This window comes from Spinacia oleracea, chromosome 5, assembly GCF_020520425.1.
Source record: "Spinacia oleracea cultivar Varoflay chromosome 5, BTI_SOV_V1, whole genome shotgun sequence".
Taxonomy (NCBI): domain Eukaryota; kingdom Viridiplantae; phylum Streptophyta; class Magnoliopsida; order Caryophyllales; family Amaranthaceae; genus Spinacia; species Spinacia oleracea.
The window spans coordinates 13,376,505-13,448,593 of NC_079491.1; the positions used below are offsets into that span (position 1 = coordinate 13,376,505).

At 36.1% G+C, this 72,089-nt stretch overlaps 2 protein-coding genes and 1 long non-coding RNA gene across 3 annotated transcripts; 2 read left to right on the forward strand and 1 right to left on the reverse strand.

The window, feature by feature from the left end:
* The first annotated feature begins 23,102 nt into the window (after positions 1–23,102).
* LOC110794661 (MADS-box protein EJ2) lies at positions 23,103–39,595 on the forward strand. The gene is made up of 8 exons (XM_021999628.2): positions 23,103–23,580; positions 36,806–36,884; positions 37,488–37,549; positions 38,126–38,225; positions 38,353–38,394; positions 38,478–38,519; positions 38,795–39,057; positions 39,155–39,595. Exons 1-8 carry the CDS (start codon positions 23,396–23,398, stop codon positions 39,240–39,242), a joined length of 861 nt encoding a protein of 286 aa, XP_021855320.2. The 5' UTR covers positions 23,103–23,395; the 3' UTR covers positions 39,243–39,595.
* A 5,081-nt stretch (positions 39,596–44,676) lies between these two features.
* On the forward strand, positions 44,677–47,634 carry LOC130461323 (protein FAR1-RELATED SEQUENCE 5-like). Its single transcript, XM_056829373.1, has 3 exons — positions 44,677–44,802; positions 46,409–47,548; positions 47,605–47,634. The coding sequence occupies exons 1-3, from the start codon at positions 44,677–44,679 to the stop codon at positions 47,632–47,634; spliced, it is 1,296 nt and encodes a 431-aa protein (XP_056685351.1).
* Positions 47,635–54,267: 6,633 nt separating this feature from the next.
* LOC130461192 (uncharacterized) lies at positions 54,268–57,837 on the reverse strand. The gene is made up of 4 exons (XR_008921591.1): positions 57,505–57,837; positions 57,117–57,378; positions 56,538–56,602; positions 54,268–55,519 (listed from the first exon to the last, which is right to left on the reverse strand). It is a non-coding gene; the product is annotated as an uncharacterized lncRNA (long non-coding RNA).
* Between the last annotated feature and the right edge of the window lie 14,252 nt (positions 57,838–72,089).

Below are 72,089 nucleotides of genomic sequence, written 5' to 3' on the forward strand. Positions count from 1 at the left end.
CAAAAAAAAATTGGAATAAAAAACTACTCCGTAATTTGATAAAGGGAAGAAAGTGATGACATGTGCCATCTAATCATCTATGATTTTACTTTTAAATACTAGAGTAAAAATGTTATTTAATTAATTGTTAGTCTAGTGCTAATTTATTGGGGTTTTTTTTTGTTTGAATGGAAGATAGTTCGGGCAGTTAAATTGATTTTCGTCAAAGTAGCGATATTTTGGAAAAACGAATCAATACAAATGTACTCAATATTATCCCATCATGCAACTAGATGGGATATAGTGTTACATGCCTGTTTAATATGAGAAATATAAAAGATTCAAAAATTAAGGTAAAATGACTAACAGTGAGACTATGAGAGGGGAGAATTTTTCAGAATGTAATTTAATTGGTTAAGGTTAGTAAACTTAACCAAGATATCATAGACCTTTTACCATTAAAGTCTAAACCTATCTTCCAAAAAAATTCATTAAAAGACATTGTGTTCGGTGTACACCGTACAATAAATTTATTGTACATGGAAGTAATATTTACCAAAATTTTGAGCTTTATACATTAACAGAAGAGTTTGTAAAAGCTCATACAACTCTCGTCAAAAAAAAAAAAACCCGGTAACTTTTGTGTAAGACCGCCTTACCGAAAGACCACTTTAATTGCTTAATTAATTGGTTATATTGGTTAAATAATTAGTTATAGTGCTGAACTAATTAGTTCCGTTACTTAACTAATTGGTTTCAGTACTTAACTAATTAATTTCAATGCTTAACTAATTAGTTACATTTTTAACTTATATTACACCAATGTGATCTTTTACGTAAAACCGACTTATATAAAAATTGGTTAAAATAAAAAAAAGCTCGTAAAACTATTCCAAAATTAGTCTTTCAAACTCAAATTTCCTTTCCAGACACTCTCACTTTTTACCTCAAACTTCTCTTTTTTTTTCCCAAAACTTCTTTAAACCAAACACCTCCTATCGAATAATTATTTGACATGTTTGTCAACAAACCAAGTCATTAAGATTGGTTAAAAAAATTGTGTGATAAATCACGTAACATAAGATAAGTATTGACGAATAAGTTTAATCTAGACAAGACATTGACAAAGGTTTGAACTTTAACAAACGTAGTAAGAAATTAATAAATATTAGCAATCATGCTAACCCGCCACTCTCTAATATCACATCCCTCCTCGACTCCTTCCCCCACCACATACTTGATTAGTAATCATAATTACCAAATTTGACCCACTATGAAAATGATCCATCGAAAATGTTTCGGCTTAAATTAAAACTTCACTCTAAATTTATGTTTTGATTTCCTTTAAAAAGTGAAGTATGGGTGAGTATTACGCCCAGTGTACAATAAAAGCGCTAAAAGCCGCCCCACATTATTCAAAACCGCCCCATTATTTTACTTTAATATCCTTATATAATGAAACTTTTCTCCCAAATTAATTACCCCATCTATTTTGAAGAGAGAAAGTATCTTCATCCAAACCACCACCATACACCCATAAAAAAAATTATTTAAACCAAGCAATTTTATTTGTCAATAAGTACATTAATCAATAAATTAAAAAAGTACTAATTTAATTTTGATTCCACAAACTTATGCATTTTAAGTTTACGCCATGGTAGAGACTTATGCATTTTAAGCTCACACCATGGCATAGACTTATGCATTTTAAGTTCACACCATGGCATAGACTTATGCATTTTAAGCTCCTGCCATGGTACGAGCTTAAAATTCATAAGTCAGTACCATGGTACAAGCTTAAGATGCATAAGTCTCCTAATCTTTTCTCCGAAACAAATTACATCAAATTCAACAACAAATCAAAACATTAAATAGTATAGACTTATGAGTTTTGAGCTCCGACCATGGTATACACATATGAAGTTTAAGCTCCTTCCATGGTACGAGCTTAAACTACATAAGTCTATACCATGGTCGGAGCTCAAAACTCATAAGTCTGTACCATGGTACAGGCTTAAACTTCATAAGTCTGTACCATGGTACAAACTAGAAATGCAAAAGTTTCTGAATATTTTTTTCCGAAAAAAAGTCCTCTTGTGAATTTGATGTTCCACCGGTAGTCTCGGCCATGTAAAAATTATTTCACATTATGTTTAGGGTGGGCGGTAAAAAGGGAAAAGGTAAAGGATAATGGTAAATGCTAAAATGAGAGGGTAAATAAAGGGGGTATATAGGTAAAATATTAGGGCGGTTTTGAGTAATATGGGGCGGTAAATAGTAAGCCCCTAAATAATGTAAGGTGTATATAAAGTTATCCAAAATAATTAAAAGCTACCTTGATATAATATAAAATTCTTGACTTCGACTTTGTCGTGATAATATTTTTCTTTTTAATAAAAATTGGTATTCCTTTTAAATCATCCATCATACATAATGGAAAAGATCGATATAACCCATTTAAAAGGTTATCCATAAAAAAATATTTCATAATATAAAAAACTAGTTTTAAGCCCTGCGATGCACGAGTTAATTTAATTGCTTATTTTGTGTTTGATTATTGCAGTCCAACTTTTTTATTGGCTAATTTGAAACCCAATATTATAAGGTTCGTATTTATAAAGTATGAAATTCAAATAAAATGGGATGATAATTGTTTCTTTTTTATATATTCAACAACAATAAGTACTCCGTATAACAAGATATAGACGACTTAAGCTAGACATCTAATTAAATATTACAACATGATTTTATCTTTATATCTTTATATTTTTTCATTTTTCATATTAAGCTTCGGTTTTTTTTTTGTAGAGGGGGAGATCAGGATGTGGGATATTTATCTTTGATGTTAACTTTTTAACCACAAATACCTTTTGTAAAACTTTTATTCTATAATTTGTGGAATTAGATGATATAAAAAATTTCATGCAAAAGATAAATATTAAATTTATCATACCTAGAAATTTTTTTAGAAAAGTAACATTTATTAATTTTATAGGATTCCATTAAACAAATAAAATAATATTTTTGTTTAGTTGAGTTCTCGAGGTTGGAACTCGTAAAATTTTAAAAGACTACTCATATAAGTTAAGCTTCGATGTTAAGGGAACATTAAGTGTTTAATTGATTAATAGAAATGAATTTTTTTTGGCTTTATTTTTGCATGAAAGATATTAAATTTTACCGTTTTTACACTATATTAAATAAGATGACAATTTTGTTTTAATTTATTATTTTTTGTTTCATTGGACAACTATGTGGTGCTAAGCTTAAGCTTTTCAGAAGGTAAAATCTACACTTGTACTTTAAGCTCCTAACATAGTAATGTACTAATGTGACTGCATGGAACATATGAGGTTATTTTGGTAAATACACTTATGGTGTCCCCTAAAGAAAAGACTAGCATGTCCCTACTAACCATAAATTATATTAACAATAAGTATTAACTACAATAGAAAGGGGGAAAAAATCAATCAATAGCCACAATAATAACCTCATAAAGGGAAAAAGTCAGAAATAAATTACAAAAAATAACTTAATCACAGTAAAGATTACGTAGGCCCAACCACAAATTAGGTCACTAATGAAACAACAAGTAACTGGCAAAAAGTCAAAATTTTAAAAGGAATTTTTTTTATCAAATACTTAATTACAACTAACTTAACCCACCAAAATCAGGGCCAGAAGTTAAAATGGATTTTTTTTTTTACCAAATACTTAATTACAACAAACTAACCCACCGTAGTGACACAAAAATAATAATAGAAATTAAAAAAAAAGTCAAAAAGTTAATCAATTACCCCTTAATTTTCTCCTCCATAATGTATGTTTGTTAATGTAAAATTGCTAATAACTTGGGAAAAGATGACAAAATCTCTTATTTCTCTCTATTTTAATTCATAACCACTTAATTCTCTCCATTTTAATTCACAAAAAAAAAAAAAAAACTATGATGCAATCCAAATGGTGGAACTACGCTCAATGGTGCAGTCCAAATAGTTCACTCAACGACATTCTTTATCTACTCGCTATCAAAATCTAATTTCTGAAATACATTTTTTTAATTTCTCTAAGAAAAAAGTCAATCAATTTCCGAAATTCTTTTTTCCAATTCTCTAAGAAACACACTATTTATATGTTAATTTTATTTACTTTAGTACTACAATTTAGATTTTTCGTCATATAATATGTGTATTACATTGTTTAACTATGTAAATGCTAGAGATCATATCTAATTTAAAATGGATGTACAAGTTTAAGGTTGTAATTGACAAAATTAGAAGTTTAGGGTTGTAATTATCAAATAGAGAACTTTATTAGGTTGTACTTGGCAAATTTGCCATCTTTCAGTGATAAATTTTTTATTTTAGTAAAAATTATTTTTTCAAAATCACTAATAATGTAATCCTTAAAATTAATCATTTAACCCATTAAAATATTTATCTATTAATTTTTTTGCTATATTATAAAAGTTAATCAAAATATATTAAATAACAAAAAATTACGTTAAAACTATAAAAATTTGGGTTAAAATTATTTTATTTATAATATATTTATTGTACACCTTGTGTGTGTAAGATTTTTTGATATAAAAAATACTCCCTCTGTATTTATTTAAGGGATACACTTGCCTTTTCCGGCCGTATTTATTTAAGAGATACACTTTCCATTTTTAGTAACTTATCAACTCCACCATCTAATTAAATAATCTATCTAATATATCCTATGTCCCACCACCCGATTAAACAAATAATTTCACACCCCCAACCCCTCTAATATGACATGGTCCCCACTTGTTTTACTTATTAAAATATCTACCCTAATTCCACTTATTTTATTACTTTATTTCATTCAATTCTTATTCTTAATACCCGTGCCCGGCCAAGTGTATCTCTTAAATAAATACGAAGGGAGTACATAAGCAGAGAAGTAGACTGACAAAGTGTAATAAATACAGAAAACCAATAATTATTAATAATACAGTGGAATAACCACCATGCTGATTGCTGAACACCAAAATGCCCGGACTAAAATGTAACCTGTCTTATCATTTGTTGACACGTATCAAACATAAGGCTTTCTCTTTAAGCTTATTACTCAAAATCCAGCAGACAATACAAAGGTATCTTTGTTTGCTAATTTCTCTGTTTCCCTTTTAATTTTGACAGAAGTAATTAATTTACAAGCATTTTTTCGTTGGACTATCACCATCACAATTATACTCCCTTTCATCAAAAAGTTAAAAAAATAAAAATAAAAATCCGTCCGTTTTACCAGGCTTTCAAAAGTTGTCATTTTATTTTTCCGATCTCGATTATGTTTTAGAGCATGTTTTGTTTTTGAGTACTTAAGTTGATTATGTTATGTGTGCTTATGTTAAGAAAAAGGATGGTAATTATGTTGCTCATTACCTTGATAAACTAGTTTTTTTGTATTGAACAATCTTACTATCTTAGGTTAATAATTGTCCTTCAAACATAGTTTTGTTTATGTATATTTAAAGATAATGTATCCTGAGATTAATTAACTAGCTTAAATTCCTCCCTTAAAAAGAGGTAGTTGGGGGTAGGAGCAGGGCCGATCCTGACATTTTGAGGGCCCTAGGCGAAATAAGGGATTTGGGCCCCTTCTAAAATAATACGAAGTACGTCTTTAACTGAAATAATATGTTTTTTTTTTTGTAAAATCCATTATATTGTTGAATTCAAATCAATAAAAACTTACTATATCTCCTTTGCAGGATCCTAGAATTTCAAAATCCGGCTCTAGTCGATTTCTTAAAATATTTCAATAAAATAAATATTCACTTAATTACAAGATAATTAATATGCGTAAAGCGATATTTTTTGAAAATAAAGGTTCATTTTTGAGCATATAAAAATATCAGTTAATTTTGTCTTCATTAAAATGCTTATCTATTTTAAAACTTATAAACCCATAGTCCATCAAATAAGCATTTTTCTGCTCACATATAGTTATATCAATTAGAACTGAGTACTAAAAGTCAAATACTACGTACATAAACTCAACGTAAAACACAAAAATAAAAATATTGACAACTTAAAAAGAAAAGAGTTAGTAAGGGGAGTCGAACCCTAAACCTCTATTGGATATCAAAACTTTAGAACCTACTTTCTACCAATGAGCCAAGGAAATAATATGTGTATTTAATGCGTTGTTTATTATTAGTATTAAATTAGTGGATAGACAATTATTTTGGGCCCCTTTCCGCCTTGGGCCCTAGGCGGTCGCACCCCTCGCCTACCCCCTAGGGCCGGACCTGGGTAGGAGCCTCCTACTATATAGGAGATGAGTGGCTGAAATGTTTGCATGTCGGACGATCTTTTACAAAAATTTTGTAGTTTGCAATATATCAATGACTTATGTATACTCGGATACTCCGTAATAAAATACAAAGTGAAAATTTACTTCTTTGATTGAGACATTATAAACCTAAACGTCAAAGTGAAAATTTTCTTCTTTGATTGAGACATTATAAACCTAAACGTCTTTTAAGAATAATGGGGGACTATCAATAGCGTAACATGGCCCCAACTAAATTTTATCTATCTCAAGCATTAATTGGAATGTAATGGAATGTTTTGATTTTAATTATTTTAAGGAAATTATAGTACGGTGTAATAAACTACTCCCTCTTTAATTTTAAACCGTTCTTCTATTTACCATAAACGAAGAAAATGAGGGAATAAGTGGAAAATATGTCTCTTTAAAATAAGGCATAAAAATTTCATCGGCGGAAAGGAAATAGTACTCCAATTTCTGAACACTTGTAACAAAAAATTGACTTTTACCTTATTAATATATTGACTTTGACCATATTTTGTTGCTAATATATTGAAATCAAATATACGTTATTAATATATTGTCGGATTAGTCTTAATGTATACTACCTCTGATTGAAAATGATATTTATATTTACTATTTGGACAATTATAAAGACAAAAGAAAAAATGTGTAAAAAGGTCGATGAATATGATAAAATATGGATAAAGTAAGAGAAATATGTAAAAATGTGGATATGTGTAAGAAAAAATTAATAAAGTAAGATAAATTGAGTAGAATGTTATAAATGTCGTGGAGTAAGAGAGTAAGATAGTAAATTTTTATGTCCATAAATAGAATAGAATATAATGTAAAGAACATTATAAAACGAATTAAAATGAAAAATGGTAAATATCATTTTGAAACAGATGTAGTATATTTCAAAAAAGAAAAAGTTTGTTATAGTTTTACTAATATATCATTGCATATAATTACGATTGAATTAGTGTCTTAATTAATATTTTGTCAATTTAACTGTGTTAAGTATTTAGAAACAGGGGAAGTAGTAATATGTAAAACTGTATAAGAATAAGAATATGAAGATAAAAAGAAAACACCATTAAAAGGAAAGGTAGCGGGACCATGGTTAATTAAAGAATGCATGGTGGGGAGTATTGTATTACTTATTCACTGTCAATTCAAGAAATTGAAATGTGGGGTGTGAGAGAGTGACCAAACAATTCGAATAATCGTATTCATGAAATTGTACTACTGAACTTCCAGAGAGTCATTTTAAGATTACGACGTTATTTTTATGGTAAATAGAATTATATTAATCATATGGTAAAAAAAGAGTTTAACACATCACCTTCTATATGTTAGTATGTTACCATGAGTTATGGGGTATAAATGATATGTCTAGCATATTGTTGCGTCATTTTCAACTTCCACTGCATGTTAATCTTAGTTTTTTTAGGTCACGCATTATTGGACTATAACTTCTTCTATTTGGTGTGAGTTATCTTTTCTTATTGTACGATCGGAGGTGTTTGGTAATTGACGATTGACTATTTTACTCGGGTTGTTTGACCGGCTGTTTGTGTTGGTTTTTATGATGTATGTTTGACTATATACTTTCTAAAAATGAGTTGGGTAAAGTTGTATATTGACTACTGGTTGTTTCATATTAAATAACCTTTAAAAACTATTGGTGTAAGAGGAGAGTGATGACTAGAGGCATAAAAATGGGAGTAATTAATTAGTAAAACAAAAAGGCAACAACCAACATCAAAAAGCTAGTGTTAACAGAGTTTGAACAAAAAAGCAACAACCAACATAAAAAACATTTAGTTTCTTTCTGCCGCCCATAATTGGTGGCCTAGGGACATGGTGTGCCACCAAGGAACGGCGGCCGCCACCATGGCACAACCGTAGATCAAGGGCGGCCGAGCCATGGTAGCGGCCACCATTCTTAGGCGGCACACCGTGGCCATAGGCCGCCAATTATGGGCGGCATGAGATTTTTAATTAAAAAAATAAAATTAAAATCATTAGGCGGCACACAGTGGCCATAGGGCGCCTATTCTGGGCAGCAAGAGGTTTTAATTAGAAAAAAAAAATTAACATCATTACAAATAAACACTTAGAAAGCATTTCAAAATTTTTAAAAACATTTACAAAATAATTCCAATTATTTAATTAAAAAAATATATTTTCATAATTTCAAAAAAATCAATAAATCAATTACAAAAAAATTCATAAATAATTTGAAAATAAAAAAATTTAGAAAAATCAAAATATATTACGAAAGTATGTTCGAAGTAACGTAATTTTTTTTTTTTTTTAAATATTGCAAATGACGATTTAGATTTCATTTAAATCAATCGATTTTCTTTTTTAAATTAGGAGTGCCGCCCAAAGAAGGCGGTTGGTTAGCGGCGGCGACTATGGCTCAGCCGTGCAAGATCGATCTCTGCAGTCCAGCCATGGTTTAGGTGTGTTTGGTTAGGAGAGGTTTGAGACAAATAGAGCTTTTTGGAGTGAGTTAGAGGTTTGACCTTTAGAAAAAGCTAATTGGAAGTGTTTGGTTATGAAAGTTTGGAAGAGAGTTTTGGGGTGAAAAAGCTAATTTTAAAAAAGCTTAATATAGGAGCTTTTTGCAATTAGAGGTTTGAGAAAGTGAATGAAAATGACTATTTTATCCTACTATTTGCCTATAATTACAACCACTACCAATCTTGGTACCCTACATTATCTATACTACTATTAAAACTCCAAGGCAAGGAATACCATCTTGCCACATGTCGCTTCCTATTATCGATGACATGCCGCATCGTCGTCTTTGACATGTCATGCATCTCATATAATTTTCTTGATCACGAAAAAATGTTAGTTATATGTTTCGAACTTGCGACCTCTCATTTGTTAGAGACATATTTTAGCCACTACGCCACAATTCATTTTGTTGTTTCTTGTACGTGCACAATAATATTAAGTCAATATAATGGGAAAAATGATCTGAATCATTTATTAATAGTCTCGATCACATTACTAATTAGTCAGTACTTTTACGAGTTAGTAATCCTTACATGTTAAAATTTATTAAAACATACTCAAAGCAAGATATATTGTAATATAACAAATTAAATTAGACTCAAAACGAGTTATATAATAATCTAATTAATCCATTTTTTTACTATCCGGGGCATCGCCCGGGGCACTAACTAGTTTCTCTCCTAAAAACGTTACTCATGCTTTCTTTTTCATTTCACCCTATTCAGTAGACTTGTTTAAATTTTATATTAGTACTTTGAAGCAATCGAAAGCTATTGCAACCATGCTTGTAATATCATTTTTGATATTTCTCTGTTGGTCTTTTTACATATTAAACAACTAATTTACCAAATATTATTTTTACACAAACAGCTAATTCAAACAGTTAATCAAACCAATTAATACAAATAGCTAGCCGCTACAGCTAGTTAACAAAAAGATAACCGCTACAGCTAGTCAAACAACTAACAACTAACCGCTCATAATCAAATAGAACCTAAGTGTGAATAGTGTAAAAAACAAAATAATACGAAGTACGACATTTAAGGAATACAAAGTATATCAAACGTCGATTGTGGTTTATATTCTCATAACAAACAACACTAATTAGTACGGAGCACTTCTATACCTAGTCTATACCTAGTATTTAAAAAGGGAAACCACATTTGATTAGCTGACATGTGTCAATACATTTGATTAGATGACACGTGTCCATTCTTTCCTCCATCAATTTGATTTTTTATTTTATTTTTTCTTTGTTGTTTGATATATTATACAACTCCAATCGCCTCTTTCACTCAATCTTCCTCATACAACATCAATTCACCAATCTATTCATTCAACATTTTCCACTCCATCTTCCCGATTAACACTCAATATAATACATTATTCAATTTATGTATTTTTTCAATTTTCAAAATTTACCTCTATTTAAATCATATATTCTCTCTAAAATCTCAAGCTCAATAAAATTAGAAGTTAAAAAGATAGACTAAATAACCACTATACACAACTGCCCGTTCAAAGAACGGGCTAAAAAGCTAGTTACATTCAATCAAACGACCCACTCCGGATAAAACCACATGGTTGACGACAGTAACAGAATACACTAGACTAACCAGAGTCTCCGGCCTCTTGTGCATGAATCCAAAGTGTCACAAACATTTACAAAAGCTTTATGACGAAGCTAGCCAATTAATGTGTGTTTTGCAGAAGCATAAGATGAAGAAGCTAATGGTCACTAACTCACAGGTTTCTAAGCCAAATTAGAGTTTCCTCTTAGTGGGACAAGCTTAAGGTGTGTGTCACAATATTTGTACAGTAAATCACAATCATACCTATGCACCACTAGTTCACTACACACTGTCCATGGACCTGCCTTTAATTTGATACCTAGCTATACGGCTATACCACTCTAGCTAGCTACCACTTCGTTCTTGTTATGGTATGTCACGTTATTGAGAGTGTAAAACGTACGTATACTACATAACGTCGAGATTCTTGTCATAGTTGATCACGTATGGTATGTCACGTAGGGACTAGGGAGTGTAAAAGTGTAAAACATATGCGTATAAGGTCGAAATTCTTATCGTCGTTAAAAGTTAAAACGACCGACATAATTTGTCCTTCAGTAAAGTTAAAATTAAAATCGATACGGGATCGGAGTATATAACGTCGAAATTAAACTATCGACCTATTTTATACTCCTCAGTAATGTTAAAATTAAAATCTATATAGGAGTGTAAAACGTATGTATATAATATCGGGATTCCTATCATATGTTAAAACGACCGACCTATTTTACTGTTCAATGATGTTAAAACTAAAGCTGATACGGGGTGTAAAACGTATGTTAATCTCATGTTAATATATGTGGTGAAACTTGTGTTGCGATTAAACCAAATCAGAACAAACTTATCTGGATAATGAATGGATTGATTGATGAATAATTGTTGCGTCATGGACACCCACTGTCCTAAAAGACGATTCCGCGCTACCTCCCGGTGTAGTAGAACAGAATGCGGTCGCCCTCCAGGATAAGCGCAACTCCGACTTCGTGTGCACTCACAAAACCGGATGGAGTCAGAACACATGCCCAAAACCGAGAGCAAGTTTTTGTGTGAGAGAAAAGGAATGTGTTTTCGGTTTTCTGGAAAAGTGTTTGAATAATTTATGTGTGTTTAATGAAAATGAAAAGGGAATTCTGATTAAGTAATCAGAACTAAGACAACTAACAGTAAAAAACGGGCATAAACAATAATGATTGGAACAACAGAATCATGAAGGTTGTACCGGACGTAATTAATCCAACGGTCACGTACGTAATCAATACAGATTCCCGTAACAAAGATTTAACCAAAACAGTCTGGTACCTAAAAGAATAGGTTGGCCCATAAAACCCACCCCACGCACGCGAACCGCATTCTCAAGAGCCCAAGTACCATGGCCCATGGCCCACGATCCGGCCTGGCACGGGGCACGCGCGTGTGTGTTAATTGTCCATCCATACCACTCACACTTTCTCAAACAAGATTTACATCCATACCCCAACTAATAAACAAGGGGAATATGAAGAGTTTTTCCAATGTGGGACTATCTCATTTTTACTATCTTTTCTTTGTGTTTCCCAATGAGAATTTCCAACAATCCCCCACAGGTTCGATGATGTGGAAAAGAAATATAGAAGAGAAGGATATTGGTTTTGGGCAAAACAAAACAATTGAATAGGTGTCAATGTCTTTCAACTTGAATTAACACTTAATGACATTTAAGCTATGATCTCTTTCCTACCAAGTGACTTTCGTATTGAACTTGATAGGGAGTTAAAAACCAGTCACTTAAAGCACGCAACTGAATATGTATGATATTCTGACTCCGCGATTAAGTGACGCCTTATACTGACCATAAGTCCGACCTGGATATGCTCATCGGTCCTCTTGAGAAAAGCCCATATCGCAATTCTCATAGGAAGCGGTCACACTTCCACACCTACGTAGGTGAATCCTATCAAGTGTGAGCTACCTTCACACCACCAAAAATATGGTATGAGTTCATTAAGAGCTGTATGCTCAACCTCTTTTGGATTGTAGCAAGCACATAATAACAGCTAGGATATGGACAAAAATAAAATTTGTTCTTCCGAATTATGACATAATGTCGTCCTTTGAACTCTGTGAGTAGGAGTTCATTATTTTACAATACATCCAGTGGGCCTCAAGCCCATCCCTTCTGATGTTTCCAAAACTAGTTTTCTACACAGGCCTTTCGTTAACGGATTCGCAATGTTGATTTCAGACTTTACATAGTCTAGTGATATCACCCCACTTTACAACAATTCTTTGGCGGCCTTATGCCTCAAACGAATGTGTCTTTTCTTCCCATTGTAGGCATGGTTGTTTTCCACAATAATAGCCGCTTGCGAATCACAATGAAGTGCAACTGAAGGAGCAAGCTTCCCCCACAACGGAATATCTACAATCACGTTTCTCAACCATTCCGCCTCATGACCTGCCAATTCAAGAGCAATAAACTAAGATTCCGTACTAGACATAGCAGTACAAGATTGTTACAAGATTTCCAAGATACAGCTCCACCCTCTATGGTGAAAACATAACCACTGGTATAGTTGATTTCATCATTGCCAGAAACCCAGTTGGCATCACAATAGCTTTCCAAAACTCCTGGAAACTTGGAGTAGTGCCCACTTCAATCCATGGTACCCTTAAGGTGCCTGAGCAATCTTTCAAAGCATCCCAATGTTCATGACTTGGGTTAGAGTGTACCTGTTTAATCTACTCGCAGAATAAGCATTGTCAGGTCTAGTGTAGTTCATTAGAAACATAACACTACCAACAATTTTAGCATATTCAGATTGACTAACAGGATCACCATTATTTTTCTTTAAGTGAATGCTTGGGTCATGGAGTCCTGACTGAATCGATGTCAAATAAGTTAAACTTTTTAAGTAGTTTTTCAACATAGTGAGATTGTCTAAGACAAATGCCATTTGAAGTTCTTTTGATTTTTACTCCCAAAATCACATCTGTCACACCCATATCTTTCATTTCAAATTTAGAACTTAGAAAACATTTTGTTTCATTTACTAGATCCAAGTTAGTCCCAAAAATTAGCATATCATCCACTTAAAAACGAATAATCACACAACCATTAGAATCATGCTTAGAACATACACAAGAGTCACCTTCATTTACATGGAACTCATTACATGTCATAGTCTTGTCAAATTTGTCATGCCATTGCTTTGGAGTTTTCTTAAGCCCGTACAAAAACTTGACTAATTTACAAACCTTATTCTCTTGACCAGGAACAACAAACCCTTCTGGTTGAACCATGTAAACTTTCTCATCCAAATCACCATTTAAATATGTAGTTTTAACATCCATTTGATGCAGAGCAAGATCATGAATGCAAGCAAGAGAAATCGAAGTTCTAATGGTTGCAATTTTAGTGACAGGAGAGTAAGTATCAAATAATCAATTATTCCTTTAGGTGAAACCCCTTACCACAATAGAAGGCCTTATAATGGTCAATGAATCCAATAGATTTCAATTTCTTTCTAAAGATACAAGTAATGGGCTTGAAACCCCTAGGCAAGTCAACCAACTCCCAATTAGTGTTACTTAGGATTGACCGAAGTTCACTATCTATTGCCTCTTTCTAAAATACTGCATCAATAGATTTCATTGCCTCTTCATAGGTCCTGGGATCATCTTCCAAAATGAATAAACAAAATCATCATCAATCAAGAAAGGTTCAGTTAAGAAAGCAGTAATAAATCATCACCATAACTTATTTCCTTTCTTGCTATCTTGCTCCTCCTTGGCTCCAATTCAAGATCAACATTAAAGGTGGAAGGAGCAACAACAGGCACACTAGAAGAAGTACTAGAAAAATGCACATCATTGATATAAGATATTTTCAAAGGAAATACAGTTTCAAAAAACTCGGCATCTCTTACCTCAATGATGTTACCACCTGCATAAGAATTGTTAGCACCCTTAACAAGAAAACGATATGCATCACTTTGGTAAGCATAACCAATAAAAATACAATCAACTATTTTGGGACCAATCTTGTCCCTCTTGAAGCTGGGTATTGCCACCTTTGATAGACACCCCCACACTTTCAGGTAACTTAGGTTAGGTGCACGACCCTTTCATATTTCATATGTAGTCTTATCTATCTTCTTGTGAGGTACCCTGTTCAAAACATGACAAGCAGATAAGATAGCCTCCCCCCACATGTTATCAGAAAAACCAGAACTAATAAGCATATAATTCATCATGTTCTTCAATGTTCTGTTCTTCCTTTTAGGAATCCCGTTCTGCTCAGGTGTGTAGGGGGGCGTTGTCTCATGAATGATTTCATTCTGCTCACAAAGTTCCTTAAGAGTGTTAGGGTCATACTCACCACCCCTATCACTCCTAAGTCTCTTGATCTTCCTATCAAGTTGGTTTTCCACTTCTGCCTTGTATTTGAGGAACATTTCCTCAGCTTCATGTTTTGATCTGAGAAGATAAAACATGGTAAATCTTGAGCAGTCATCAACAAAAGTAATATAATACCTTTTACCATTCCTGATCTCATAATTTTTAAAATCTCCCAAGTCACTATGAACAAGCTCTAGTACTTCAGTTTGTCTATCTATTGATTTAAATGACTTCTTTGCAAACTTGGCCTCAACACACACTTCACATTTTGCAAAATCAGTTTTAGAAAAACTAGGAATCAAGTTAAGTTGTTTAAGATTTTTAATTGAAGCAATGTTGAGATGACCCAACCTTGCATGCCATAAATCAATAGACTCAGTAATATAAACAGAAGAAGTACTAGCATTCTTATTCATAATTTCAAGTTTGACATCAAGAGTAAATAAACCCCCATTACAAAAACTCATTCCCACAAATTCCCCATTGTGAGTAATAACAAGCCTATCAAAATAAAATCAAAGCTTCAGTCCAACCTTCATAAACAAGCTACCATAAACCAAGTTCTTGTGCATTTCTGGAACATGCAACACATTGGTGAGAGTAATAATTTTTCCAGAAGTAAGAGTGAGAACGATCTTCCCTTTTCCTTGAACAGTTGCAGAAGCTGAATTACCCATGAAAACATTTTCACTATTAATTTTTTCGTAGGTGGTGAACATGTCTTAATTTGTTGGGGAAGACGTGTCTCGTTGCTCCAATATCAACGATCCATTCAGCAACATTACTTGTACAGTTAGCTTTTGAAACAACAACAACAAAATGGTTAGGACCAAAAGCATTAGTAGCTTCAGCAAGATTGGCTTGTTATGATCCAATTTCTTCTTGGATCTGCAATACATAGACTTGTGACCAGTTTTCTCACATTCAAAACATTTTCCCTTGGACTTATACTTCATCAGTTTCCCTTGAGGCTTTAAAGGACCGCCCTTTCCCTTGAACTTATCAGAATATGAATTAGGCTTGGGTTCTACAAGGTTAGGCTTAGCGGAACCAGAAAACACATAATGACCCTTATCCTTAATACGGTTTTCCTCCTCAATTTTTCGGCGACCTACAAGCTCTTCTAAGGTAAGGTCTTTCTTTTTATACATTAACTGATTACGAAAATCTTTCCATGACGGGGGGAGTTTCTCAATCAACACAATAGCAAGAGTAATATCACATATTTGAAGCCCTTTAGTAGCCATATCAATGCACACATTCTCATAAGTATGAAACTGATCTATAATTGGTTTATCATCCTCAAGTTGAAAGCCTAACTACTTACTAAAACAATAACGTTTAGTACCAGCATCAACAGCTCCATACTTCTTATGTAATGCATCCCAAATATCTCTAGCATGACCAAAACCCATACAGATATCAAGCATTACATTCGACATATCATGCAACAACATGCCCTTACATGTCCTATCATCTTTAGGCTTTAGCAAACACTACAAAAAAAAAATTATTTTATAGAGACGAGGGATTTCGTCTCTAAATAGTCTAAATCCGTCTCAAAATGATGATTAGAGACGGATTTGAGACCGAAATGGGGCGTCTCTATAGAGGGCGTCTCAAAAAAAATTGAGACGGAATTTTGACAAGTCTATTACAAATTTGAGACGAAAATTTCGAAACACTATATACAATCCCATCTCAATTTTAATTTAGAGACGAAATTTTAGTAATCCGTCTCAAGTTTGAGATGTTTATAGTTTCCGTCTCAAATTCCGTCTCTAATAATCCATAATTTTGTAGTGAAATTTCAACTCAAAAGCATGCAATTCAGTTTCATCATCAGGTTCGACAACATCATCAATCACATAAGCAACATCAATATTTTCCAAATAACCATCAAGAGGTTCTAACCTAGACATATCAGGAATCACGAATTTCGAACTCATAGCCATAAGAATCGTCTTTTAGATTGTTGCGATTAGACCAAATTAGAACAAACTTATCTTGATAATGAATGGATTTATTGATGAACAATTGTTGGGTCGTGGACACCCACTGTCCTAAAAGACGATTTCGCGCTACCTCCCGGTGCAGTAGAACAGAATGCAGTCGCCCTCCAGGATTAGCGCAACTCCGACTTGATGTGCACTCACAAAACCGAATGGAGTCAGAACACATGCCCAAAACCGAGAGCAAGTTTTTGTGTGAGAAAAAAGGAATGTGTTTTCAGTTTTCTGGAAAAGTGTTTGAATAATTTATGTGTGTAATGAAAATAAAAACGGAATTCTGATTAAGTAATCAGAACTAAGACAACTAACAGTGAAAAAGGAGCAGAAACACTAATGACTGTAATAGCAGAATCATGAAGGTTGTAGCGGACGTAATTAATCCAACGGTTATGTAATCAATACAGATTCCCATAACAAAGATTTAACCAAAACAGTCTGGTACCAAAAAGAATAGGTTGGCCCACAAAACCCACCCCGCGCACATGAACAACATTCTCAAGAGCCCAAGTAACAAGCGTGTGTGTTAAATGTCCACCCATACCACTCTCACACTTTCTCAAACAAAAGCTACACCCATACACCAACTAATAAACAAGGGGAATATGAAAAGTTTTTTTTAATGTGAGACTCTCTCATTTTTACTCTCTTTTCTTTGTGTTTTCCAATGAGAACTTCCAACAACATGAATACCATTTTTTTTAATTTGATCTTGTTTAGTGCACACCCTTAGTTAAATAAAATGAGACCTATTGTTATGGCATCAAATGTAACAAGGTAATTAGCTAATTAAGTAGTATTACACGCAATATACGACCTATTTTAACGATTTTTGTTGGGGTGCAAATTAACGAGCCAAGTCGGGCCGAGTACTACGATGTTTACATTCATATTCATTTAAGTTAGGCGAGTTCAAGCCCGAGCTTTCAACCGAGCTCAAAAATATGTTCAAGATCTGTTCGTTTAAGATATTTGTGTTCAAGAACGTCTCGTTTATTAATCGATCAAGTTTTTTTTTTCTTACACAAGCTTTTTATAAGCGACATTTGCGCTTTAAAGTTTAATTTGTTTGAAAACCTAATTTGGAATGTGCACTAATTTAGCAATTTGAATTCAATTTTTAAGTTTTTTATTCATGGTATTTTTTTGGATGTTATAAGACAAAATAGTTTTTTACGTATAACAAAACAATTATGCATGATAAATTTGATTATGAACATAAATAAACGAACTTGTCCATTAACATATACAAAACGAGTTGTTCATTAACATAAATAAACGAGTTATTCGTGAACCTTAAATGAACGAGCATACAAATGTTCATGTTCAAACTCGTTTATTAAACGAGCTCTAAAAGTTGTTCAAACTTGGCTCATTTATTAAATAAACGAACATGAACGAGCTTTAGCCGAGCTCGAACCTGATCCCGAGTAATTTATTGAGAGTTCCGACTCATTTACACTCCCATATTTTCGCTTATTTTGTAACTTCTCCATATTTTCGCTTATTTTGTAACTTTTTCATTGTTTCAACAAGCTTTAAAATGTAGTAGTGACAAGTGCAAAGAAGGCTAGATAGATCTAAAAATCACACGGTGATTTACATCGTCTTAATGTTACAATAAAGTGATTCGATTTTCTCATTCTCCGATGCAACTATGCAAGATAACATTTTCACTCATATTTGAGACTTTGAGTTGTTCATAATCGAGATCTCAACGCAAACTTGTATTTGTAGTATATACTGCCCAGAAACATGCCACGTGCACAAAGTACGTGTGGTAGGCATATCTAAAGATGGGTTTTGGGCTGGGCAGACCCGAGGCATGAAACGACCCAACACAAAAAAGCATGGCCCGACACAAACACGAAATTGTGGGTTGGGGTCGGGCCTCCTTTTTTTTTAGTAAAAGCACGATAAAGCGCGACATAATATATGGAGCGACACAACAAATCACGTAATTGAGTGAATTTATGCTTAGACACGGCCCGACCAGACGTGAGGGCATGTGGGATTAGGCCGTGCCTAGGCCACGTTTTTTAACTTTCCAACACGGCTAGGCCCTGCACAAAACGAGTAGGCTTGGCATGGGTTAGGCCCGTCCAAGCTCAAGACACGTGAGCTCAACATGAATCACAACCCAAATCACATCCATCTTTACGCGTATCGCTTATGTGAAGATAAAAGACCAACTAATTAATGACATGGAAGCCGTACACGGAGAGGTGAAACTCAAATATTGTACTTTATCCTTGTCCATGGAAATTATAGGGTTCCCTCAAACCCTCACCCTACCAATTTATTTGAAGACCCTCTTCTTTGTTTCAATTCCAATAAAAATATACTCATGTTTAGTCGAAAGTGTTTAACGCGTTACTCCCTCCGTCCCGGAATACTTGACCTGTTTTCCTTATTGGGCCGTCTCTTAATACTTGACCTGTTTCTAAAAATGGAAATATTCTAACAATATTATATTATTTCTCACTCCACCCCTATTAACCCACCTACCATCTACTCCATACAAAAAATAATTAAAAATTCAACCCCTACTCTCCCCCAATCCCACCTCTTAACCCACCTCCCACTAACTACATTAAAATAATACCCCACTATCAACTACTACCTATTAAATTAAATAAGTCAATTCAAGTCCCTTAAACTCTGTGCCGGTCAAACCGGGTCGAGTATTCCGGGACGGAGGGAGTATAATAGTTGTCCCTCACCAGAAAAAATATGTACGACATACTTACAAGTTACAACTAGATAGTTCAAGTATCGCCAAGGCCACTCACTAAGCTAATAGTTCATCTTTGTATATGAACTGAACTAGATGAGGAGTCAATTGATCAATTGGTTATACTTATACACCACCTAACTATGTGAGTAATGTCACATCAAGTGTAAGAATCAAACTGAAATAAATTAAATATTTTAAACATAATCCATTCAGTTAAGGATTAAGTAAAAAAATGTAGTTTGAATTTTGACAAACAACCACATATTAGGTTGATTAGTTGTAATGTCTAAATTAAGCATAAATCTTGCTACATAAATACTCCCTCGGTTCTTTATATTTGGAACTTTTGTACGTAGACAGTAGTAGATTCTGAATTCTAATGCAATAGGAATGTTATACTCTTTTGGTCAATCTTACTGAACCAACATATCTATCACAGGTTAATCGATCACCACATCAGAGGTTTTTCGCTTGAGTCACTCCCAATCATTTTGCATTTGATGAGGTTTGACACTGTAACCTCCAAGTAAACATGGCAAACAAGTCGTTTGGATCAGATTCAGATCAAGTCCATTCAATTGGATTGGGTCATTTCGGGTCACTTTTACTTCGGACCAGGTTCGGGTATGAGTGGGGTCTATTCGGGTTTAATTTGGCTCTTTAATGGTCAGATCGGATCGGGTTTGGGTCAGAACTTTGGGTCAATATCAGATCGGGTCATTTTTTGTTCGGTTTATGTCGGATCGGTTTTTTCGGGTTAGATCGAATTTTTCAAGTTTTGATATACTTATCTTGCTTTAAATTTGGTCGTTATTCATAAAATATTCAATTATTTTTAGTATTATTATCATGTAATATTATTTCTTAAAAAATAATTAAGGGAGAAGCATATTCAGTTCGAGACTACTGGCTTACATTATGGGAATTATAGTAAACAATAAGGGTTACGTTTACAAATTATTACAAGTGATCATTTAAGCGACTCTAGTCGTACTTCTACTAATGTACGTAGTAGTAATGTATTGTCGAGAAGACGAAACATGAAATATGCATGGACGACACATATAACAATATATTTTAGTTCTTAATAAAAAAATTATCACAATGTAATAAAGTAACTAGTATTTGAGACCAAAAACTTGGATAAATTCATAGATAATACGTGGTTAATAATAATAATAATAATAATAATAATAATAATAATAAAAGTTAAAAACTCATGTTATTTACTTTGAACTAATGATAAATTTGAGTTTGTTCATCAGTCTGGATTGAGATCTTCAGTTCGGATAGATTTCGGATTGGTAAAAATTTTACAGTTATTTTTGGTTCGGGTTATTTAGGTACTGGATGAAAATCGGTTCGGGTCGATTCGGGTATCTGGTCATTCTGGATTAAATCAATTTCGGACCAGTTCGGTTAAATTTGGGTTTCGGATTGATATTGGGTCTTCGTTTTGAGTCAAAATCGGGTAACGACTCGGATCATTCAGATCAATTTTCTAGTCCGGGTCAGTTTTACTAGTTATACCTCTAATTCACAAGTTGAGTTCTCCAACATCTCCACCAACTTATGTTGGTTGATTTTGAATTCTAATGCAATTGGGATGTAATACTCTTTTGATAAATACTTTGATATAAAATAAAATCACGTGGATGAGATCTTATTTGATTCATCTTGATGTATTGTTTTAAAATATCAACTTTTTAAAAACAATTTAAATACGTATTTGGAGATATGTGTAGTCGAATGAGTGCATATTGAAAATTTTGCAGAAAGTAATTGAACAAGAACAAACAAAGTGATGAATACTTGACGGATGGTAGAGATCAAGGATCACTGCTCCAAAACAAACAATGCAATTATGGCAATGAATCAGATGCGAATCGGATTGAGCTTCACCCGCATCCACACCCGTTTATCAATCTGTTTCACCCGCATCCATCCGTCACACGCTTAACCCATCATCCGCATCCACTCATCCGTCCTCCGATGATGACACGGGTGGATCGGGTGAATAACGAATGAATGTTTTATTTTAAAAAAATCACATCAACTCTAACTTATAGTCATTTTCATCAATAAAAAATTATTTTGTATAAAAATATAACAAATGCTTTGAAAATAATAATTTGTATTAAGAATTAAATATATTTTCTTGAATATATAATATTTTTATTAAAATTTGGGAGAAAAATATATTAAACGGATGGAGCGAGGGTCATCCGTATCCGACCCGATCCGTCACCCGTTTCATACATTACCCGCATGTCATCCGTTTAGTTCGGAAATCCATCCATTTAAAAAATAAGGGTGGATCAAATAAATGGATATCCATCCCTAAATGCAATGGCTTATTTGACTATTTGAGTATCGTGCGTGGATTATTCTACTATACTTTATCAGCAACTTGGATGAACAACTAATTACATATGCGTTCTTATTATTACAAACCCTAAACTCAATGTATGGAGGAATTATAAATGCGGTGGAAAAAGTGATTAGGGAATCAAGGATAAAGATTATCGATCATGTATGTACTTCTTTCAAATATCTAGGTCATGCGTATACCATACTACCTCCGTTTCTGAAAGTTCTTTATGCTTAGGAAAATGTGTCCAAAGTATAAAAACTTTGACCGTAAATTCTCACTATTATATCATTAAAACGTTACATGTAAGATCTTGTTAGATTGGTCTTGGTATGTATTTTCAGAATATCAAATTTTTATATTTTTTTCACATACGAATTATGATATATTAGTAGTTAAATATTGCATTGGAGTTCGTGCAAATAGTAACTGTAAAGAAGTCTAGGAGAGATACAACACAAGTTAGTTGGATTGTTGGGAAACTCGTCACCTTGTGACTTGGAATGGTTGAGCCCTAACATCTACAAGAAGTCTAGGAGTCGCTCAAGCGTATACTCGCGTGTAGCTGTACTGATTAATCTGTGATAGGTGTTGGTTCAATATAGTCGTATATATTCTGTAACATCTCTAACAACTACTACCTCCGTTTCACAAAGTTCTTTACGCTTTGGAAAATGTGTCCAAAGTATGAAAACTTTGTACGTAAATTCCCACTATTATATACATCAAAATGTTACATGTAAGATCTTGTTAGATTGGTCTCGTTATTCATTTTCAGAATATCAACTTTTTATAATTTTTTCACATATGAAATTGGATATATAAGTAGTTAAGTATTGCATTTGAGTTCGTGCAAATAGTAACTGTAAAGAACTTTATGAAACGGAGGTAGTAATATTTTTGACATACAAATGTACGTAGCACAAATTAAATGTAACGAATTAACAATACATATATATATCATGATCGACTACAATAATCATTCAAACAAAGATCGATCGATTGAGAACTAGTTACTACAAATGTATTATTGTAAGGTAGGTGAACAAATGGTACGGTCGGAAATATACATAACTGGTCTATAAGTCTATATACATGATAAGAAAATAAATCAATCGTCCATTCATGATAAGCTAGCATAAGGACGTACATGGATTTATAAGACAAGCTACTTTATGCAAACCACAAAAAAAGAAAGAGAGAAATAAAAAAAAAGAGAGGGAATACCCTTTTAACCTTTAGGCCAAAGGGAGTATATGAAAATAACCTAAGGTTATTGAAAAGGGCTTTTATTTCAGGGTTTCCACTTATAATATTATTCCTCCCCATCTAATTTCTCATTTTTGTAAGCCTAACTTACTTACAATTATGGTACTCTAAGGACATAATCTCACATAAATAGCCAAATAGGAGAAGGAGGCCTATCTCTTTCCCTAACAAATCATCTATCAATATAGTTGAAGAAAGAAAGATATATAGAGAGAGAAATTAAAATAGATAAAAAAAAATTATAATTATGGGTAGAGGTAGAGTTGAGCTCAAGAGGATTGAGAACAAAATCAATAGGCAAGTCACTTTTGCTAAGAGAAGAAATGGTCTTCTTAAGAAAGCTTATGAGCTTTCTATTCTTTGTGATGCCGAAGTTGCTCTCATCATCTTCTCCAACCGCGGCAAGCTCTTCGAGTTTTGCAGCTCCTCTAGGTAATTAATTTCTTCCATAACTCTTTTTTCTATATATTTCAGTTTTTTTTAAAAATATATATATATATAGAGACGCGATATAGTTCATTAATTAATTAATTAGCTAGGCCGCGTCTTGTTGATTTGTTTAATTTAAACTGTAAAATCTTTTTTGGGGAGCGGGTTTTGGATCGGTTTTTATTAAGATCTATTAATATAATAACCTTTTTTTTTTGATAAATATTAATATAATAACCTAGCCTATGAGGATAAACAAAAGGGGTAAAATAAGAGAATTTTGGAAGCAATAAAATTTGTTTTTTTTTCCGGTAAAGTTTAGTTACCAAATTAGAGAGGTGCAAACATTTTTGATGATTTTCTTACATTACTATTTTAAGATTTATTTTCTTTCTACTTTTGTAAGAATTATTTTTCATTATTTTAAAATATGGAGGAAAGAACTAAGTTTCCTATATATAACCACCAATACTATAAAGTATAAACATAATTACTTTCATTTCTGATCTCAATTTAGTTCTAAATCCTTATTTATTGCAAGTCTTCTTTTTACCAATTTTTTCCAAACTTTTGTTAATCACACTTTTGTTTTACTTTTTTTTGCTTTTAATTAAGCTTCTTTAATATACACAATTAGCTAAATATGCTAATTAAAAGATTAGGGCATTTATGAATTATGAGATCGATTTAACAATTGAAGAACAATTTTATCGATTCTATAGGTCGTACCTCTGTATCCTTGAGCAATCCGATTGATAATGTTTTTTATGAAAAATTAATTTAAAATAAAAAAATGCTATTATTATTGTTTGGGCTCCCAATTGATTCTCAATTGGGCCACTAAGTCCAAAGCCCAATGGCTCTAAACAAACAGCATCAAACCCACCAATGGCTAGTCAGCCATCCATCAAGGCCCAAGGCCCAAAAGCAATAAATGACCTATGGGCATTTATTATGCAAACACTATAAATAGGCCGCCAAGGCTCACACCTCAAGGTACGTCCAATTTACCGCCTTAAAACTACTCTTCTAGAGAACTTCTCTCTAGAATCCGAGCATCATTCTTACTTAGGCATCGGAGGGGCTTTCCTCGGAAACACCCCCGAGGCTAGTAACTTTGCTATTGTGCAGGTGAATTCGGACTCCACTCATTCAAACAAGCAAGATCTTCAACACATACAAAAGGGCCTTCATTCGAAGCCCATTGTTTCCATCTTTACAACACCGGAACAATTTGGCGCCGTCTGTGGGGAAGAACACTTCAAAGCCTTTGAAAGACATCAATCACCTCTTCCCGCGAAAATGGTGAACGATGTTGTTAACAACAAAGACGACGATATGATGGTGCGGTCAGATTCAGAATCTGACCAAGAGGGGCACCCTCAATCGATGGCGAGGTCACAGCCAAGCAGAGCTACGACCGCCACAAATGCAGGACCTCCGATTCCAACTAGGGAAGAGCTCACTGCGGCCATGACCATCATGCAAAACTTCCTCTTCAATGAGAAGCAGCAAGGGCTGGCAAATGACCGCAGAGAAGAGAGGAGGACCAGGCGAAGGCTGAACGAGCCACCCAGTGTGGAAGTGTCCAGACCCGAACGAGAACTCCTTCCCTTGACAGGTACACACTTGACGTCGAGGTGGATGGAAAGCACGTGGGACACCCAAAAAAGGGCACAACAGCAACCAGATTGGTTTGCGAGACCATCGCCTACTCCAACAGCTCTCCAAAGCGAATCAACTACCCGTAACACTCGGATCCGAAGCTCGGTGCTCAGCAGGTTGAGACCCTCGGTCCATTCAAGGTTAAGACCTTCGATCCATACGAGACTCGGGGTAGGTGAGTCGAGCAGGTCTGGCGAACGACCCGAGGTCAGTAGCCGAGAAAGAAGAAGAGACAGGAGGCATGATCGAACCCCTAGCCCCCATCGTACGCCCGAGCGTTCTAATCACAGAACCTCGGCAAACGAAGGCATCAGGGCTAGACTCGGGAAAAGAATCATGACTCCTACGTCATCCCCTTTCTCGGACGAGCTGATCATGGAAGAAATACCGAAAGTAAGACTGCCAGCGCACCTAACCTACAGCGGAATCACAGATCCGAGGGATCATGTCATCTCATACGAACAGCAAATGTTCTTGAGTCCCTACTCCGAAGCATGTTGGTGTAAATACTTCCCAACCACGCTAACCGGAGTGGCGGGAGAGTGGTTTAGATCGCTGCCGAAGGGATCGATCAAGAGCTGGAAAAAGCTGAAAAAGAGATTCTGCACACAGTTCGTGAGCAACAATCGCCCCGAGCGAACCACAGCAGAACTGACCTCAATCCAACAAGAAAGAGACGAAAGTCTGAGAGAATTCATGGCCAGATTCATGAAAGAATCAACAAACATACCAAACTTGCAGCCAGACGTGGCCATCTTCGCCTTGAAGCACGCGCTCCAGGAAGGGAAGTTCCGTGACGAACTCTCAATGAAGAACCCCTCCAAAATAGCTGACGTGCTCCAAATGGCCGATGCGTTCATCAGAACCGAAGAGTTCAACAAGGCCGCTGCAAAATTGAAGGGATCGTCAGATCCGAGAGACACAAAGAATAACCAGAGCAGGCCCGAGGGCGGCTCAAGGAAAGGGAAAGAGAAAGTAGGAGCTAGAGAGATGAGCCCGAAGAAAGACGGGAGAAGGGGTGAACTTCAACCCAAATACACCAACTACACTCCACTAACTCTGCCCCGAAAAGAGATATTCAGCCTCAACAGAAATGATGAAAAGTGGAAACTACCGGGGAAGCTCAAGTCCAACCCAGCTCGGAGAAACAAGAACAAGTGGTGCGAGTTCCATGATGACTTCGGTCACCATACCGAAGAGTGCAACTCGCTGAAAGATAACATTGAAGACCTCGTTCGCCGAGGCTACCTGAAACAGTACTTGTTAGACCGAAGGGAGGAAAAAGAAAAGGCCGCAAGCGGCAAACAACACGAGCAACCCCAGAAAAGGGTCTACGAAGCAACAGGGCACAAGAAAAATGACATCCTAGTGGTGTTCGGGGGACAGAAGTCTGGCCAGGCCAGCAAAAAACACCTAAGAGCCCTCTCCCATCGGGTCAACTTCAGCGCGGTTGGAGACAACCAACCACACCCCCCGAACATGACCTTCACTGCTGATGATTGCTTCGGAGTCCAGTACAAACATGACGACCCTTTGGTCATTTCCATGGACCTCAACAATCACAACGTACATCGAGTGTTAGTCGACGGAGGAAGTGCCGTCAACATCATCTTCAGAAACTGCTTCGAGCAGCTGATCCTCGAAGAACCAGAGGAAGCACTGACGAAAGTCAGCTATCCTCTGATCGGATTCAACGGATCCGCAGCTATCCCTCGAGGAAAGATCACCCTGCCAGTCACAGTGGGCGAAGGCCAGGCAGCAAAAACCCTTCGGGACGAATTCTTGGTGATGGACTGCGACTCCGTATACAACGTAATCATGGGGAGAACCATGATTCACAAGATGCAAGCAGTCCCCTCCACATACCACCAGCTGATGATATACGTCTCGGATGCAGGATTCGCCGAACGAATCAGAGGTGATCAAGAAGTGGCGAGAAGAACCTGCCACACTGCTGTCCGAAAGCCCAAACTAGGGGACGGCCCCGGGGAGGAAAAAGGAGCTACGGGAGAGGAAAGCGAGGCAAAAAGGAGAAGAGCAAGCACGAGCAGCTTGTCTCCCGCGGAAGTTGATGCTCGCCCCGAAACCCTATCCCCCGAACCGGATCAAGAAATGGAGGATATCTTCCTCGAAGATGATTCAGACAGGAGCGTCCGAATAGGCAAGGGCCTAAGCTCGGGGCTCCGAATCGATTTGATCCGATTACTCAGGGATCATAAAGACATCTTTGCATGGTCAGCAGCAGATATGCCAGGGATAAATCCGAAGCTGATTTGTCACAAGCTGGATGTCAACGCTGAAGCTCGGCCAATCAAGCAAAAAAAGAGAAATTACTCCTCGGAGAAAAACAAAGCCATCGCCGAGGAGGTTAAAAAGTTGCAAGAGGCCGGATTCATCGAACCATGCATGTATCCGAAGTGGCTGGCCAACGTGGTGATGGTCAAGAAAGCGAACGGCTCATGGCGAATGTGCGTAGATTTCACAGATCTGAACCGAGCCTGCCCCAAAGACTGCTATCCCCTGCCAAGGATAGATCAACTGGTTGACTCCACCAGCGGCCATGCACTGCTCAGCTTCATGGATGCCTTTTCAGGCTACCACCAAGTATTCATGCACCCCGATGACAGGGCAAAGACAGCGTTCATCACAAGCGCAGGAGTGTTCAACTACAAAATGATGCCTTTCGGCTTGAAAAATGCCGGAGCCACCTACCAGAGGTTAGTTGACCACGTCTTCGCCGACCAGAAAGGGAGGAATGTGGAGGTCTACGTGGATGACTCCATCGTAAAAAGCATCAAGGAGGAAGACCATGTCAAAGACTTGGCAGAGACCTTCGGAAATCTGAGAAAATACAGCATGAAGCTGAACCCAAAAAAATGCGTCTTCGGGGTGAAGTCAGGGAAGTTCCTCGGATTCATGGTGAGCGAAAGAGGAATTGATGCGAACCCAGACAAAGTCCAAGCGGCATTGGATTTACCCGAGCCGAAGACCAAGAGAGATGTGCAGAGGCTAACCGGCAGGTTAGCCGCACTAACAAGGTTCATATCAAAAGCCTCGGACAAGGGAGCTCCCTTCTTCAAGGCACTGAAACCAAAGAACCTCCCCGGAGGAGAAGCAGAACCAGTCAAGAAAAAGGGGGTCCCGAGGAAAGTGGATCCCGAACTGATATGGGAACAGGAGCAAAAAGAAGCTTTCCAGCAACTCAGAGCCCACCTAGCTCAACTGCCGACACTGGCCAGACCAAAGGAGGGGGAAACCCTGTACCTATATGTCGCAGTTAGCCTTGGAACCGTCAGCGCAGTGCTTCTTCGGGAAGAAGAAAAGAAGCAACAGCCAATCTATTTCACCAGCCGAACACTCACAGGGGCCGAAACCCGGTACCCACTCATCGAGAAAGTCGCATATGCAGTAGTGGTAGCTGCACGAAAACTGAGGCCATACTTCGACTCCCACCAGATCACAGTGCTAACTGACCAACCGCTCGAAAAAGTACTCGACAAAATAGAGAGGTCAGGAAGATTGGCTGCCTGGGCCTTCGAACTATCAGAGTTCGGCATCAAATATCAGCCGAGGACAGCAATCAAAGCACAAGCATTGGCAGACTTCTTGGCCGAGTGCTCATACCAGGAAATGTTGGATGATACGAAAAGCACTTGGGAGGTCTTCACTGACGGATCTTCCACAATAAACGGCTCAGGGGCAGGAGTTGTACTGATCCCCCCGACGGGGAAAAGCATAGAGTATGCATTGAAGTTCGGCTTCAAAGCAACCAACAACGAGGCCGAATACGAGGCCGCAATCGCAGGGATAGAGCTTTGTTTATCCCTGGAGGCCGAACATGTTCGCCTCAAAACTGATTCCCAGCTTGTAGCCAACCAGATCCGAGGGGAGTATGAGGCCAAATGGCCCAGCATGACAGCCTATTTAGCAAAAATTAAATCCTTAACGTCAAAGTTAAGATCCTTTGAAGTCATCCTCATTCCCCGAGGACAGAACACGCAAGCAGACGCACTGTCAAAACTCGCAAGCTCAACACTCATCGACCTAAACAGGTCGGTCCACGTGGAAGTTCACCAAGAGAGAAGCATCGACTTGCTACCCACCACAGTATGCAGCTTACGTACCGAACCTAGCTGGATGGACGCAGTAGTTGCATACAAAGAAAGGGGAGAACTCCCCGAAGATAAGCTGCAAGCGAGAAAACTGAAAAGATTCAACAGATGGTTCATCGTCAGCTCCGAAGGAGAGCTCATGAGGAAATCATTCTCTGCTCCGCTGCTAAAATGTGTGGGTCCAACAGACGCTGACTACATCCTAAGGGAAATCCACCTCGGGATATGCGGAAACCACATTGGAGGTAGGACATTAGCACATAAAGCCCTTCGGGCTGGGTACTGGTGGCCCACTATGGTCTCCGAGGCAAAGCAGATGGCAAGGAAATGCGAGAAATGCCAAAAGTTCGCACCAGCCATCCATCAACCAGCTCAAACCCTACAATCAACACTGTATCCCTTACCATTCGCACAGTGGGGGTTAGACATCATTGGTCCCTTCCCCTCAGCGACGAACCAGAAGAAGTGGTTGATTGTAGGAGTCGACTATTTTAGCAAATGGATCGAAGCCGAAGCTGTCTCCTCCATCACCGAACCTCAGGTCCGCAAGTTCATATGGCAGAACATCATCACAAGGTTCGGCATACCAAGACTGATGGTCTTCGACCACGGGAAACAGTTCGACAACACCCCGTTGCAAAAGTGGTGCAAACAGTTCGGCATACACCTAGCGTACTCGGCAGTCTGTCACCCACAAAGCAACGGGCAAGCCGAAGCTGCTAACAAACTCATCCTCAACGCACTCAAGAAAAGAGTCGAGGATGACAAAAACAAATGGTTAGAAGAGCTACCCGGAACGCTATGGTCCCTTCGGACCACTGAAAAAGAAGCTACCGGACAAACACCGTTCCACCTTGTATACGGATCCGAAGCTGTAATTCCTGTGGAAATCGGAACAGAAAGCCTGAGGATCCAGGCATACAACAGGTATGATGGGCTCCAAGGAGAAAGCAACAATCAACTTCTATCCGAAGCTCTCGATCTACTGGACGAAGCTCGGAACGATGCAAGGACACTCAACGCAGCCTATTTGCAGAGGGTCAACAAGCATTACAACCGAAGAGTCAACGCCAGACCCCTAAAAGTCGGTGATCTAGTACTCAGAAACGCCGCCTCGGTTCAGAAAGGACGGATCCATGGCAAACTCTCAGCCACTTGGGAAGGACCATACATCATCCATTCCGAAAAAAGGCCAGGCACGTATATGCTGAAACAGTTAGATGGAACAATTCTGAAGAACCATTGGAATACCGATGTTCTCAAGAAATATTTTGTATGATCTCTGTCTGTAAACCAAGTAAGTTGTTTAATGAGAAGAGGAAAGCCATTGGCACCATGTGTTTCATTAAACTTATCTCTATAATTATTGTCCCTTTATATATATATGCAGCCTCGGATCTGATCAATCCGAGACTAAAAACAGGTTGACTTTGCCCATTCCTTGATAAAATTCAAGAAATGACCAAATCATACACTTCAGGGAATCGTCCAGAATCCTCGGATTCGCGGTACCCTAATAAAATTTGTTCGCAACAAACAGTCGCTCGAATCAAGTTATAAAACTCCGGCTCAGATCCACGGATCGCCGAAGGCATAACTAAAGAGGCAGACTAGCGATCTCTTGCCCAGGTTTCCGAACCACAAGAGATCGGAAGAACAATCCAAACCTCTGAGCAGATCGACGGATTTGAAGAGTCTGGAAACTAAAGAGTCTCTTAGCAGATCTACGGATTTGAAGAACTCGCAAAACTAAAGAGTCTCTTAGCAGATCTACGGATTTGAAGAACTCGCAAAACTAAAGAGTCTCTTAGCAGATCTACGGATTTGAAGAACTCGCAAAACTAAAGAGTCTCTTAGCAGATCTACGGATTTGAAGAACTCGCAAAAGTTAAAAAGTCTCTTAACCGATCTACGGATTTAAAGAGCTCGCAAGATCAAAAGGTTTTTAGCAAGTCTACAGAAAGAGGAGCTCGAGAAATCTACGGATTTAAAGACCTAAAATTGCGAAAGAACAAGTTGAAAAGAAGCAGCCAAGTAACAAACATTCATTTTTTATTCAATATTTGGGGGAAGTACAAATACATTGAAAAACCTCAAAAATTGAAAACAAAATGAAACAGTTAAAATCGGCAGCCATCAACAGACAATACCGGCCTACCGAAGTACTAAGAAAGCAAAAAGAAATGAGTACAACGCAGCGCCGAGGCAAAAGGGGGAAAGGCAAGCACATGTTCGGAAGTCCTCAACTGGAACCGACCGACTCTGAAGAAGACGACTGCCCGAATCCCTAACTCTTGGGAGTCTCAGGAGCATCCCCCAGGGGAGCATCCTTCGAAGAACCCCCAGCAGTAGCATCACCTTCGGAAGTCGCCTTCTGGGCCCGAGCCTCTGCAAGAGCAGCTTGGCGCTCAGCTTCGGCCTCGTCTCGATCGGCCTGGCACTCCACCAAGTGATCCTGGGCCCTCATCCAGAGCGGAACCTTCTCATTCCAAGGGAAATGAGGCATATGCTTCGCGAACATCCGCCGAGCGCCCAGGATGCCATTCCAGTATTGCTCCCTACACTGATCAGCAGTGTAGAGGTCAACTCTCTCTTGCTCCAGTTTCCGAATGGCAGCATCCTTCTCTCGGAGCTTCAGCTGGAGAACGGGCACCTTGTCAGCTTGGTTCTGAACAATCTCCCGATGCTTGACAAACTGCTGAAGCCTCGCCTCCGCTTCCTGGCTCTGCTTAATGGCCGCCTCAAATTTAGAAGTCATCTCCTTGAGAAGACTGTCTTTTTCTTCAAGTTCGCTCGCAAACTTGGCAGCCATTTCTTTCCTCTCCTTGTCGAAGGAAGCTATCTTTTCAGCATCCTCCTCGACTCGGAAAGTAAGCTTCCCAACTTCGGCCCCGATCTGCTCAGCCGATTCCCTAGCCTCACGACTGTACTGAAGGTACAGTAGCTTGAGGTCCACCATCTCGGCCATGAGCTGCCCAGCCTTCTGGTCCAAGACAGGGATATCACGAGCATAAGCCTCCTGATACCTCCTCAATTGCCTCTCCTCAACCGAGCTACACTCGGAAGCGAACGAGGACCAGAAAACAGCCTGGGAAAGAAGAAAAGACAAGAAAAGATGAGGAAAGAAGACAACAACAAACCAAAAACGGAACTCAAAACAAAATTTCCAACACTTACCTCATTCAGATAATACTGAGCCATCATAGCTGGGTTCCTCTCCTCAGCTCCAGGAACCCTCCACTGCGGGTTGGCCCGAAGAAGATTCTCCCGTGCAGCTTCGGGACCCACCAAAGATCCCACGTGAGCCATGGGATTCTCCCCCAAAACCGGAGCCCTAGCATAGCGAGCCATCGCCTCCCTTACCTCCTCGGGGATCCGTTTCAGCGGAACATCCAAGCAAGGGTCAGCGTGGATCAGTCTATCCAGGGCCGAGGTCGAAGTAGAGCCCAAGGTCGAGTGGCGCCTCTTCCTCGTCAGACCCTGCTCGGGTTGCTCCTCCTCAGCAGAAGGGACCTCCTTCTCAGCTTCGGGAACCTCCATGTGAGCCTCGGTGAGATCCACCATCTCCTTATCTGGACTTCTCTCCCTTCCGAGAGAAACGTCAGCAGATTCTTCCTTCCGCTCGGCCACAGTAGGGACATCCGAGCCAGGAACAAGGTCGGCTTCAATTGCCTCCATCACCTTGGTTATATCCTGGATCTCGATCCCCAAAGCAGCAGACGGCTTCAGCGGAGAGGGGATGGTATCTTCCTCGGCCAACGGTTGGTCCACGGGCGGCGGTTCCGCAACCACCACACTCTTCAACTTCTGCCCTGGCAAGGGCATGAAGTGAAGGAGATTTTTGGGAGGAGGCATGACTTCCGAAACTTCTTCCTACAGGGCAAACGCTCAAAAGTCAGTTTCAGAAAAAGAGAGAACGGACCACAAAGGCTCCAAGTCAGAACAAATACCTTCTCCGAAGACTGAGAAGCTTTCGCTTTCTTCGGATGCGCAGAAGGCCTCAAAAGAGTGCTGCCCTTCCTCTTGCGCTGATCCTAAACAGAGGAGACCAAGGGTCAATAAATGTAAAAGAAGACAAAGGAAGGAATAAAGAAAAAAACGCGAAGTACCCGGTTCCTAGATAAAGAGATATCTATCCGAGCCGGAGATGAAACCGAAGGAACGGCACGCGGCACAGCGTCAGTCCCAGGACCCTAAAAAGATGGTCCAGGACCAAGACGTTAGCCGACGGCCAACCAGAAAGAAAGACAAACAAAAGACTTCGAGAAATAGAAACACTCACCGGATCCGAGGTCGTCCTCAATTCAGGGAGCACGACTTTCACTGGAACAGCTTCGGGAGAAGAGGCAGAATCCCACGGATCAGCTCGAACTTCAGATATCCGAGCGACACCCGACGGAGACAGCACGTAATCCTTCAAGCGAGGATTACGAGGATTCTCCTTCCCGAACTTGTAATCAGGGGCCGAGTCGTGAATGGTCTTCAGATCCAAAGAAATGCCCAAGACCACAGGATCAACGCAGCTAAAGCCGTACTCTGCAGAAACAAAGCACAAAGCAAAGTCAATAAAACGAGACAAAAAGGAGGAGGACAAACTTACTAAAGCACGGTCCCAGCCGAAAGACACCTACCCCTGTCAAAAATCCTACTGAGACCGGCAACAGCAAGAATGTCCTCCCGCAAGATATAGTTGAGGTTCGGGAGCCAGTTGGACGGCAGTTTGTAGTTGTCCTCCCGAGCCAAAAACCACTGGAGGAGATCCACGTAGTGGTGATGGTTCCGATCCGGAGCAGCCACGCTTCGCATATCAGGATCAGGAGTCACAAACCACTTCGGAGGGCGGTAAAAATGTGGATGCTTCGGATCTGTCGGCACACGAACAAACAACCACTCCGTCTTCCAATTATGATCAGAGCTGAGGTAAGGGTAGGCCGTAATATAGTTCGGCTCCCCCTTCCTTCGGGATCTTTTGTTTATGATGGTCCACCAACCATACCCATCTCCCTTGGAAGCATGGTTGAAAGACAGATCGTGCAGATCCCGAAACACGGCAACAGAGCATGGAAAGTTAATAAAATCGCACACCCATCTAAATCCGATGATGTGCCTCATAGATTTAGGGGTAAGCTGGGCCAAACTGATGTTGTACGACACCAGGAGCTCGGAAACGAAGGGATCCAAAGGAAAGCGGAGACCGTTCTCCAAATGATGAGTATACACAGAGATGAACCCCCTCGGCGGATGAGTCACCCGAGGACGCTCCTGGTCGGGAAGCTCGCACCAGTACCCCAAGGCGTGCTGGATTCCATATAACTCTTCGGCTCTCCGATGGTAGTTCCCCAGCTTCGCCTCCACCAACCAGTCACCACTGACCGATTTTTCCAAGGGACCATCGATCTTAGTGGTCTCATGCAGAATCGGGGCATACTTGCCCTGCGGATCAGCTTCAGTCCAATGAACTGGAAACTCAGGGTAAGAGCGGCGCACACCCGAAGAACCAGCTTTCTTACCAGAAGTTGCGCGTTCAGACACGCTAGATCCGCCAACAACATCATCTTTTGAAGCATCCCAACCAGTCGAACGCCTCTCCACCGGCCTCTCCGAAGGCCGACCCCTCGAAGTTTTCGGTAACCTTCCCGAAGGCACGTTCTCCCTCTCACTAGAGGAACCAACGACGAACTTGCTCTTGCCCCTATTCTTTGCCATGGCCGCGAATTCTCGGTCTAGGGTTGAGATTGAGGGGTAGAAGGGAAAACGAAGAAAAAAAAAGGAGAATTCAGAAACAAATTACCTTTTTCCGAAGCGGAATTCGCCGATAAAACGAACAACACAAGTTCCCGAAGTCTAAAGTTGGCCGAATTTCGTAGATCTGAAGAAGCAAATTGCACTGCGATCGCCGGAATTTAGAGAGAGAATGGGTTTGAAAGAAGGAATAAAAAGTTCAAAAAGAGCAAAGCACCCAGTATTTATAGAAAAGAAAAGGGCGCATCAACTTCCTCAACCCACGATCTCCACGACACGGTACAACTCCCAACACTTGTCATCAATGCAAATCATCTCTTTTCAAAAAAGAGAGGGAACTTTCGGACTTCTGACAGCTGGAAACCCACCCATTTAATTCTAAATGGACCGGGTCTGGGGGGCATGTTGTTTGGGCTCCCAATTGATTCTCAATTGGGCCACTAAGTCCAAAGCCCAATGGCTCTAAACAAACAGCATCAAACCCACCAATGGCTAGTCAGCCATCCATCAAGGCCCAAGGCCCAAAAGCAATAAATGACCTATGGGCATTTATTATGCAAACACTATAAATAGGCCGCCAAGGCTCACACCTCAAGGTACGTCCAATTTACCGCCTTAAAACTACTCTTCTAGAGAACTTCTCTCTAGAATCCGAGCATCATTCTTACTTAGGCATCGGAGGGGCTTTCCTCGGAAACACCCCCGAGGCTAGTAACTTTGCTATTGTGCAGGTGAATTCGGACTCCACTCATTCAAACAAGCAAGATCTTCAACACATACAAAAGGGCCTTCATTCGAAGCCCATTGTTTCCATCTTTACAACACCGGAACAATTATTATTACTGTTGAGATTTGAGTGCAGAGATGTGATGTTATGCAGAACAAGCCAGCTTGAATTTGTTAAGACCGTCAATATATAAGAGAGAGAGAAATAGACAAAGGCTGTTTTAAATATCAGATGGAAATGCAAATTAAAATTTTCATCTTTTCCAATTCAATTTCAATCTCAAGTTTTCTTATCTTTCTTTGATTTGCAGCTTTAGTTTTGCGCACTTATTTATCCAATTTTGGGTATTACCCTTTGTGGAAATTTAGTAAACTTGATAGATCTTAATGATTAAACTGGTACGGACTATTTCAAATTACTATCATATCTCCTCATTAACTATGATCTTGATCAATGATTTCCTTTTAATAAGAATTGAATTTAGCCTAAGGGTCTACTTAACTTTCTCTTTTGCTCGATCATCCTAGTTAATTCCTTTGATTTAGATGATATGTAGAACGACCTTACTTGAACATGATCTGTTCGGTGGGATCTTACCTCTGCATCCTTGGATGATAAGTAGAAATGTACTTCGTGTACAGTTATTTTAGAACTCTAGAGGATCCAAGGTAGTGCAAAAACATCCGATCTGAGGTGGATCTAGTTGTACGGGTACTTAATTGGATATATAGATGTGGTGATTTTTCGTATGGTTATATGGTTTGTGTTTATGCATGCCTTTATGGTAGTCCATTCGAGTACTTAATTAGTTAATTTGTTGTTAGGTTTCCCTCTTGGAATTGATTTGTATTGTAGATATATGAATCCTACTATTGTTTGGAGTTTTCTTCCTACATTAGTAACATCAACTCATCATCTTTAGTTTTTGTAAGCTAAGTATGTGAATTAACGCGGTTGAAATGTGCACTTTATATTGGTATAGTATGGTGAAAACAATTGAGAAGTACCAAAGGTGCAACTATGGAGCTCTTGAAGCTAATGGACTTCTTAACGATTCTGAGGTAATAACTACATTTGATGTGTCAATGTCTTTCAAGGTAATTAATTGTATGTGTTTGATATTGTTCTAGTCTAACTTTTAATTACTTAAACATTATGCTTATGGCCGGTGGTGAGACAGTAATTCTTCTGTCCGAAAATAATAGTCTCTAACTCAATATATACTCGATCAGTAGAACTTTATGCTAGCATGTCTAAGGAAAAAATATTGTAAGGGATAATTGTTTGCAATTGGTTTTTCCACCATTGCATTGTTACAATGATAGAGTAAAAGGAAGAGAATATAATGAAGACATTATTCCAGCTATTATAAGAAATAATCTTAGTAAAATTATGTTATACTGTATGTAATTATATTTCGTTATTGTCAGATACGTCACATGTTTAATGTAGTCCTAGATTGACGAAGTAGTAATTTATTACTCTATGTGGAAATGTATAGTATATATTTACCTCTAGGGCTAGCTAGGATACTTACTGTTAACACAAATTTCGAAAAGTAGTGATTAGGATCGGAGTGTATACTTGGCATAACGTCATACCCTACGTAGACAAATGTGTTGACTGATTATATCGATCTGTTATTAATTAATGGGAAAATCCAGGCTACCTACCAGGAATATTTGAAGATGAAGGCCAGGGTGGAGTTCCTACAGAAATCTCAGAGGTAACTTTCTTATGCTATGCATGATGATCTCATGATCTAGTAACTAGCTAGGCAGCTAGGGATACTTATAAATGTAGTGACCTCATGTTGACAATAATGTAATTTAAAGTAGTGACGTGGGCTCCGTTTGGTAGGGCGTAAAACGTTTTCATGGAAAACGATTTTTCCCTTTTCAATCATTTTCGTAGTTTGGTTGGGTAAGGGATGAAAAACCATTTTCCATGACTCCCTCAAAGGTGAAAAACCCTTTTCCATCTGAAAGTGAGGGAAACCACTTTTTCTTCTTTCATCCTTACCTCCCTCTCCTTTCTTCCCCTCAATCTTCACCATCTTCTCTCATTTTCCTTTAAGCTACCAACAAAGGAAAACTAGTTTGTAATTGTGTTTTCCCTTTGAAAAATGTTTTCCATGAAAAATCATTTTACACTGAAAACGTTTTACAATCTACCAAACGGAGCCGTGATAATTGAATTTAGGCGCATAGATTATGTAACTATCTAAGAAGAGGTAATTTGTTATATATGGTGATTAATTAATTAAGTTGATTTCCTGACGAAATAAAGTATAATATTGTAGGAACTTGTTGGGCGAAGATTTGGCACCATTGAGCATAAAGGAGCTAGAACAGCTGGAGCACCAGCTTGAGTTGTCTTTGAAGCAAATTAGATCCACCAAGGTCTTTTTTTTCATTTTTCCATCAGATCTAGTCATGTAGAATAGATTCAATTTTATTTTATTGTTCCTTAATTAAGTTCTATATTATGGTTGTGTATATCCAAATTTATGTTGTTTTCTCTTTTCAGACTCAACAAATGATGGAGCAAATGGCTGAACTGCGAAAAAGGGTATGTTCTTTCCTTTTCCGTTAAAACTCAGACACTTTAAGTTGCAACCACACTTTAATTATCATCTATCTCCACCTACGCAGGAACAAGCACTAATTGAAAACAACAGGAACTTGATGAAGAAGGTACACTCACACCGCTCTATATTTGCCCTAATTATATCATCCAAATTAATTTATCAGTATCAATGAGGTCTTGTCACACTGGTTAAGACCGAGAGACATCACTCGCTCCCATTTGTAATTTCTGGCCTAAACAAAAGTTGGATGGGCGACTTTAGAAATGGCCGGAAAAAACACCGTACCTTATCAAATTACGCTAATTTATTCACAAAAATCTTGTATGATTAACCTAGCTAGAGACCATCTAAGACTAGTTGATGTTGCATATATATTTTCAGTTGGAAGAAAATGGTTCACGATACCCTCAACGACTAGCTTGGGAAGGTGACCGTAATCGTCAAGAACAACAACAACAACAACAACAACAACAACAACAACAACAACAACAACAGCAGCAGCAGCAGCAGCAACAACAACAACAAAGTATCCCTTTCAGTCGAATTCCTACTCATCATTCATCTGATCAGCCTTTCTTTCAACCTCTTTGTTGCAACCCTCCTCAGCCGCAGCAGCAGCAGCAGCAGCAGCAGCAGCATATTAGGTAATTAAATCCAATTCCAAATTAAGCTCATCATTCTAGTACTTCTTGTTATTGTACGTACTTGTTTTTTGTATTTGATAAATATGTATACAAATAGGTACCATCATATGGAATCAACTGAAATAAGTGTTGCAACACCAAGCCCGCGTGTCAATGGATATAATCTCCATGGATGGATGCTTTGAAATAATAATAAGCTCGATCTCGCTAATTGTTTCGAGCTAATCTGATCTCCATTTACGTACTACTCCACTTGAGTAATTATATATATAGATATATATTTCAAGGTAAATTTTGGGTTGTTTTTCTATAAGCTTAATTAGAATTAAGTGTAATGACTAGCTACTTTTTAATTATGACAATCAAGGGCAATTATTTAATAAAGATTGTCCATGTTCTAATGACATAAGTAATGAATGTATACACTTAAATCAGAGCGTGATCACATTCATCCAATCCAAACACTAGTTATAATTTCATTGTAATTGTATGTAAATGGAGAAGCGTATGTATGCTTAATTATCTTTCTTTTCTTCTCTTTGTTATCGCTGTGTTTTCCAGCTTTCAAGAGACTCAATGAACCACAAATGTATTATGTTACGGTATGCTATGTGGATGTGATTATTCAAAGAGTATTGCATCTCCATATTTGAAGAATAATTCTCATTATCCCAAGATCCCTAATAGATTTAATTTAGGGTGATGATAAAGGTCGCAAGTTGCGATAATATTTAGTTGTCACAATCTTACGTGTCGGATCGAGTTTATTTGGTACATATAGGCGCCGCGTAGGCTATGCGTCATCAGAATATTTTTACTATCAATGCAATATTTTTACTATGAAAATAGGTAAATAAGATATTTGATATAATTAAAGAAGGAAACAAATTAGAATATTAAGAGCTTTCTACCTTTTTCTGAAACATATATAATAGGTTATATAAGTTAAATATTTTAGTTTCTAATTTAAATCATGACACATAATCATGTCATGTCATTATTGTGACACGGCTTAAAGGTCGTATGTTGCGACCTTTATCATTTTCGTTCGATTTATGATCACTTATCATATAAAATATTGTTGATAAATGAGGGATTGTACGGAGAGAAATAATGTGAGGAAAATCACTTTTAAGGAAAATTACTTCTTTTTTTCCCTATAGAACCATCTTTTAAGACCGACTGTTTTTATTCAAAATATGTTGCACACTTACTACGGAGTATCAGTTTTCGGCCAAAATTTAAGATGTCATATAAACTTATGAACCCTTTCTATTTCTTTTTAAGTGTTAATTATAGGTTGACTTAACACATTTGTCAACACATAATTTTAACCATTAATATATTTAATATTAGGCAAAATTTATAAAAAATTAATACAATTACAACTGGAAAAAAAAGTTGATACAGCATTAACAAACTATTAAATCGTGACTAATCAAATAAAATATTACGCAATAACATATTAATAAATAAAAATTCAAGTCAAAGTTAACACAAATTCTTATTTACAATGGGTGTACAATAAATATTGTACACCGGAGTAAAAGTTAACTAAAAATGCTTAAAAGTTAAGCATATATATGTAAAAGTTATCTATTTTTCAGTGATAAATTTTTTCATTTTAGTAAAACTTATTTCTTCAAACTAACTAATAATGTATAAAATTAATCATTTAAACCTTTAAAATATTTATCTATCAATTTTTTTTACTAATATAAAAGTTAATCAAAACTAGGTTAAAGTTACAAAAAAAAGGGTTAAAGTTATCTTGGTGTACAATAAATTTATTATACACCTTGTGCGCGCACAAGACCTTTTGCAAAGTTAATACTCCGTAATTCGTTTATGAGTAATGGTAAGAAACAAATAAAGTCAAAAGTCAAAGGGTAACCAAAAATAAAAAAACGGAGTGAGTATCCATTACTTGGCTACAATGGAGTTATGGGCTTCTTGAGGAATAGATGAAAAGTTTCTCCAATCAGAAAGTTGTCAGTTGGGCCAACTCAAGCAATGGAACTTTCCTACTCGAATCAGGCTGTTCTTTGGTTCGAACTTTAATAGTAAATCAGCCCGAAACTTGGACTCGTCTAATTTGAACTTAAGCCGAAATTGAGACTCCGAACTCGGCCGATCCAAACATGACCATACTCCCAGTAAAATGGTCAAAATTGCACAACAGTCAAACCAATCACGGCGTGAATAAATCGGTACACAATCGTCTAAAACCTTTGAGCTACTTCAAATTGAAAAATAAGATTTATTTGAACATAAACCTAGTCGAACCCGAAACGATAAATGATTCGATTTCACTAGAATTCAAATTGATATGAAGTTATCCGTGTCGTCTCAAATAGTAACATTGACCCATCATTAAACGATTTCGTCATGACTAGACTCATATGTAATCAATCTGATTCCGAACATAATTGATTAATTTTAAACCCGTATGCATGACCCAATTTGACAACTCTAGACGTGGCTAAAATATTTGGTGTCTAAAATGATCATCTTGTAGTGGGGTTTGGGAATATGATCTTCATTTGGGCACTTTAACATCGAGAGAAGTGGTGCGCCCCCCTCATTTATACCTTATTTGTTCAATCATGATCCCAATTCCCAAATGAATGGTAGACAACAGAAATACGACCTCTACCCCAATTTTTGAAAGCACACGTGAGAATCACAAAATTACACTAACATTTTATGCTAAATAGTCAAGTAAATTGCCAAACACATTTTTTTTACGCCATAAAAGTAATATTTTACTTAATTCGGCACACTATGATAAATTGGTAAATAGAATGCTACTGTTTACATATGAATGTAAGATCATTTTAGCAATTTGCTACCTTTAGGCGTTGGTGAATTGGACCACTTTTTGTTACTCAATTTTTCAACAACACAAAACTTTAGGGTATAATTATTGTAGGACCACTAATTATTATGCTTGTTGCCTTTCTACGTAGTATAATTCTATTTGGTTGAATATCATCAAGCAAGTGCACTTTTCCCTTGTGCCTATGAAGTTACAACAGTAGATTTTGTATTCATCTCATTTCCCGCTTTATTGTTCCTACAAATCTCCTGAATTCAAACTTAAGCTCAGTTCTTTTGAGCTTATAAATGCCTTTTTTCAGGATTTTTTAATTTTTATTTAATTAAATTTCAGTTCGGTTAATTTAATTTCAATTCAGGAGTATTCAGTTAATTTAATTCCCATTCAGTTATTTCAATTTATTTTTAGTTCAATACAATCATTATTAATATTGTTTTATTATTACAAAATATTAATCATAAAATTATTATTATAATAATAATGGTATCATTACTATACTACTCCGTATATTATTTTTATTTTTTTTATTATTATTCAAATTATTATTATTATTATTATTATTATTATTATTATTATTATTATTATGGGAAACCACCAAAACGTTACAAGCTTAACAAGCTACATAGATCAAGTAAACTACAAGAAGTTGGTGGGGAGCCGAGATACAATCTGGGCCCCCACTCCTCTAGCTATGGCGAACCCGATCCTGCTGAAAATGTGGGCAGTTGCCCGTGCCCCTATGTCTTGAGCCCTGGAGTACGTCTGGACCCGCTTCAGCAACGAAACAGCCCCTTTCTCTAACTCCCCAAAAGAAGAGAAGGAAAAAGGAAAGAAACCGTAACCCAAAGCCCTACAACGTGCCGCATACTTAACCTGCTTCCGCTGCGCAGCAACCGCCACAACCCGACCCGGAACGAAGTCTGACAACCCAGATTGCGTCATAGGTGAAGACCCAGTCAAGTCAACACACACATCTACACCGCCATCCCAAGAATAAAGCAATATATCTGCAGGACGAAGAGCTCCATCACTCTCACTAGTCAGCCCAACATCAACCTCCTTTCGAGCAGAAATCCCCGACCGATAGCAAATATCCAAAAGGGTATCACGAACAACATTATGTCGATGTTTGATACCCACGATCCCAGCACAAGACACAGCATGATCCCCATAAATATCCTCATCGAAAACCCGAGAGCAAGCAGAACACGGCGTCGAATCAGAGAACAACGGAATACCCAACCGATAGCAAAGAACCGAACGATAAGTCTTACCGTTCATAGTCTGGCCTAAACCCGAGATAAGTCTTACCGTTCATATTATTATTATTATTATTATTATTATTAATTAGTACTCCAGTATCATGTTCATAAATTAATATTATTTTTATTATTATTAACAATTATTTTTATTTTTATTATTATCGTTATTAATAATTATATTATTATTTTTATCCATTAAATATTATTAATCACAAGTTCTTATTTACAAAGGTTGTACAATAAATATTGTACACCAGAATAAAAGTTAACTCAAAATGCTTAAAAGTTAAGCTTATATACGTAAAAGTTATTTATTTTTAAGTGATTTTTTTTAATCATTTTAATAAAACTTATTTCTTCAAAATCATTAATAATGTATAAAATTAATCATTTAACCCTTTAAAATATTTATCTATCAACTTCTTTTTTCCTAATATAAAAGTTAATCAAAATTATGGTAAAGTTACAAAAAAATGAGTAAAAGTTATCTTGGTGTACAATAAATTTATTGTACACCTTGTGCGCGCAAGACCTTTTGATTATTAATATTATTATATTATTTTATTTATCGTTATTACAGAGTATTATTAATTATTATTATTATATCATTATTATTCAATTTTTTTTTATTGTTATGGTCCTTATTTATTATTATTATTATTATTATTATATTATCATTATTATTATTATCATTTAATTTTAATTTAAGTTAATTTAATTCAATTTCAGTTAAGTTAATTTTATTTCAGTTCAGGATCAGGATTCACTTAATTTAATTTAATTTAATTTCAATTAATTTAATTTAATTTCGGTACACTTAATTTAATTTAATTTAATTTCAAGTAATTTCAGCTTAAAAGAACCGGGCTTAGTTTCATGCCTCTAGTTAGCAAATACGGAGTACTCCGTAAGATAAATGAAAATGACAAATTACGCAGAAATAATAAGCCTACAACTACAATTAGCTACACATGCAAAGTCCTTGTCACACATTTAGATTTTTTTTATAAAAATGTTACTATTCATCGCCCGCTTTTATGTATGATCGCCCATCTTCTATTTCATGAATTGTCCCTCTCGTTTCTCTCACCCACTCGCTGGTATGAACTGGAGTTGTTCTAGACTAGTCGGCCAGACCCGAAAATATATTTTGGGATTTTAAACAGAATTTTCAAACCCAAAGGACTCGATCGTCTGGTATTTTGGATCTTTGGGTACCCCAAATCAAAGATTTTGGTTTAAATTCTGGTCTGACTTGAAAAGAAAATTACTGTAGCCCGAAATAGCGTGTTTGGTCATGAAACTTTTGCCCGGGCTTTGACCTAGAAATGGTCCTTAATTTTTAGCCCACTCCCTACCTGACCCATGATTAGGTCTATTATGAAATAATTTGGTGTTTTTTTCGGGGGTATATTTGAGAAAGAGTAAGGGGGTGTTTCGTTCGCGGATTTAGGTATGAGGTATGAGTTTAGAATGGTATAAACCCATACCATGTGTTTGGCAGGCCCGGCCATCAACATGGCTATCATGGGACTCAGAACAGGGCCCATAATTTACAAGGGCCCCAAAATGAAAAAACGTTTGGCCCTACTATATGAAAAGATGGAAAAAATCATTTGTAATTACACATTCTATGGACTACAGGTGAACTTTAACAAGAGTTGGGCCCATTGCTTATTTTTTATGTTTTCCGTGCAAAATTTAGATACCAACGCTTTCTTTTTCTTTTTATTTCTTTTTATGTTTTCCAGAATTTCACTACTTTAGTAAAAAAAATTGAAATCTGTAACAATTTTTAGGGGCCTAAATTTCATTTTAGAACAGGGCCTCTATATCCTTTGGGCCGGGCCTGGTGTTTGGTTGTAAATTTTATGAAATTTAAACCCATACTCCCTCCGTATTTTTTTAAGAGATACACTTGGCCGGACACGGGTATTAAGAAGAATAATTGAATGAAATAAAATGTGTATCGCTATTCGACGCCCGCCCACGCTAAAAACGCCCTACTATTCATAGTGAAAGTACAGAAATACCATTATAAAAACTTACCCCTCCCTTTCCTTTTTTTTACCCTTCTCACCTCACCTTTCCCTCACCTCTCTCTCAACCCTCCTTCCCCACCAACTGGCTGCCGGAATGTCGCCGGAAAAATGAAATTCCAGCGAGATTTTTTTTTACCCCTTTTATAATTCGCCGGAAAACTGAAATTCATACATGTTTCTTCATTAATCGCCGGAAAACTGAAACTCCGGAAAACGTTTGTTTCTTCATAATTCATGTGGGAGTTGCGGCGGTGTATATAGTCGTGGAATTTGTCTCGGAAAATCGGCTCCCGGAAAGCTCGTAAGCTTCAATGGAGGAGGTAAAAATAGTGTTTTTTTTTAATTTTTTTATTAAATTCTGGCGCACACCATTTGCATTGGTTCCATGAACCTGGCGCACGGAATTTGCACCAGTTCCATGAACCTGGCGCAAATTCTGTGCGTCAGTTCCATGGACCTGGCGCAAATTCTGTGCGCCAGTTCCATGTAACTGGCGCACAGAATTTGCGCCAGGTCCATGGAATTGGTGCAAATTCAGTGCGCCAGGTTCATGGCACCAATGCAATGTTTGTGCGCCAGTTACATGTCCTTCATGCAATGTTTGTGCGCCAAAACTAAATCTGAAATTCAAATTTGTTTAAATAAAATTTTATTTTTTTAATGTAAAGTTATTCGAATTAGTATTATAATTAGTTAATTTAATAATTATTTATTTAAGAAAATTATGTTAGTGATTTTAGAAATTTGTAGAAATTGAAATTATATAGTTATTTTAAAATTTATTTATTTTAGAATTTATGTTAGTTATTATGCGCAAAATTAATATTATAATTTATTAATTTAATTTTTATTTAGTTTAGAAAATTATGTTAGTTATTTTAGAATTTATATATTTTAGAAATTATGTTAGTTATTATGCGCAAAGTTAGAATATAATATGATAATTAAATTTTTATTTAATTTAGAAAATTATGTTAGTGATTTTAGAAAGTATGTTAGTTATTACGCGCAAAGTAACATTATTTTAAAAATTATATGTTAATTTAATTGTTATTTAATTTAGAATTACATGTTCATTTAGGAAAATTTAGAAATTACATGTGTCATTTTAATAGTTATTTTATTTGGAAATTATATTTTAATTTAATTTTTATGAATTTTAGAAATTATGTTAGTGATTTTAATTATTAAATTATGTTTTATTATAGGCCCCAATTCCGGATTATGGTGGAGACGGTGTTGATTATAGTTATCTATTTGCAACAAATGAAATATTTGATGGATTTGAAAACGCAGCGAATTGGGCAAAGCAAGTGGCTATCGGATCGGGGTTCATATTGATAAGTAGCTCGTACAAAACGACGGAAAAAGATGGTCGTAAGTACCGCTACTTGAAATGCGATCGGGGAAGGAGGGAAAACAATTGTAGGGATCCAGAGACCGCAAAACGACCAAACACAAAGAGTAAGGCATGTGGTTGTCGGTTTATGATTAAGTGTGAACAACAACGAGTAGAAGAAAATAATTGGGTTATTGAGTTGCTTCATGATCGTGACACACATAATCACACATTGATTGTATATCCCGAGGGTCACCGTGGTGTTAGTGGTCTTAGTCAGGGTGCAAAGGAAGTTGTTCGCGAGATGAACGATGCACAAGCTAAGCCAAAAAATATTATGGTGGCCATTAAAAACAAGTTTCCAGATGAACATCCCAACATGAGGCACATTTACAACTTCAAAGAAAAGATGAGACGAGAAGGTTCAGAAGGAAGAAACGTTGCTGAGAAGATGTTGCATCTAGCCAGAGAGCACGACTACATAAACTGGGTCTCTTGCAGTGACCGTACGAGTAAAGTCATAAACCGCGCATTCTTAGCTCACCCTGCAATGGTGGAGGTGTTACGCACATATCCACTGGTTATTGGTTTGGATTCGACGTACAAGACTAACAGATATGGATTTCCTTTCTTGGAGATTGTTGGTGTGACACCGACAAATCAGAATTTCCTAATCGCTTATGCATTTATGAAAGACGAGACTGCAGCGAGCTACCGTTGGGTGTTACAGAAGTTGAAGCTGCTCCTCGGGGAGGGTGTCATTCCCTCGGCAATATTGCCAGACAAAGAGGGTGGTCTAATGAGACCTGTTGCCGAGGTTTTTCCAAATTCCAGACATTTGCTATGTACTTGGCATATCAACAACGACGTGGAGGCCCGCGTATCATTTTTGTGCAACAAGAACAAAGACGTTGGTCGAGCGTTCAAGAACGGAGTTTGGAAAAGAATCATGGAGGCGTCGACTGTGGAAGAATATGATCGTGTAGTTGCAAGCATGGAAGATCACTATGTAAGATGGCAGAGCGTTATCGATTATGTGCACAACACATGGCTTACTGATCATAGGCAAAAGTTTGTTCTAGCTTGGACGAATGAGGTCCTTCACTTTGGCAACATAACGACTTGTAGGGTCGAGAGTCAACACTCTGTCGTAAAGAGTTGGCTTGGAAGTTCGCAAGGGTCATTGGACACTGTTTTTAGAAAAGTGCATGCTTCTATCATTAACCAAGTTACAGAGATTAAAAATGGATTAGAGAGTTCAAGGCGGCGACATGGTGCGTTATTCAAGAGTTATCTATACCAACACCTTGTTGGTCGTGTGTCCCATCATGCTTTGGAGCTTATTTTGGAAGAACATACGAGGATGCGACAGTTAAGTACCGAAGTTTTTGAGAGGTGTGGTTGTGCTAAATTGTCCACTCATGGACTCCCTTGTGCTTGCAACATATATATGGCGGTCCAAGGTGGAGTTGTAACACCCCGACAATTCCCTCTTTTCTAAAATAACCTTTTAATATAAAACGTAGAGAATTATCAAGGCATTATCGCCCGTGTGAAAACGTTACGGCTTATTCAGAATTTTGCAGCGGAAAACATAAAAATAACTTTTAGGTTCATAAATAATCTATTACATATTAGGTCCGAACCAATTAACTGAATTAAGGAAATACGAATAGTACGACAAATTTCAAATCCAAGTTAACAAATTAAATCACTTAATTAAACGAATAGAACTACAAGCTCTCTAATCCCGATCCCAATGATGCATCATCTTCAAACCTGTAGATGGGCAACGCTTATTGATCCTTAGAGACTGCTCACCAAAGATGGGTCATCACAGGATCAATAAGGCATAGCCATGATCAACACACACAAACAAAGCACGTAATCAGCAAAGCTGAGTACTACATATTAAAACAACAACAATCCTAGCATGATACTATCAAACCAACAACCCTAACATGATACTAATAAATATAAGTAAGGACAGACAAAACATAATAATTTGACGACTATACTTGACTAGACTAAGCTAGGCTTAATAACCATAATATTATTTTAGTTGAAATAGACAATGGACCGAGTTGACCATCCAGAAGTCTTCACTAAGGAAGACGAGGTACGGGCGCGACTCCGTAACCTCATTGACCTGCGATATCGAGGAACGTTTAAATAAAAATAGGACACGGTGATCAATCCGGTCCCAGAAAAGGCCATGGGCTACCACCATGAACCCCAACTCCTGTTTGTCCGTCACTTCAGACGTGCACAGTCTAAAGCTATTGCTATTCAGTTTCACTTTACATGATTTATAAATTGAGATTCCGTTATGACTCAACCATTACATAAGACAGACAATTCACATTTGTTCACAACTGTTTTTATCTTGGAATTAAGTAAGTGATCATAAAAGCATCAATCAAGACTCATTCCAACTTAACCAACCTTTCCTTTAACCATGAGCAACCCTGTATATGGGCATAAAGTTTCAACTTACTAAACAAGGTCCTCCGCCCTTATAAAGTAGTGAAAAGATAGAAAGGGAACAACGACCAATCGATCCAACCCAATCATATAGAATAATCTAGTGTTCCCAACCAACATGTTTGTATCAAACATCCATACTAACATGTTACAGTTCTTATAGTGCAAAATACGTTCAATAGGTTTGCCCAACAGTATTAAACATGCACATTCAATATAACCCAGTTCGTCCATAATATCAACATCACCAAGTTCAACAATAATATCAACATAACCAAGTTTAACAACAAGATTCAACATGGTTTCAACAATTAGCACACATTCCAAGCACACAGGTATGTACGTACCTTGTGTAAACAAACTGATAGGCCACTTTAACACTTTCAAAAGTTGCCTAAAGAGAATTCTCCACCTAACAACAACCAATATAGACTCATATCAATTCATATTGAATTTTCAGCAACATTAGGGAGCTTCAAACCCTTCTTAAACATAATTAGAACGTTTCCCAATATCAAAACTTGAATATTTAATTTCCTAGCATCATAATTATTATATTAATTATTGAAATTCGTTGAAAACTCTTCAAAGCATCATACTTTAAATTCCAGCAATATAACTAATTTCAAACTACCCCAAACCATAATTAACATGTTTGAAATCATAAAAACAATAACTTTAATAACTTATAATCATCCTACTATGATTTTAAAACTATTAAAACTTAAAATTCATGCTTTAATAATTAAAATTCTTATTTCAATCCAATTATATAATCTGAAAATTAAATTATTAATTAATCAAAATATATAATCTGAAAATTCATAGCTTAATCATAAAAATCATAAATTTAATTCAAGAAACATAAATTAAATTATTAAAACGTAATTAAAAACAATAATTTAGCTTAGGGTTCAAGAAACAACCAAAAGAGGAGAAAGGAGTTGCTGGCGGGCGGCAGGGCGCGGCAGCGGCGGTGGTTAGGCGAGCCAGGAGACGCGGCTGGCGCGTAGTGGTTGCGGATGGGCTGGTTGCCGAAGGTGGTGATGGCCAGCGTGGAGTAGTGACGAAACAGAGAGGAGAGAGAACGAGGCCGACGAAATAGATGGACGGTGGAGGAAGCCGGGCGTCGGAGGAGAGCAGCGACGGCGGCTGCTGCTGCTCGGCGTCGGTTGTGGTTGCGTGCGACTGCAGTGTTTCGCACAAACAGGAATTTTGAGTGAGGGGAGCAAGGAAACGAAAGGGAAGAAAGAAAGAACGAAGCAAGAGAGAGAGAGAGAGAGAGAGAGAGAGAGAGAGAGAGAGAGAGAGAGGTTACCGGCGTGAAGGCTGCGGTGAGGGTGGTCGCCGGTGAGTGGTGACGGCGGCCGTGAACAACAATGGAGGCTTGAGAGTGGTTTTCACGTGAATGTTGAAAGAGAGAGAGAAGGGTTTGATTTCTTGTTTTTGCTTTTTACGTGAAATTGAAAGAGAAGGGAGTAATTATTTTTTTGGGTTTTATTATTTGGGCTTCACCCAATTGGGCTAGAATTAGGATTTAGATTTAGTATTTGAATCCAAAATCGGTTATGATTGTTTTCTAAATTTAATTGTGTTTTCGTAATTCAAATTCTTTCAACATCAATTCTAAAATTATTTTTGATTTCATAAATCATTGAAATATTTAAAATGTATAAAAATAAATATTCGTAAATTACATATTTATTTCTGAAATTCGTAAATTCTATTTAAATATAATTAACTATACATTAAAATATATTAATAAAATGTATAAAATTACGGGGGATTACAATCTACCCCTCTTAAAAGAAGTTTCGTCCCGAAACTTGACCCGAAAATTCACACATTTTTCAAAAGTTTTCAACTTATTCCTATTGGAGAAGTACTTGTGCCACTCATGTGCACTCTTTTGCCAACTTAAAGTTACTTGTAATATTCACGAACACATTTTCTTATGCGGAGAATCTATGTACTTTGCATCAGCATGAATAAGTTGCTAAAAATAAGCATAAAAATGCATATAAATACCATAAAAATAGGTAAAAAGCGCGAATTTCTATCGCATTCTACCCCCCTTAAAGAAAACGAGTTACGCCCTCGTAACTCATCTCAAGGAATAACTTTGGATATTTCTACTTCATCGAATCATTTCCCCAACGCTATATTTCCACTAAAATCGTAGCAAGTGGGATTTCTACACTTCTTTCCACACAATGCCTCAATAGGTGGTATCTTAAAGCTCACATAGTAACTATTGTTGCAAGAAATTCAATCGAATTTAGATGGTCTTCCCAATTACCCTTAAAGTCAACAACACAGGATCTCAACATATTTTCCGTTAGTAATCTCAGTTTGTCCATCGATCGCAGGTGGAAAGCAGTACTCATTTTCAATGTCGCCCCCAAGATTCACTAGACCTTTTTGCCAAAGCTTCAGACTTTTATGGTGAGGATCTCAAATGTTGCCCCATAAAGATAATGTCTCCAAATCATTCAAAGTGAACACAATAACAACTAACTCTAGATCAAGGGTAGGGTAATTGATTTCATAAGGTTTCAATTGTCGTGACGACAGGTGCGGAGGTCAAACATTCCTTTAACATCTGGAAAGCTTCTTCACATTTCTCACTCCACTTGAATTTCGATTCCTTTTTCAACAAGTTGGTCCTTGGTTTTTCTTTGTTCGAAAATCTTTCACAAACTCCCTATAATAGTCAGCTAGGCCTAGGAAACTTCGGATATCAGACACGTTCCTTTGGAGTTGGTCACTCACTCACAACTTGATTCTTAGTAGGATCTACAGAAACTCCTTCTACTCAGCTTTCTCTTTCTAGTGATCCTCATTACGGCTTTCATGGATGTATAACTCTTGGGCTTAAATCTTAGCACTTTCACTAATTCATACATTACCATCTTTTCAAGACAACAAATGATTTCTAACGATCCTGGATCACTCAAATTTTCTCTTAAATTTACTCCCTTACGTAACATAGCTCTCAATCAATTTAGTCCTTTACTTTTCCGTCGGTGTCACTTATACACATATGACTTCAAGATTTGTATACTTCATTTAATAAAACTAGATTCTTTCTAAGCGTCTCCAAGTAATTCTCAAGTGTTTGTCATGCTCTTTCTCATTCCTTGAACAAATCGGGATATCATCAATAACATAATATCGAACTTAATTCGAAATTCGTAGAAAATCTTATCCATCAAATCCATAATTATGGTAGGTGCATTGGTTAACCCAAAAGACATTATTCTAAACCCATAATGACAATAACGAGTCCTAATGAGGTCTTAGTCCCTTATCAGCTATCCTCAATTGGTGATACTTCAAACACAAATCAGTCTTCGAGAACACACTCGCCCAATTCATTGATCCAATATGTCATCTATTCTAGGCAAATGATACTTGGAGTTTAGCTCCCTAAATTCGATGCATAATTCCATACTCTTATCTTTCTCCTTAATAAACAACACATGAGCTCCTCACGGTGACGCACTAGGCCTAACATACTCCTTAACGAAACAACTATTGCGATTGTGTCCTAATTAGATCATTTATAGGTGTCGTTTCAGGATTTAACTCTATAGTGAACTCAAATGCTCTAGCTGGTAACATACTTGCAATTTCACTCGGAAACACATCAATGAATCCACTCACAATGGCAATTACATCCTTGATTTCCACTCCAACTTCTTTACCCACTTCTAACACACTGCAGAAAAATAGTTCACACTCCTTATTCATCAAGTCCTCACTTGCATTACAGAAAAAAAAACTAAAGGTTTTTGGACTTCTCAAAACATCTATACGAGGTCAATCTTCCAATATGGTTCCTTAAATTTACTTTCTGAATTCCACAGTACGTCTATCTTAGCCTTGTACAAATTTAGCCAATCCCATCACGAGGTTTATCAATTATTGTGCCTTTTGCTTTCTCATTAAAGGAGTTTCCTTAAGGCAGTAACAACGAAGCCCAATTGAATATCTCAACAGCGCTAAGTCTAACCCCATTTTCTCTCCACCATAAATCAGCCTCATCTTCCAAGTACAGTACAACTTGACCCACTCTCCTGTTCTCAAGACAGTTCACATCCCCAAACAGTTTCTCAAACTCTCTAACCCAGTTCTCTAAAAAGGTAGGATCAGCTTGCTTCTTAAAGTATGGTGGCTTAACTTTGGTTAGTCTCTCAAACATGTCCCCAGTAGAATCAGGACGCTCAGTTCTCTCTTCAGCCAGTCTTCCCGCCAAAAGGCGAATAGTAGCAACTAACTCACTATTGCTTGACATTCTAGTGTGCGACCTAAAATAACTCATATGTCCCCTCTACGAAAGAAATTTAGATTTGATCATAGAAATCGCATCAACAAACACTTATTCAAGAATGTACACCAATAATAGAGCAATCATCGTCACTCATTCAAGAAAATATCCCCATCAAGGACATACAATTTGAAAACCAATGAATGGAAGTTCAATCACAACAAATAAGTAATAATATTCCCATTCGGGTGCCCAAAATAAACTCATGATCATTTGGATTATCAATAATCTAACTCTATTCCTCAAAAGAATGTTAATAACAATTTCTAAACCATAATAACACACTTGTCCTCAAATTAACATAAAGGTTCTATGACACAAACATAAACTATTGTTGGCGAATAATGGAATTCTCAAACTGGAAATGAATACTTTAACTTCTATTGCTAACTCTATAAAGGTTTATTACATCCTTGAAAATAATAAAGAACATTTCAAACTTCAATAAACTTTAACTTTAAACTGTTGTAGCTTCGCTACTTATTCTTTAAAACATAAAAGAGCTAATTAACTATTTATGACTTCAAAATATTTGTGGCCTCTTGCCTATCCATTGCTCCTGAAACTTGCGGAGTGAAATTTAGATCTCAAAATCATCAAACTCTTCTCCAGGGTCTTCATCTTCTTCCATATCTTTATCTTGATTAGGCTCACTTGCCACCTCCTGTTCACTTTCGAGCTATGCATCTGAATCACTAGAAATTCAATGGTTGGCTCATGGGCCACTAGGTTAGGATTCTCTGCCTCAACACCTACATTCTCATTCTCCACAGCAACATCATTTTCTTCTAGGTCATTATTTACACTTATTCCCATAGGTTCTTCTGTAACGGCATCCCAAGCATGATTCCCTATGTCTTTACCCTTATTAATCCACTTTCTGCTACCTCAATAGTGGTGGTCATAATCTCTGAGTCGCATCTCGAACTACCATCCTAGTGCCATACTTAGCCGAATTTGGTGTTCCATAATGAGAATGCATGTCTTTAAACATATATTTGAGTCCTAGGTATGACATTTGGTTAGGTAAGCAATGAACAATAGTGGATTCTATGATATCTTTTCTCGTTAAGGTGGGTTGGTCTTGTATCTTAGCAAAATAATCATATCCAAACACGACTTGGAATCCTATGGTGGTGTACTTGGAAAGCCACATTTTATTCCTAAAAGAAACAACTTAAAGTCTCACTAACAATTTCCCAACCAAACCATAACCAAAGTTCAATAAAACGATAAGTTTGGTGGAATCAAACAATTTCTATGCACATTTAAATGCAACACTTAAACATTTAGCATATGCACGTAACAATTAACTTCTTATGCTAGCAATTAACTACTAATGCACATATAATTCTATCCTATATGCCCTTTCCTATATTACCCATCTCTCATAATAAATCATAATAGGTCAAACATTGAAGAATTTTAAAGAATAAAATAAGAAAATTTAGTAAAATTTTTTTTTTTATTAAACGAATAAATAAAGAACTTTTTTTTTTATTATTATTTTTTTTTATTTTTTTTTTATTTTTTTTATATGTATATATTTCGGATATATTTAATTAAATTCGAAAAGAAAAAGAACGTACTTAATTCGAATAAACGCAAAGTTTAAAATAAATAAGTTAATTTCGAACTTAAATAAGAAATATTAATATATACTTTCAAACAAATAAAATTAATTTGGTCCCCCAAAAAAAAGTACCAATTTTTGAACACTATAATACGTAGAAGCTCGATTTTTAAGAAATTGATTTTAAATTACTAGATAGTTAGGCGCCTAAAATTTATTAAAGTAAAACCTTAGCTTCTAGATACCACTTTGTAACACCCCGACAATTCCCTCTTTTCTAAAATAACCTTTTAATATAAAACGTAGAGAATTATCAAGGCATTATCGCCCGTGTGAAAACGTTACGGCTTATTCAGAATTTTGCAGCGGAAAACATAAAAATAACTTTTAGGTTCATAAATAATCTATTACATATTAGGTCCGAACCAATTAACTGAATTAAGGAAATACGAATAGTACGACAAATTTCAAATCCAAGTTAACAAATTAAATCACTTAATTAAACGAATAGAACTACAAGCTCTCTAATCCCGATCCCAATGATGCATCATCTTCAAACCTGTAGATGGGCAACGCTTATTGATCCTTAGAGACTGCTCACCAAAGATGGGTCATCACAGGATCAATAAGGCATAGCCATGATCAACACACACAAACAAAGCACGTAATCAGCAAAGCTGAGTACTACATATTAAAACAACAACAATCCTAGCATGATACTATCAAACCAACAACCCTAACATGATACTAATAAATATAAGTAAGGACAGACAAAACATAATAATTTGACGACTATACTTGACTAGACTAAGCTAGGCTTAATAACCATAATATTATTTTAGTTGAAATAGACAATGGACCGAGTTGACCATCCAGAAGTCTTCACTAAGGAAGACGAGGTACGGGCGCGACTCCGTAACCTCATTGACCTGCGATATCGAGGAACGTTTAAATAAAAATAGGACACGGTGATCAATCCGGTCCCAGAAAAGGCCATGGGCTACCACCATGAACCCCAACTCCTGTTTGTCCGTCACTTCAGACGTGCACAGTCTAAAGCTATTGCTATTCAGTTTCACTTTACATGATTTATAAATTGAGATTCCGTTATGACTCAACCATTACATAAGACAGACAATTCACATTTGTTCACAACTGTTTTTATCTTGGAATTAAGTAAGTGATCATAAAAGCATCAATCAAGACTCATTCCAACTTAACCAACCTTTCCTTTAACCATGAGCAACCCTGTATATGGGCATAAAGTTTCAACTTACTAAACAAGGTCCTCCGCCCTTATAAAGTAGTGAAAAGATAGAAAGGGAACAACGACCAATCGATCCAACCCAATCATATAGAATAATCTAGTGTTCCCAACCAACATGTTTGTATCAAACATCCATACTAACATGTTACAGTTCTTATAGTGCAAAATACGTTCAATAGGTTTGCCCAACAGTATTAAACATGCACATTCAATATAACCCAGTTCGTCCATAATATCAACATCACCAAGTTCAACAATAATATCAACATAACCAAGTTTAACAACAAGATTCAACATGGTTTCAACAATTAGCACACATTCCAAGCACACAGGTATGTACGTACCTTGTGTAAACAAACTGATAGGCCACTTTAACACTTTCAAAAGTTGCCTAAAGAGAATTCTCCACCTAACAACAACCAATATAGACTCATATCAATTCATATTGAATTTTCAGCAACATTAGGGAGCTTCAAACCCTTCTTAAACATAATTAGAACGTTTCCCAATATCAAAACTTGAATATTTAATTTCCTAGCATCATAATTATTATATTAATTATTGAAATTCGTTGAAAACTCTTCAAAGCATCATACTTTAAATTCCAGCAATATAACTAATTTCAAACTACCCCAAACCATAATTAACATGTTTGAAATCATAAAAACAATAACTTTAATAACTTATAATCATCCTACTATGATTTTAAAACTATTAAAACTTAAAATTCATGCTTTAATAATTAAAATTCTTATTTCAATCCAATTATATAATCTGAAAATTAAATTATTAATTAATCAAAATATATAATCTGAAAATTCATAGCTTAATCATAAAAATCATAAATTTAATTCAAGAAACATAAATTAAATTATTAAAACGTAATTAAAAACAATAATTTAGCTTAGGGTTCAAGAAACAACCAAAAGAGGAGAAAGGAGTTGCTGGCGGGCGGCAGGGCGCGGCAGCGGCGGTGGTTAGGCGAGCCAGGAGACGCGGCTGGCGCGTAGTGGTTGCGGATGGGCTGGTTGCCGAAGGTGGTGATGGCCAGCGTGGAGTAGTGACGAAACAGAGAGGAGAGAGAACGACGCCGACGAAATAGATGGACGGTGGAGGAAGCCGGGCGTCGGAGGAGAGCAGCGACGGCGGCTGCTGCTGCTCGGCGTCGGTTGTGGTTGCGTGCGACTGCAGTGTTTCGCACAAACAGGAATTTTGAGTGAGGGGAGCAAGGAAACGAAAGGGAAGAAAGAAAGAACGAAGCAAGAGAGAGAGAGAGAGAGAGAGAGAGAGAGAGAGAGAGAGAGAGGTTACCGGCGTGAAGGCTGCGGTGAGGGTGGTCGCCGGTGAGTGGTGACGGCGGCCGTGAACAACAATGGAGGCTTGAGAGTGGTTTTCACGTGAATGTTGAAAGAGAGAGAGAAGGGTTTGATTTCTTGTTTTTGCTTTTTACGTGAAATTGAAAGAGAAGGGAGTAATTATTTTTTTGGGTTTTATTATTTGGGCTTCACCCAATTGGGCTAGAATTAGGATTTAGATTTAGTATTTGAATCCAAAATCGGTTATGATTGTTTTCTAAATTTAATTGTGTTTTCGTAATTCAAATTCTTTCAACATCAATTCTAAAATTATTTTTGATTTCATAAATCATTGAAATATTTAAAATGTATAAAAATAAATATTCGTAAATTACATATTTATTTCTGAAATTCGTAAATTCTATTTAAATATAATTAACTATACATTAAAATATATTAATAAAATGTATAAAATTACGGGGGATTACAGGAGTTGGTTTGTATCTAGGAGAGGGAGACCAAGGAAACAAAGAAACTCCACTACAAGGAATCTCAGTTTTGTCGAACATGTGCGTAATATGGGTCTTCGTCGGAGTTGTGATCAAGGGTCGTCGTCAATGAGCACCCAACAAACGAGGTCTTCATTAGGTAATTATCAAATTATATATATATATATATATATATATATATATACGTTAGAGTTTGTTTTATATTAAATCGTTAATGTTGGTTATATTTTATTTTTCATTAGGAAGCTATATGAGCATTGATCTAATCCCGCCTGGTTTCAAAGAGTGGTTACCTCAACTCATGTTGCAGTATATTAGAGGATACTGTGATGTAATCCCTGACGGGAACTGCGGATTCCGATGTGCCGCAGAGTTTTTCTTGGGTGATCAAGAACGATATGGTGAGATTCGATCAACGCTTGTTGGAGAGATCGGAAAGCTTGAACAATAACGCCATGTATACCGTCCTGATTCTATTGCTAATGTCTCGTGGCGTATAAATTGGAGAGGTGGACGGTGTGGAGAGGAACATTGGATGATTACCGATTGTGACTTGTGGCCTCTTGCCACACACTTCAATGCGGTCGTTGTCATCTTGAGTATCGGCAATCGTGGTGGTTTATTTCCTAACTTCACTATTCTTCCATTGGAAAACAGGTACGAATCTAATTAATTATACATACATTATTATGCATATATATATATGTTTAATCAATCTTCCATGCTTGATTGAAATTCAAAACAGGTATGAATCCACGAGGCCAACCAAAGAGATCGTGTTGGCATTTGTAAATACCAATCACTATATTCTTCTGGATTTGACTCCTGATTTTCCGTTACCAACCATTCCACCGCATTGGAGAGAATTGGCAGATTATAGCGTTCTTGAATGGGAATCAAGATATCAGACTAGGAGACAAGCTTGGGATCGATATTCAGATGAGTTTAAGTTTAGGAGGGGTAGATCATAGTGTAATTTAAATATTTATGTTGTAATAAACTAACTGAATTATGTTGTGCTTCATTTTAGTTTGTATTAATTAAAAGACTTTGACGTAGTTACTTTGATTTAGTTATTTGGAAATGCGATGTTAACGAAATTACTTATAAAAGTCAAATATAAACTAAACAAACAAAATCATCCCAAATTAAATTACAAAGTCCATTCTAAACGTCCAAACAAACACGAATTGGAAAGTCCAAATAAACACGAATTACAAAGTCAAAATAAACATGAATTACAAAGTCAAAATAAACACGAATTACAAAGTCGAAATAAAAATTGAAATACATAGTCTAATGCAACTGAAGTTCATGAAAAGCTATTACAGTCACTGGGAATGCAAAATAAAGTTCCAATCATCCAATAACTTCTGGGCGGCTATCACCATCGGGTGATGAGGATCATTATGAGCTTCAATAAGTCCATGAACGACTTGGTTATATCGCCCAATCCACTGCAATATGAATTTAGGGAAATGTTAACAACAATCAAATGTTTAAAAAATACAATTATAAAAGTAAATAGACTTACGTATTCAGTGTGAGAGCGGTCAGGTACAACTGCAGTCGGTGGATATGCAGCAAAAGCAGGACAAATGTATGGATGAGAGTGACCCATTAACCATGTATCATAATCATCTTCACACAAGTAAGGCACACCATCTGGAACAAGAGTCAGAGACGCGAGAATCAAACTGGCAGCATAACCATCGACTGCGAAACGTTTCCACAACTTATCTATATGTGTCAAGTCATGAAACTCCACCTCATACTTCCTCGAGTTAGGTGGCCGATACGCTTTACCAAAGAAAATGACTTCCTGCGGAACACGCTGCACATAACCCAATTGCCGAGTAACGCGATCAGGGTTGTACATTTCGCCAATGTCACGATAACATATGGGCCCAATATAAGTAGTCCTCGGACAAGGTGCGGCGGGGTTGGCGCCAAATGGCGTCCACAAAACCTACGAATAATGACAACATCAACAAAATATTATAACTAATATAAAACATAAGCAATATGCACTTAAAACAAGTAATTATGTTTGTTATATTACCTGCTCTGGTGTGAGCTTGTCTAGTCGAGCACGAAACGATGCCAACCTAGTCTGATCCTTACTCTCTGGAGCATAAACCCATCTCAATGCACGAGGATCATTATGTCCTATATCCTTCCTGACTGATCGTGGTCGGAAGCATGGAAAATGCTCGTATATCCACGCCTGAAGAAGCGTGAGACAACCTCCAATACCTCGTGACTCTGATCGTGTAGCCATACCCAGCTGGCGATAAAGAAAGGCTAAGCAAGCTAAGCCCCAAGAGTAGCTCGGTACACGATCCAAATGATCTAGATTACGTAAGATCTGCGAGCGAACCCGACTTCTACTCTTATCAGTAAACAAACAACATCCAATAGCAGTCAATAGCCAACCAGTCATCTCACACTCTGGGTCCCTAGCCAATCCCTCCAAATTTCCAATAATAGTAGAAGTCTTCACACAACCGCGCTTCCATATAGGCGCTTTCCCTGCTTTAAGGGTCGCCTCATCGCTCACCTGAAGCAACTCAAGAATAAGGCTCATAAGAGATCTGCTCGTGTCGTCGTAGGTACAACTCACTACACTCCCCTCAACAGGAATCCCAAGTATCGCCTGAACGTCATGCAACATGATCGTCATCTCTCCAAATGGCAAGTGAAAAGTGTTCGTATCCGGTTGCCACCTCTCCACGAAAGCTGAAATCAAAGGAGCGTCAATGTGGGATGCCATCATAAATGGCAAATGACTCAACGAACTTTCACCTAGCTTATCTCGCAGATCTTCTTTCATTCCACGATACCACTTCATTAGCCTCTTACATACCACTACTCTACTCTGGCAATGCAATTTACCTCGATCGAACGTGGCTTCCCATAAGGACCTCGCAACGTGAGCCGGGTAGCTAGGAATAACGCTACCGTCTGAAGGACCTCCGCCCATCGGGCCAGTAACTAACCATGTGTCTCTAGTCCCCTTATCTCTACGACAACGTCCGGTGGTACTCATACTCCCCTCAGGGTTACGAATAAACTTCCCTTTACGTCGATGAATAGTAATAGGAGCATTAGAGTCGCGCACCACGACGCGGGGTGGAATGACTGGCACCTCATCCTCATCGCCCTCAGAACCCTCATCCTCATCGCCCTCAGAACCCTCATCCTCATCGCTCTCAGAACCCTCAACCTCATCGCCCTCAGAATCCACGTCATAGTCATGGCAAACCTTCGACCCATGAGAAGACCGAGGTGGCGAGCTATTCAACTGCGCCTGGGGTGAGGTGGATTGCAAGGCGTTATCCAAAGCAGTTGTGAAGTCCTCCAAGTCCTCCTCAATATACTCCTCACCCAATGGTAAACCATCTCTCTCTCTCTCCCCTAACCGAAGCATTTACACACCGACTTCTCGTATGCCTCACTCCAGAACCAACAACAACATCATTCACATCATCCACATTATCCTCATCAAATTCGACGTCGGTCTTCGTAAGTCGCTATTATTCAACAAACGTGACATAAATTAGGTTGATTTTCATTAAAAATTATTTCCTCCATTAATTTGATTTGTATATTCAATTATATTTTCAAATCAATTCTAAATTACGTTACTCATTTCTAAAGTGCTAAATATTGCTAATATAATATTATTATTAACGTGACATATGCTTGTTACCAACTATTCTTAATACCAACGTGACCTGGATTACATTCTAAAAAAAAAAACTACATTTTTTATATAATTTATATATCGTTTTAACGCTAATAATTTTTTTTATTACTAAAATTATATATAAACTATGATTTTATATATTTTTAACGCTAATAATTTTATAATACATTTATATATACTTTTCTAACGCTAATAATATTACAAAACGCCAAAACAATTTATAATTTTTAAAGCTACGAAGTTTAAAATATTTCCTAAAATTATAAACATTTTTTTTAAAAGCTACATATTTTATAATATACCTATAATTTTATATATATTTTTATGTCGCTAATAATTTTATAATATTTCCTAACATTTTATAATTTTTTAACGCTAGTATTTTCACGATAATTCCTAATTGGTATAAACTATATATTTTTTACACTTATAACATGGGCCTAAAACAGAGTAAAAAAAAAAAATTACACAGTTAACAAATAAAATGAAACCTCACGTACATGCACAGTTATCAAATATTGAAATTTTCATTTATTGAATTAAAGCCCCAGATAAATTGAATTAAAAAAAAATTCAAATTCTCAATCTCACGCACAGGAAGTGCGCCATAAACATGGAACCTAACGCACACCAATTGCGCCGGCTACAAGGGAGCAACGCACGACATTCGCGCCGACGACTGTGTCACCGGCGCACAGGGTTTGCGCGGTGGTCTAGGAAGGCGGCGTAAATCCCGTGCGCGGGATTTGGAATTTCAAAATAAAAATAAAAAATTAAACTTGTTTTTTACCTTGTGCGGCGGCGGCGATAATGGACGACGAGGCAACGACGTCGACGAGGGCCTCTTCAATACCATTATGAGACGACAAAAAATTGGACGGTCCGGCACCGGCGGTGGTGGTGTGACGATTTTTGGACCGGATAATGACCGGTGATGTGTGTGCGTCAGTGAAGGCGGGGAAACAGAGTGGTGTTGGTGGTGATGTGTGTGCGTCAGTGAAGGCGGGGAAACAGAGTGGTGTTGGTGGTGATGTGTGTGCGTCAGTGAAGGCGGGGAAAATGACCGGGGATTTTTGGACCGAGAACAGAGTCGTGCTGTGTGTGCGGTGATGGCCGAAAGGGGGTGTTTTGTGTGCGGTGATGGTCGGCGTCAGTGAAGGAGGGAAAGGGGGGAGGGACGACTACAACTGCCGCCGTCGTTGGTGGTGTTGGTGGTGAAATACAGAGGTGGGTGGGTGAAGGGAGGGAAGAGATGGGTGGTGAAAAAGGGGAAGGGGTGAAATGAATTTAAAGGGCAAACACGTACTTTCACACAAATAATTGGGGCGTTTAACGGAATGGGGCGACGAATAAAAATCCCCAATAAAATAATAAAGCAAGTGGGGTTGGATAGATATTTTAATAATTAAACATGTGGGGACCATGTCATTTTGGTGGGTGGAGGTGGGGTGGGTTTATGAAATTATTTGTTTAATAGGATGGTGGGTGATAGAGTATATTAGATGTATTATTTAATTAGGTGGTGGGGTTGATAAGTTACCAAAAATAGCAAGTGTATCTCTTAAAAAAATACGGCCGGAAAAGGCAAGTGTATCTCTTAAAAAAATACGGAGGGAGTATCACATACCTGATTACCTTTACTCCATGTATTAAACAAAAGGAAAAAACTCATCCCCAAATCGAACCAAACACGTGGTATTAAGAATCAAGTTTAATACTCATATCACCTTGATATCATTCTTGATTCTAACCCCACACCATTTTGCGAACCAAACGCCGCTAAAGGAAACAATATCTCCGATTCCCTTTTTTTTCTTTGTTAGGCTATTTGATACGTAGTAATTCCTTTACTATATTTGTTTCGGTCAGTTTTCTCTACTATGAATCCATGATTCCATAACCAGCCCCGGCTCCAACTATACGGGGGCACTGTGCTAATATTAAAAATTAGGCCCAAAAATTTTCCTTCAACTTCAGTGTATAAAATACTCGGTTATGCCCCTAATTTTTGGTTCTCCAACTTAAAATAGCTATAAACATTTTTAGTCCCTATGAAATTTCAAAAAAAACAAAAAATTAAGGCAAATTTGTTAAAAATGACCTTTTATAACACAAATTTTGCGAGAAAGGACCTTATATAATTTTTTTGTGAAATCACACCTTAATGTAAATTTTTTTGCGAGAAAGGACCTTATATAATTTTTTTGGGTGAAATCACACCTTAATGTAATTTTTTTTTTGCGAAAGACAACCAAAAGTAAATTTTCGGCATTGACTGAGCTTTCCGGCCATTGACTTGCACGTGAGAAGCACGTGTGGCTTTATTTTGCTAATCACACCCAATTTTCTTCCAAAATTCTAAGCTTTAAAACCTAAAGTTGAAAAAAAAATCGAAATAAAATCAAGTTCGAAAATTCAAGACTCGGGAAAATCAGTCTCTTTAGCCAACGTAAGCCACGCGTGCTGCTCACGTGCAAGTCAATGGCCGGAAAAGCTCGATCAATGCCGGAAACTCCCCTTAGGTACTTTCTCGCAAAAAAAAAATACTTTAAGGTGTGTTTTCACAAAAAAAATTATATAAGGTCCTTTCTCGCAAAATTTGTGTTATAAAAGGTACTTTTTGGCAAATTTGCCAAAAATTAAAAAGCAAAAAAAATTAGGCAAAAAAAAGATTAATTGGAAAAAGTAACTTTACATAGAGAAAGTCAAAAAGTATTATGTACTTGGGAGTTTGGATACAATGAATTTACCCTAAGTAGAAATGGTATAAACAAAAGGGGCCCATTTAAATTACTGTCACGAAGTTCTAACAAATGCATCTTTATTTTCCTTTTTTATTGGGGTTTTTAGACAGTTTTTCCAAATTATGTGGCCCTTTTAGACATGGGGCCCTGTTCCGTGTCCCACTTTGGACCGGGTAAGGGCCGGGCCTGTCCATAACCCCCTACAAGTGAACTATTCTAACCTTCAAACCCCTCTTCACCTAAAAGTAACTTCAATAGTCATACATGCTCATAAAAATATAAATATATGAGAACGTAGCCCCATTGATACATGAATTACGTAAGCTACCATAAAATTACTCAAGTAACCATCAAAATAGAGGTCAATAAAAATAAATGTCTCCAAGATATATACTGAAAGATGATATATACTGAAAGATGATTGTAGTTTCATGACTTTAATTAGTTTATACGGTTGTTTTTTATGTGTAAATGAGTCACAAGGGCAATACAAATTATAAATGAGATGGAAGGATTTGAACCTGAGATCTATCGTTTACAATCTTTCAGTCTTAACCGCTAGGCCAAGATCTCATTAATTAATATGTTAATTTGTTGGAGCTAGGTCAAATCTTATACGAGTACTTGGTAGCATGAGTACAATTTAATTATCCCCTTCAAGAAAAACTAATTTAATTATTTTCCGAGATGTTCGGCGTGGGAGATATAAACGAAGTAAAATCGATGAAAAAGATGGAACTTGAGTATAACTATTTCAATTCCACTTGCATGGACCCGTTCCACCATAAGATTACTATGGACCAGGGTAATTAGGTAATTTTAATAGTGAGTAAATTATAGAAACTGTAGGTTCTGTAAAGTAACTATATCTCCAGAATAATAACTATTAACATAATAATGATAAGAATAACTATTCTATCCAAAGAGTAACTATATTATATTGAAAAGTAATTTTAACTGTAAAACATTTACTACTATATATTCATTCTTGCAGACAAAAAGAGTAAATTATAGAAACTATAGGTTCTGTAAAGTAACTATATTTTCAGAATAGTAACTATGAAATAAATAATAATAATATAGTAATTTCGATGAGAACAATTATTCTATCCAAAGATTAACTATATTATATAGAAAAATAAATTTAGCTGTAAAACAATTACTATATTATAAAAATAAACAATATGAAATAGATGGTTTAGAGGTCATATAATAATTTTTTCTATTATATATCACATAATTACTGAAATATAAAAGAGTAACTATATCAAAAGTAACAGTAATTATAACTCTTGAACAATAATAAAGAAAACCTTAACTACTTGGTTAGTTGTTTTAGCTACGACATTCTAATTCTTTGCATCTATTAAATAAACCATGTTAAACTCAAATGTTTTTTGAACTAAAAAATACTAATCGACACGTCCACGTGGACCACGTCTCTTTTTTCCACCAACACATCATGTCCTTCCTCTACCACGTTCTTGGTTTCCATTGTTCTCAGGATTTTCTTCTTCTCCTCCTGCTTTTGTTTTCCTTGCAGAATTTATTCTTTGCACGATTTCAATTCTGGGTGCATCATCTTTGTATTTCTGAATCAATAATATTTAAACTAAGTTAATAATTTAACATTTAAATATGAAAAAATAACATAGTAACTATGTAAAACGTGTAGTTTCTATTATGCATCATATAGTAACTCTTACAATTAACGATGGTAAAATACTTGCAGAATTGCATATATAGTTATTGTTATTGTTATAGTCATATAGTTACTGTAAAAATAATATAGTCACTTTTATTAATAATAACATGGAGTACAAAGAAAGATGATAAAAAGAACATAATGATAAGATAATAACTATTAAAAATATATAGTTACTATTATACATGATATAGTAACTCTTAATATTAATGATAGTCATATACGAGTAAGGTTGTAGATATAGTTATTGTTATGATCATATAGTTGTTGTGATCCTAACATAGTAACTCTTATTACTAATAACATAGAAGACAACAAAGAACATGAAAAGAACATTATAATATACATAAAAAACTATACCAAACATATAGTTACTATAATACAAGATATAATACCTATAAATATTATTGATGGTCATTTAGTCACAGAGTTGCAGACATAATTGATGTGATAATAATATAGTAACTCTATTCATAACAGTAACTATATCATTAAAAATATAGAATAACATGAAAACATGCACATAACATAATAAACTAACATAGTACCTATTTCAAAAATATAGTAACTATATAAAACATACAATAACTATTAAAGAAAATAAACATATGGTAACAAGTCATGATAAAATAAACATAATATCTATTTCAAACATATAGTAACTATATAAATAATATAGTAACTATTGAAGAAAATAAACATATGGTAACACATCATGATAAAATAAACATAGTACCTATTTCAAACATATAGTAATTAATATAATAATATAGTAACTATTGTACACATATAGTAACCATTATAATCACACAACAACTAGCTTAACACATAGTGACTATTATTATAATATAGTAACTATTGTACAAATATAGTAACCATTATAATCATATAGTCACTATCTTATACTCTAAATAACATAGTACATAATGTAATCGTATAACAACTATTATTTATCAAAAAGTCACTATAAAATGTTCATAACATAATAACTATCTTAAACACATAGTTACTGTTTTAAACTTATAATAACTTTCTAAAAAATATAGTGACTATTTTAAACACATAGTTACTGTTTTAAAGTTATAGTAACTTTAAAAAAAAGTATAGTTACTCTAAAAACTACTACTAACATAAACACAACGAACATTCCAGTGACTATTAAAAACACTAATTCGCAACATAAATTAAAGGTGACTATATCATTTATATACTAACTATGTGAAACACTAACCCTAATTTCAACAAAACAACAAACATTTCGAATCACTCAACAAAATAATAACTATTGTACACATATAGTAACTGTTGTATACATATAGTAACCATTAAAATAATATAGTAACTATTGTACACATATAGTAACCATTAAAATTACATAGTACCTCTTTAAACCATATAGTTACTGTATTACTCATATAGTTACTATTTAAAATCATGAAGTCACTGATCGAATTCGCGAAGTGAAAACGATACGTCGGTAAAACACAAACATTAATTTCTTCAAAACAACAAATATTTTCAATTTTAAATAAAAATAGACTTAAAATTCTTTAAAAAACAACAAACCGAGATGTGATCTCTAAAAATTCTTGCGAAGATTTGTAGGCGAGCGCAAATTCTTCGATTCGATTTCGGCAACGATGAACCTCCTTCTTGATCTACTACTTCCTCCAATTTTTCCTCATCAAATAGATCCAATCATAATAATTATAAGATAATTACGAAAAAAATCGAACAAAACCTAGAAATTTGGGCTAAATTTTGAAAAGCATAGAGAGAAAATGAAGAGAGAGAAAATGAAAGAGAATGAACATAATGTAGATCTGAAATTTTAAAAAATAAAAAAGTTTAAAACGTATATAAAGTGGGCTAGACACACATCGCATTAAAACTCTTCAAAACACATAGTAACTCTTTAAAACACATAGTTACTGTAATACGCGTATAGTTACTATTTAAAATTACAAAATAACTGTTACGTGACAGTTACATTATTACCCATAAAAATTACTCCGTTGCCCCGGTCCACGCTAAGTTAGCTAGCATGGACCAGGTTTATATTAGTGTAAATATAACTATTTGATTAATCTAATCTAATCTAATATACATATATAAATGAGGCATATTTGCTGAACTATTAGAGCGCCACCTAGGATTACTAATGGTTTCGGCCAATGAAAAATAAGATTTCTAATTTATTTTAGAATTAAAAAAATCGAGTGTCACGTAGATAATTAATTAGGTGCCACGTAGATTTTTAAATTAATTAATTAATTACTAATATATACAATTGCATCCAAAATCAAACTCTCTAATAATTAAAAAAAATAAATCTAAAATAAAATTCATCCAAAATCAAAACCTTATCTAAAATAAAATTCAATCAAAAATCAAACATTAATCCAATATTAGAGTGCCACGTAGGAAATCTAATGGTTTCGGCCAATGAAAAATAAGACTTTAAAATTATTTTTGAATTAAAAAGTCAAATGCCACGTAGATAAATAATTAGGTGCCACGTAAATATTTTTATTAAATAATTATTAATATTTTTTATATACAATTTCATCCAAAATCAAACACTATAATAATTAAAAAATAAATATAAAATGAAATTCAATCCAAAAAAAAAAATCAATTTAATCTAATATATAAATATTGCAGTTGATATATATAGGAGTTTTATTTTAACGTAAAAATTTAATAGAAACCGTGCATCGCACGGGCTAAAGTCTACAATTAAAAATTTAAGATTTTTAATTTTTTTTGAATTAAAAAAATCAAGTGCCACGTAGATATTTTAATTAATTAATTATTAATATATACAACTCCATCGAAAATCAAACACTCTAATAAAAAAATAATCCATCGCCACGTAGATAATTAATTAGGTGTCACATAGATATTTTAATTAATTAATTAATTACTAATATATATAACTCCATCTAAAATCAAATACTCTAATAATTAAAAAATAAATCAAAAATAAAATTCATCCAAAATCAAACAATAATCTAAAATAAAATAAATAAAATTCAATTTAAAATCAAACATTAATCCAATATTAGAGCGCCACATAGAAAAATCTAATGGTTTCGGCCAATGAAAAATAAGATTTCAAAATTAATTTTAATTAAAAAAGTCGAGTGCCACATAAAGAAATGATTAACTTTCACGTAGATATTTTTTATTAATTATTTATTAATATTACGCATATACAATTTCATCCAAAAACAAACAATTTCATAATAAAAAAAATCTAAAATGAAATTCAATGCAAAATCAAAAACTAATCTAATCTAATATATAAAAGTTGTATATACATAGAATTTTTATTTAAACATAACAATTTAATAGAATTCGTGCATCGCACGGGCTAAAATCTAGTTATAATTAATACATGAACCTAAGTATTATTTGATCATTGTGTGTAACAAGACCCTGGGGTGATGAGTCTTTGGAGTGTTATACTTCTCTGAGGTCTACGACAACAAAAGTTAGGTGATATTAGGCTTTCAACAAAGCTTATTGCATTATTTATCAATGAACCGCGCTTAATTAAGCCATGACTATTAATTGTAATTGAATGTGAATGAAACTAATTAAGAAAATAGTTGTTTATAAATTTTATTCAATAAAATTTCAATTTCAAACAAAATCATATTGTTAAGAAGTAATTATTTATTTAAGGAATAGACTTAAATTTAGCAAAGTAAATAAGTTTAAATGAAAATTTAGAAATTAAGAAATTAAGGAAATGATCAAGAAAAACAACTTATGATAAAATTTTCTAAAAAAAAATAGATCAAAATTAATGTTGAGATTCCTCTCAAACCAAAACAATTAGTCAAAATTGTGAGGCTGACAAAAAATGATGGTAGTATTATAATAAAATTATTACATTATTAATAAGTTTGCACTACATAAATATTTTGAATATGTTATGTAAAGGATTGCAATATTTTATGCATGCATCACACTTTATGATCGGGCGAGTTTGGTTTTAGGTTGGGCCGACGACGAAGATAGACATAGATGATTGACTAATATTGACTAATAAATAGAGATTTTGTGTTGATGAGCGGGTTTGAGGATATCATCTACCCACCTTGGAGATGGAGTGAGTTTGAATTTATTGGATTTGAATACACTCACTAAATCCTAACCATGTATGTCACTTTTTAAATAATTTTATCAACACAATCAATTTTAATACCCCGTAATAACCTTATGTCAATATATTCAAAAGTTAGTTGAAAAATAAAGTAAATTATGTACCGAATATAGGGATGTAGATTGTTTACGGGGCGGGTTCTTTTGGAGACCCTCCCGCGGATTCATCTCATGGCCGAGCAGGGATGGAGGAAAGTTTGGTGGGTGATGTGGTTAAAAAATGTATGATCCAACGCGGGTGATGAAGCGGTAATAGATTTTAGATTGGACCTGCCTACCTTGATTTTCCTTCATCTAATTCATTATAAATAAATATTTCAACATTTTTTTACACTCCTTTTATTCCAATTTAATCGTCACACTTTCTTTTTTCGACAGTCAATTTAATTTTCATACTTCTTTTATGGCATGAACTCACTAATATATTACATCTCTCTTCTCACTATCAAAATTTAAGGTCTCACTTATTCTGTCATTCACTTCAACTACTTTTGTGCTTAAATATACTCCATATTAGATAAGCCAAAAGCTACTTATCATATAAAACTCCGTGAAAACTTAATGTGACGATTAAATTGGGAGGGATATGATACTATCCTACACATTATGTAATATAACGTTTTGTTTATTTACTCAATTACTCTAATTAATAAGATAACCAAATTGTCGAATTCTCTAGAAAAAAGATTTAAAATTCAAAACACTCTTACCGAAAAAAAATAGGTGAGTCTAGGGGAGGGTTTGAGGTGGATGGGGATACACGGGTGGGTGGTGGAGCAGAGAGGGATTTTGTGTTTTACCCCATCGAGACGAGGATGGGGAGGGGTGGTTATCGTTCCTATCACTGGTGGTGGCGGGTATGGGGATGAAATTTTTTAGACGGGTACGAAGTAAAGGTCGTGCCCCGTCTCAACGTCATCTCTAGATAAATAAAGTAAATGGTGGGGTTATGTGTTAAGTGGTCGGATAATGAGGCAGAGGGGACGAGTATTAAGGTAACTATCGAAGGGAATGGTGGATAAAAATAAATTTAATTTTGATAGAGGTGATGAGATGATGAATATAAGTTTGTCCATGCATGTACCTTTTTTTGTTTTATTTTTTCAATAAATAAGACGACAGATAGGTTAACACCAAATTTATCCATCATTAATTTGCAACTTGACAATTTAAAACAAACCTTTCAATATAAAAAAGGAAAATTTGGTAATATTAATCCAACCTTTGGCCGGTTTTCTTTTATTAATCCCACCTACTACATATTTTTTAATAATCCCACCTTTACTACCCAACGACTTTTATTGGGCTTAAGTGACCGATAACTGGTGAAAAAATCATCGAGATGGTGATGAATTGATGATGATGACTGAATACATCTAGAGAGAGTACTTCCACGTAGGGATATATTACCGCCGACAATAGGTTTATGACGTGTTGGGCCCAATAAAAGACGTTGGGTGGTAAAGGTGGGATTATTAAAAAATATGTCGTAGGTGGGCTTAATAAAAGAAAATCGGCAAAAGATTGGATTAATATTACCAAATTTTCCTATGGTAATATTAATCCAACCTTTGGCCGATTTTCTTTTATTAATCCCACCTACGACATATTTTTTAATAATCCCACCTTTACTACCCGACGACTTTTATTGGGCTTAAGTGGCCGGTAATCGGTGAAAAAGTCAACGAGATGGTGATGAATTGATGATGATGACTGAATATATCGAGAGAGAGTACTACCATGTAGAGAAATAATGCCGCT

Bases quoted from the DNA above. Each gene is read 5' to 3' on its own strand.
- LOC110794661 (XM_021999628.2), top strand. From the start codon at position 23,396: ATGGGTAGAGGTAGAGTTGAGCTCAAGAGGATTGAGAACAAAATCAAT. The intron at 37,550-38,125 runs GTAACTTTCTTA...ATAATATTGTAG, and splicing joins TTCCTACAGAAATCTCAGAG to GAACTTGTTGGGCGAAGATT. The intron at 38,520-38,794 runs GTACACTCACAC...ATATATTTTCAG, and splicing joins ACAGGAACTTGATGAAGAAG to TTGGAAGAAAATGGTTCACG.
- LOC130461323 (XM_056829373.1), top strand. From the start codon at position 44,677: ATGGCTATCATGGGACTCAGAACAGGGCCCATAATTTACAAGGGCCCC. The intron at 44,803-46,408 runs GTGAACTTTAAC...GTTTTATTATAG, and splicing joins ACACATTCTATGGACTACAG to GCCCCAATTCCGGATTATGG. The intron at 47,549-47,604 runs GTAAGATGGCAG...TACTGATCATAG, and splicing joins CAAGCATGGAAGATCACTAT to GCAAAAGTTTGTTCTAGCTT.